Here is a 72,089-nt window from a genome sequence, read left to right on the forward strand (position 1 = left end):
ATAAATCTTCTGACTGATATTTCAATTCTTCCGATACAATCAACATCATTCTGTATGGAATTCTAACAATAGGAACAGTACCTGATAACAAATCAAGGCTAAAATAACTTTCCTTGATATAAAGCAAATCCGGAATTTCATCTAGAAAGACTTTAGCATTTCTCCTGCTACTGACAAATCAGCTCATGGTATATTCATTTTCAGTAATCAACTGAATGCATAAGGAATTACTCCATTCCTTTCGATAATCATCGAGTCATAAATAATACAGATATCAAAGGAATTCTAAATCGAAAATCCTTACCGTGTATTATTCATTTTTCGGCCATTTCAAGTCCGAATCTTACCATCTCCTGGTAAGAATCTACAATAGCTCTGTACTTGTTCAATATATTCATATCAATAATGCTGCCAGAATCAGACAATACAAGTACAACATAATCTAACTCAATCTCATTCTCACTTCACTGCAGTATACGATATTTACAGAATTCACTGGTATTAATCTTTCCCCAAAAAGATAAAGAAATCAATATTACAGTATATACAGACCCAATAGAATAAAGCATACATCAATGCAATTCACTCAGAAATCATGTATAAGATGTACGAGAATCTCCCAATACATATGCAACAAAATCATAAAAGAACAGATACCTGTCACTACATCATCAAGTGCATCCTGGATCTGTTCCTCGGTCACTACCACCAGACGCCTCTGCTCCCTGGAATCTTCGGGAACCTCTCTGTGGACATACTCTCGCAAAATGTCCTGACTATCGGCTGATACGGCAACTACCAAATACTCATTGGCATTGCTCTGTGGAATGTCTTCCTCCGCAAGTCCTGTAATAAACTTCAGTATAACTCGAGCTAGAACCACTGGAGCTAGATGAACCGCTCGGTCCGCTCCTTAATTTCTTAAACTGTTTCTTTCGAGCTTTCAACAAATCTGGCTTCCCACTTGTAATGCCACTATCAAATCTGAAAGGGGATTGCTGTGTCTGGGGTCGGATCACATCTAACCTCCCTCGTTGTCGACTCAAACTTTCCTCAGCTCTCTTTGCTTTATTCAAAGCATCACCAAAATGCTGGGGTAGCTCTACCTTTACCAAGGAAGATATCTCAGCATTCAATCCGTTGATGAACTGATCCGCTACAGCTTCATCATTCCCAGCTATAAGAGGAGCAAAACGTAGTAAAGTAGAGAATTTAGTAACATATTCTTCAATATTCAGTTGGCCCTGTTTCAAATTCTCAAACTCTGCTTTCTTGTCCTCTCGGTACGAAACTGAGAAAAATCTTCGATAGAATTCAGCTCTAAAGATTTCCCACGTAATTACCGTACCAAGCTGTTCTAATACTCTTTTGGTTGTAATCCACCAACTCCTTGCGACGTCGTGTAACTGGTTGGGCACTAGTTTAATTCTCCGTTCGTCTGGATACTCAAGTGAATCAAACAATATCTCTATATCATCTAACCAATTCTCACAATCATCAGATGTCTCAGTACCTCTCAGAATTGGTGGTTGAAATGACTGAAACTGTTTCAACTGTATTTCCATTGGAGTTTCTGACACATCTATCTGATAAGTCGAAGTACTACCTCTTTCTGGAATTTTTCGAAGAGGTATATCTGATTACCATAAGAGTTAGTATCACATGAGATAAATCAATCTCAGTCCCTTTCTGATCAGCTTACCTTCTGATCAAGAATTGGTTCCGACTCTTTTCCAAATAATACACATTACCAAATCAACTCAATATTCAGGTAACATGTATCTTCCAAAACAGTAAAACATACTGCAATAATAACATATACAATGTAATTCAACATTATAATAAATCACATGCTAGCAATCACATGCAAGGAAAGAAAACTCAATCTACCCCGCTCACTAGCTTCTATCTTAGTCTCAATCTAATGGATCTATAGCTCTGATACCACATGTTGTGGGGACCCGGATGCTAATTCAATTCTTAATCATCATTAGGATCAATTTATTAATTCAAGTAATTTGGTTCATAAAAAAAAATTCTTTAATTGCGGAATGTAATGGAATCTAACTAATATACATATTCGTATAAAATAAAGTACAAGTCCTGTACAGTCTACATTCAATAAAAACTAAGGTTTAACAACTAATTATCAAGTGTTCAAACCCTATCTTTAATCTAAGTCCGTAGTCTCCACTCTAATCATGATCTCTCTCTCTTCTTGTCTTGACCCTGATCCTGTCCCACCTGTTGTTATGCACACATACAAATAAGACAACAGCCGGATAACTCCGGTGAGAATTATATCCCCAATATAAACCAAGTATACATGCCTTTCATATAAACAATATAAAAGCATGAAATAAACATTCATAACATGTATCAAAATCCGAACATGAATCAAATATTCATCACATGTATTATAATCCTATACATGAATCAATATCAAGAATAAATTATATTCTAAACATATACCATCATCAGGAACATAATTTCATATCAAGCAATGAGTCACTCTCCGTGATTCTCAGACTCAGACTCGACTCAGTCCTAATCTAGGTATCCCGATCGGAATAAGAACATACACCCACCTACACTCCCGATCGGGCTGGTGGTATGTTCTTATTCACGGACTTTGGCTCTTTCCATATCGAACACCAATAATAGAAGAAACTCCAATTCTATCCACTCCGATATAGCCAAACGTCCGGTGTCTTGACCTAACCGTCACAGACTTTGGCATTTTCACCAATATCCTATCATGTGACAATGTGCAATGTGCCGGTGACGATTCCATCACTATCCGGCACTACTGTCACAAGATTACTCATTCACAATTAAGCGTATCCGCTTAATGACTCAATACATAAATCAAAAAATCAAAGGTATCAACTTCATACAATTGCAAATATCGATGCAATAAAGTAAAGTATGTGATTTTGGGAAACTCAAGTCAATCGGACTCGAGTTGTGCAATCCCACATCAACATAAATTTATACCTTTCTCTTCTTGGTCTGACGAAGTCGAAGTCTCGAAGTCAAATCTGTCCATATCAAATCTGAAATACAATATCGCATAGGCACAATCTCAATATGCAACTCAATTCAAAATCTATTCTGATCTATACTCAAATCAAACATAATCTGATCAATATCGAATCAAAATACAATCTAATCCATATCGACGATATCACGATATAATCGAAATTACTACTGAATCTGATCAATATCAATTTACTGAGGTTTCGACGGTATAACAATACAGTCTCGATATCCCCGTCAATCTCAACATCACAGATATAATATCAGACTTATAATCAATATTGGTACCACTCATAATCAATAAAAATACAGTTCTGATATCGAATCTCAATCAAATCAACTCCGAAAATCATAACAAATACATACACAGTCTGTTCTTCAATCTGACTTCAATTATACGATGTTTATTATATCAGAAACACCATATATGATTCATATTCAATTCTGACAATATCATAATTTCAAACGATACCAAAATTCAATGAAACTTACGTCCCGTTGTAGCTGTCGTCGCTAGGAACACGGTACTGTACTCGGATTCGAAAACAGACGGACGGATTGCTCGTAACTTAAATTTCACCCGAAGCTTCCCTCGGTTTTCTCTTCTTTCTCCTCTTTTCTGATAATTGAATTTCTTGTAATCTATATATATACACGTTGCATACGGGAGACCAAGTGTCACATTTTTGTTTCGCATGCCTCGCGCATATGCGCGGCTCAGTCCCGCGCATATGCGCGGCACCTACTGTCTCGGCAATGAAAAAGTAATCGCTTCGCGCAGATGCGCGTACTATCTCGGCGCATATGCGCCCAACGTTCTGTTTTGCATCTTGGTTACTGGACTCCTCGCGCATATGCGCGCACACAAGCCGCGCATATGCGCGAGACCTGCTGGTCACGCATAATACCTTCAACAAAACTCGCGCATATGCGCGCATACTCCTCGCGCATATGCGCGAGGTCTTCTTTCCCTCTCGCGCATATGCGTGCCTCTGTGTCGCGCATATGCGCAAGGTGTACTGTCCTCGCACAAAATTCGTTTTTTCTTCCATCTTTTCGAGTCTAATCCTTTCCGTCTAAAATCACCTCAATTATCCCCAAATCATTTCAGATAATCTCCGATTACAATAAATAAAATCCCGGGCATTACAATGTGTATGTTCCTTCTACGCATATTGATACGTATAAGTGCCAACTTATTGAGTTTTATAAACTCACGTAGCTCATGTATTACAGGATCAGGTAGTGAAGAGACGTAGGATGCCAGTTCGCCAATGGATGATTGTGACGTGCCTCACCTCGACAAGAACCGGGACTTATTATTGTATAGCTTCCACATAAGTATTGTACTAAAATATGTCAGGGCTTGAACAAGTTTTACGATGTTTATGATGATACAAAATATGCTTGATGTTGTCGCTTGAGTTGAGTTTTTGGCTTTTACAAAATATATAGACATCATGCCAAAATTTTTATACACCGTTAAATTGATGCCCCTTGTTTGGAATTTCTTCATTAGTACAGATATATCAGTCAAATCCTATTTTGATTATGGTAATCATGTCAAGTATAGAGTAAGGGTGTGATATTAAGGATCTCTATACCAATGGTTTTATCTCTGTTGACGGCAACATCACTACAACCGCCAACAATCAGTTGCTGATGATCAACGAAGACTACTTCAGCAACCTCTTTCAGCTGCCAACTGATGGTCTGGCCAATGTTTTTGAGGTAAAAACTTCTGATGTTGAGGAGATGCAAACTCTCCTATCCGCTGATGGTTGGAAAATCAAGGTTTCCAATCCCAAGAAGGAACTCAAGACAGAAATTTAGTTACTGGCTGATATTATGGCCAAAGGGCTTCTAGCCAAAGCATGATCGTTTGCTGCCCTTGCTTTGGAGAAATTTCAAGTCATGACTGCTATCATGACTGGAAAAAGAATAAACTAGAAAGGTATCATCTTCAACCTTCTGAAGAACATGTTTCAGTCTTCGAAATAGTCGAAAGGATTTGTTGTGCAGCTCAGCTATCTGCTGAAGAGCAAGGGCTTGGTGGGTGACTCCTCTGAGAAATCATCCAAATTCAAAATCTTCAATTCAAAGAGTGTTCCGCTGCCAAAGCTCAAGCTGGACATCTTTCCTGAGCAGTTTTTTAGGGTAAAGAAGGAGATTGGGACGCAGGAGGCTCCCAAACCAGCAAATAAAGCCAAGAAAACTTATCAGAAAAAGACAACCAAACGCAAATTGATTGTCAGTGAAACTGATTCAGAAAAGACTCATTCTCCCAAGATTGCCAAGAAGCCCAGAACTCTAAAGACCAAACCAACAGTCGTTGTGGGAACCATCCCAATTGATAAACTGATTCTATCAGGAGCTAAGCAGCCGATCAAGGCTACTCCTTTGAGGGCAATATCGGTTAAATTTTTAACTGAAGAGCAGTTACCTCAACCTACTGCTCCTCTCACGAAGCCTATCACCGATTCTTATGATAAAAAGAAGCATGCTGGAGTTAAAGCTCCACTAATCACTATCTCTGGCAAAAATTCATTGCCTTTTGCCAGACCCAAAGGAATAGTGATTAGAGAAGTGATCGATGCAACCAGATCGGGACTGAACATTCCTCATGTCCTGACTGACTCCAAGGGAAAAGAGAAAATGACAGAAGAGTCCCGACACACAAATACCATCCAAACCCATATTGACCTCATCTGGAAAGAAAGAGCTCAATGAATTTTCTGAGATTAAGCTTAAAGCTTATGATGAATGGGTGAGATTTACGACTCAAGTATTTGCCAGGAAACTACAAAAGAAATCAATTCTGAAGAAGTTTGTTGCCCTGGAAACCATAGTTCTAAAAATGGTGAAAGCAGCTTCAGTGGTTCAAGCGTTGCAGAGGAAAAAGTTTTCGATCAAGTACGAGCCAAGAAGTTGAGACAAATGGTTGTTCAGCTACGCCAAAACTATGATCCTACCAGTCCAACTGCCTTCAATGATAAAGCAGTTCATGATCAGCTGGACTCGAATCTTATCTCGCTACAGATGGAGATCAAACATTGGGAACATGATCAAGAACTGATAATTCCAGAAGATTCCCAAAATCTCTCATCAGAAGAGGAAGCTGAACAATCAGTTCCAACGCAAAAGCCATCACAAGAACAAGTTGCTGATTTTTCTGAGCAAGAAACTGCTCTTTCTTCAAAGGATGCTCACCTGTCAACTTCTGCTCCTCAATCCTTCACTGCAGAACTTCAACTTTACAGTAATACTGAATTGACATCGGCAAACATCAATGAAGTCATTAAATCAGTTGCCTCTGATATTCAGCAGACTACAACTGAAGCAGTTGGAGAGAAAACAACAACTGAAGAACCAGCCTCACAGGCTACTTTTCAACCGACTGAAGAGCCAGTTCCGTGGACTGCCACAACTGAACAGACAGTTATTACAGCAACTAAAGAGGTGCCAGCTGAAGAGCCAACTACAGTTTCAGTTGTTCAAGCAACTGAAGAACTTATTTCTGATTCAGCTGAGAAACCAACTGAAGAACCAGTTCCTATTTCTGCTGATCAACCGTCACAGAGGCTTCAAGCTCCATTGTTGTTCCGATTCTCTCTTCTTCTCCTCAGCTTCAACAGGAAGCTATACCAGAGAATACTTCAAAAATGGTCAATCTTGAAAATGAACCGACTGACAGGGCTTTAGTGATCTTCAATCAAGAAAACCGGGAGAAGGAACCAGAAGCTTCTGAGGCCATGTCTCTTGGTATATCAATAGAAACTATGTAATGTGCCGTACTTTTTACTAATAAAATTTGCGGAAGAATTAAAAATTTTCTTAAATAAGCGTAAACATTCAAATTTCGATAAAAGAGATAATGTGTACGTCTCAAAAGTTGTTGCAACCAAAAGATTTGAAATTTAAAGTTTGACCAAAGTATAAAATGTTTTCATAAACTTAAAATATGGCGGTCCTCGGGTTTAGCCTCCCGCTCAGTCCAAGCCTGCTCCTTGGTCCCCACCTTCAGTCTCCCCATAAACATCCTCACCTGCATCGATCAAGTCTAAAGACTCAACACGTATAAACTAGAAGTAACAAGTGCTACATAATAAGATCACATGCAACTTTAAAATATGAAATACATACTTTAAACTTGAACTTGCAAGATAAAACCTGAACATATGTACAAACATACTTAGACGTGCCATCGACATAAACTTCTCTTAAACATGCTTGCATACTTGAACATACTTAAACATACATAACTTCATCAGTTTGCGTAGAGACATGTTTCAAAGCAAGTGACCCATAACATAATCGCCTGATCAGACTAAATCATAGTACTGGGATGACAGGGACGTATCAACTGCCACTTACATGAGATCCCCGTTCATAATTTAACGGGATGATTGGTCCCTGTTCATGATTTAACGCTTTCCAATCACGATCTAAACCTGTTCATAATTTAACGGGGTGGGTTGGTCCCCATTCATGATTTAACGCTTTCCAACCCCATACATAAATTGGTCACAAGACATTTAGCATACCTCAAAAACTTGAAAATATTTTTCTTGCACGTCAACATACTTACTTGGCGTTGAGGGATTCGTTGGACTTCGATTGGGGCCGCTGTTGCACATACTAACATGAATTTAAACTTAACTTGCATAACCAGACGTAGGTAATCGTACGCACCCGAATCAATTAAATAGCTTAAGGCATTCTAAAACGCTCGGGACTTGACCTCATTTTAATCATCGTACTAACCCAAGACATGAAACCCCAAAGCAAAGTATAAAATTTCAAAAAACATGAAGTACACGGACCTCGTGCCTAGGTCCGTGTATGGGTCCATGTAGGTACGCAAAAGAAATACTCTGGAAGGAGAAGGGACACGGACCCCGTGCCCAGGTCCGGCTCCAGGTCCGTGTAGACTCGGTAAAACTTGTCGTGCAGAAGGGGGAAGGAACGGACCCCGTGCCCTAGTCCGTGTGGGGGTCCGTGTAGGCTCAGAAAATTGACATTGAGAAGAAAACAAAGGCACGGACCCCGTGCCCTGGTCCGTGTGGGGGTCCGTGTACATGCGGGAATTGCAAACTCACGAAATTCCAATACATGCAATGCTTATCATCCTAGACTCGATTGTAAGGACCATGAACCGACACCCCGAGACCCATCCTAGTATGCCATAAATCGAATCAAATTCGTACAAATGCCCCAAAGCGACGACGGTCACCCTACGACACATACGACACAAAAATTACGGCAAATGACATCAAATCATTTCCTACGACTTCTAATTAATCCCAGTGCCTATCGACATGAACGAAGCCTCAATAATACTCCCAACATCGTTACCAATATACCAATACGCAGCAACGGTCACCCGTCGATCCCCAACAAAGCCTGCAACATTAAAACTTCAAGAACACATCAATACATGATTTTCTGAAAAACGAAGTTTGAGCAGTACCACGAAAAACGTAATAACTCACTCAATTTTTATCCAAATATTTTGAATTTACTGTCAAATCGAAGGTATAGAAAAGTTCTACAATTTTTGTGTTGAAAGTTTTCTCAGAATCACGATCGAAAAGTCGCAATATTTAAAAAGACAGCAAAAACGAAAATCTTAGATCTAAAAATGGTTTCAAAAGCGTTCTAAACGTAATTGCTCAAACTTCTACACATCACACATGTATTTTGCGCATAAATAACAACACAACGCATAATATGACGAGATCGATGCAGCAATAACAGAATATACGTGAATTTTGATAATTTGAAATACTATAACGACGATACCAAAGCGGAGATGGCGCGAGGATTGATCCGGGACGAACGTGGCGCTAAAATCTTTGAAGAAACTCAACAAAACTTGCTGGAAATTTGGAGGAGAGGGCGGTTGCACTATTCTTTAATAACCCTAGTGTTTTCTTCTCTCAAAAATATAAAACTTGATTGAATTGTTTGTGTGTGAGTGTTGTGCAGTTTTTAGTGTGTGTAAAAGTGTGTGTACGTTTTAATTAGGAGAAAAATTAGTGCTAAATAATTAATAAAATTACTAATAAAAGAGTAACCCACTCTAACTTAAAATCAATTCCTCTATTAAATTAACGCACACAAAAATGCTAATTTTAAAAGTTTTAAACTCTTAAAATTACTAACTAAATGATTTAAACTTAAAAATGCTAAAATTAAATAAATCATTAAATTGCCCCATCCTCGACTAAAAAATAAAATACCGCATTTTAGATTACCAAAATCGTCACCGGTCTTTTCCTCGATCCCGCCTCGAATAATCGTCTGAAACATGAAACTCGAAAAAAAAATTTTAACTTGCATCACATAGACATAATTAATTTAAAATAATGCATTTAAATAAATCATGCATGGCTAAAACTCATTTTAAATTAAAATAAATTATTTATCAATTAAATAAATGTATGGGTTATACGTGTACTGAATTTGGGCATTACAGTTCCTCCCCCACTTATAAAAATTTCGTCCTCGAAATTAAATCTTACCAAACAACTCCGGGAAGCGAATCCTCATGTCCGCTTCTGACTCCCAAGTGGTTTCCTCCACTGATTGGTTCAGCCACTTGACTTTGACCAGCTTGGTCACATTGTTCCGAAGCCTACGCTCCTGTCTGTCTAGGATTTGGACGGGTCTTTCCTCATAAGACAGGTCTGGAGCCAACTGCAATGGTTCATAGCTCAACACGTGCGAAGGATTAGCTAGGTACTTCCTCAGCATCGAGACATGGAACACATTGTGTACCCCGGCCAGATTCGGTGGAAGGGCAACACGGTAAGCTAGTGTCCCAACTCTGTCAAGAATCTCAAAAGGTCCAATAAACCTCGGACTCAGCTTGCCCCTTTTCCCAAATCTCATAACACCCTTCATGGGAAATATTTTTATAAAAACGTGATCACCTACGGCAAACTCGAGATCTCTTCTCCTCTTATCGGCATAGCTCTTTTGGCGACTCTGGGCGGTCTTCATTCTGTCTCGAATCTTGACCACCACATCTGCAGTCTGCTGAACTATCTCCGGGCCAAGTTCTGCTCTCTCACCATCCTCATCACAATGAATTGGTGATCTGCACTTCCTTCCATACAATGCTTCATAGAGAGCCATACCTATGGATGATTGGAAACTGTTGTTGTAGGTAAACTCCACTAGAGGTAGTTTGGATTCCCAAGTCCCCTGAAAATCGATCATACATGCTCGCAATAGATCCTCCAAAATATGAATCACTCGCTCAGACTGGCCATCTGTCTGCGGGTGGAAGGCGGTACTGAAAAGCAATTTTGTCCCCATGGCTGCATGTAGGCTCTTCCAAAAAGACGAGGTAAATCTCGGGTCCCTGTCGGACACAATAGAAACTGGGATCCCATGCAACCGAACTATCTCCCTGATATAAAGTTTCGCATACTGCGTCATGGAGAAAGTCGTCTTCACTGGCAGGAAATGTGCTGACTTGGTGAGTCGATCCACTATAACCCAAATAGAATTCGATCCTCTGACTGGCATCGGCAATCCAACCACAAAGTCCATTGTAATTTTATCCCATTTCCACTCTGGGATGGGGAGTGGCTTAAGTATTCCGGCTGGCCTCTGATGTTCTGCCTTCACCTGCTGACAAGTGAGGCATTCAGACACAAATCTGCGGATGTCTCGCTTCATCCCTGGCCACCAATACAAAATCTGCAGGTCTTTGTACATCTTGGTACCTCCTGGGTGAATGGAATACGGAGATGCGTGTGCCTCTGACAGAATATCCTCTCTGATCGAATCAACGCTAGGCACCCACATTCTGTCTCTATATCTCACAGTACCATCTGACACTGTGTAGAGTACACTGCCCTTGGCTTCATCCTTCCGCCTCCATTTCTGTAATTGCTCATCTGAAGCTGACCTGCACGAATACGGTCTAGCAGAGAAGATTGGACCGTCAGATTAGACAGCCTCAGAGCTCTGCCCTTGCGATAAACTTCTAAATCAAACCTCTGAATCTCAGACTGGAGAGATCTCTGCACTGACAAATGTGCTACAACTGCCACTCTCCTGCTCAAGGCGTCTGCGACAACATTAGCTTTTCCCGGATGGTAGCTAATTTTGCAGTCGTAATCTTTTACTAACTCCAACCACCGTCTCTGTCTCATATTCAGTTCTTTCTGTGTGAAGAAATACTTGAGACTCTTGTGATCGGTAAATATCTGACATTTCTCGCCGTACAAATAATGTCTCCAAATCTTCAATGCAAAGACAACGGCGGCTAATTCCAGATCGTGAGTCGGATAATTCTTCTCATTCACCTTCAACTGTCTGGAAGCATAAGCTATCACCCGACCATGCTGCATCAACACTACGCCTAACCCGAGCTTAGATGCATCGGTGTATAGCACAAAATCTCCCTGCCCTGTTGGCATGGCTAACACTAGCGCTGAAATAAGAGCTTGCTTCAACGTATCGAAGCTCTACTGGCATTCATCACTCCACACAAACTTAGCATTCTTCTTGGTCAGTGAAGTGAGTGGCACTGCTATGGACGAAAACCCCTGAATAAACTTACGGTAGTAACCGGCTAAACCAAGAAAACTGCGGATCTCTGATGCATTCTTCGGTTCAACCCAATCTTTAACTGCTGCCACCTTGGATGGATTCACTTCAACCCCACTGCTAGATACTATGTTACCCAAAAACGCTACCTTTTCCAACCAGAATTCACACTTACTGAACTTCGACAATAACTTGCGACTCTGCAAGGTCTGCAAAACTGTCTTCAAGTGCTGACTGTGCTCCTCATGACTCTTCGAGTAAATAAGAATGTCGTCAATAAATACTATGATGAACTGATCAAGGTAAGGCTGAAATACTCGATTCATGAGGTCCATGAAAATTTCTGGAGCATTCGTCAGTCCAAACGGCATTACTAAGAACTCGTAATGCCCATATCAGGTTCTGAAAGCTGTCTTATGAACATCGGCCTCCATCACCTTCAGCTGGTGATACCCTGATCGAAGATCTATTTTAGAAAATATTGTGGCTCCCTGCAATTGATCAAACAAGTCTTCGATCCTAGGAAGTGGGTACTTGTTCTTTATCGTTACCTTGTTCAACTCTCGGTAATCGATGCACAGCCTCATACTCCCATCCTTCTTCTTTACAAAAAGTACCGGTGCATCCCACGGTGAGAAACTGGGGCGGATGAATTCCTTGTCGAGAAGCTCATGAATCTGTTGCTTGAGTTCTAACATCTCAGCTGGAGCTAATCGGTATGGTGCCTTAGAGATTGGCACTGTGCCTGGCATGAGATCAATCGCAAACTCCACCTCTCTCTGGTGGAAGACCTGTGATGTCATCGGGAAAGACGTCTGGGAAGTCTCTGACTACTGGCACATCTGTTAGTGACGGAGTGGGTATGTCAGGTGTCGAAATAACGCTGGCCAAGAAGGCCTGACACACCTTAGAAATAAGTCTCCGAGCCTGCATGCAAGAGATCATGCGAGGGAAACTTCTCCATCTGGCTGGTTCAAACAGAAACTGCTCCATGCCCACTGGTCTAACCAAAACGGATCTCTTCTGAAAGTTGATCAAGACTCGGTTCCTCGTCAATCAGTCCATTCCCAGTATGATATCAAATTCTGTCATTGGCAAGATGATCAAGTCGGCATACATTAGGTGGCCGTATAATTCCAGGTCAATGTCTATGACCACACTAGTAGCTGATAGTTCTTCCCCGGATGGGACTGTCACTGAATAATTCACGTTGAGTCCAATGGTCTTGATATCAAAGTGGTTAGCGAACGTTTACGAAATAAATGAATGGGTGGCTCCTGAATCTATCAAGGCCTGAGTAGCTATTCTCTTAATGAAAATATTTCCTGAGAGACGTTAGCACAACACCAAAACTTATATCCCAAAATTATAATAGTGGTCTTATGCAACAAAAGACACCAAAAACCCCATCTAACATCCTAATAATCCCAATTCAAATAAACATGCAAGGCAAAAATTTAATACTGTACGGAATTAAATAAGTTACCCAGTCAGCAGTGTAGTGTCTGGGTTCGCCTCCTATGCATACATGGCGAATACCCTGCCCTGAGTTGGCTGCTTCCACTGTGGGCACTCTTTCAGCATGTGGTCAGTAGCTCCACATTTATAACACTTTCCTGACCCGTATAAGCACTGCCCCGGATGCTGGCTGTTGCACTTAGGGCACACCGGGAAAGTTCCAGGCTTCTGAGGCGCCACTTACTGCTGAATTGGACCCTTGCCCTTTGGCGATCCCTGATATGGCTTCTTCCCTGGCGGCTCCTGATACGGTTTCTTAAACTGGGGCCTCTAATGCTACTGGTGTTGCGGTGGTGCCTGATAGGGCCTCTTGCTCTGCCAGTCCAACTCGATATCCCTCTGATCATGCTCTGCCGCCAATGCTCTAGACACGGCAACTACATAGCTAGTAGGACCAGCAACTCAGACATCATGGCGCAAGATCGGCCGCAATCCATCCATGAAATGCCTCAGCTTACTCTAGGCATCATTAGCTATCAGGGGTACAAAGTGACACCCCCTTTCGAACTTCCGGACAAAGTCTGTCACGCTGCTGTCTCCCTGTCGCAGCGTCATGAACTCTCTGGTCAGACGGGAACGTACTTCTTCAGTGAAGTACTTAGAGTAGAAAACCTCCTTGAAACCATTCCAAGGCAACACCTGCAAGTTTACTGCCACTGACGCAGTCTCCCAACATAGCCTGGCGTCCCCTGTCAGAAAGAATGTGGCACACCTGACCCTATCTGCATCGGTCAGTTCCATGAAATCAAAGATTATCTCGATGTACTTAATCCATCCCGCAGCTATCATCGGGTCAGAGGTACCCGAAAACTCCTTAGGATTCATCCTCCTGAACCTCTCATACACCGCCTCAGGTCTGGGCCTCTCCCCTGCGTCTACTGCAGTCTGGTTCCTCGCAAACTGTGCTAAGAACTGCGTCATACCTACAAGCATCTGTGCCTGCAAGTCTAGAGGTGGAGGAGGAGGAGTGTCTCTCCTCTCCTCTCGAGCCTCTCTATCCTCATCCCTTGCTTCACGGTCGATCACACGTCTAGGAGGCATACTGTTCCAATAATTAATCCAACACGTAAACCCCAAATGCATGAACATGATATAGACAACATAAGATGCACGTACTTGAACTTTAAAATATGCACATGCTGAAATCAGAACTTAATGCTTACTACATAATCATAAATTTGAAACCTTAAAACTTACAGACTTGAGGTGTGACTTCGCGAGCTTCTTGCGACTAGCAGTAGGCGTAACCCTTTACAAGAACATGGCTCTGATACCAACTGTAACGTACCGTACTTTTTACTACTAAAATTTGCGGAAGAATTAAAAATTTTCTTAAATAAGCGTGAACATTCAAATTTCGATAAAAGAGATAAAGTATACGTCTCACAAGTTGTTGCAACCAAAAGATTTGAAATTTAAAGTTTGACCAAAGTATAAAATGTTTTCATAAACATAAAACATGGCGGTCCTCGGGTTTAGCCTCTCGCTCAGTCCAAGCCTGCTCCTTGGTCCCCACCTTCAGTCTCCCCATAAACATCCTCACATGCATCGATCAAGTCTAGTGAGTCTAAAGACTCAACAAGTATAAACTGGAAGTAACAAGTACTACATAATAAGATCACATGAAACTTTAAAATAGGATACACATACTTAAAACTTGAACTTGCAAGATAAAACCTGAACATACGTACAAACATACTTAGACGTGCCATCGACATAAACTTCTCTTAAACATGCTTGCATACTTGAACATACTTAAACATACATAACTTCATCATTTTACGTAGAGGCATGTTTCAACGTAAGTGACCCATAACATAATCGTCTGATCAGACTAAACCACAGTACTGGGATAACAGGGACGTATCCACTGCCACATACATGAGATCCCTGTTCATAATTTAACTGAGCTGATTGGTCCCCGTTCATGATTTAACGCTTTCCAATCACGATCTAAACATGTTCATAATTTAACGGGGTGGGTTGGTCCCCGTTCATGATTTAACACTTTCCAACCCCATACATAAATTGGTCACAAGACATTTAGCATACCTCAAAAACTTGAAAATATTTTTCTTGCACGTCAACATACTTACTTGGCGTTGATGGATTCGTTGGACTTCGATTGGGGCCGCTGCTGCACATACTAACATGAATTTAAACTTAACTTGCATAACCTAGACGTAGGTAATCGTACGCATCCGAATCAATTAAATAGCTTAAGGCATTCTAAAACGCTCGGGACTTGACCTCATTTTAATCATCGTACTAACCCAAGACATGAAACCCCAAAGCAAAGTATAAAATTTCAAAAAACATGAAGTACACGGACCTCGTGCCTGGGTCCGTGTATGGGTCCGTGTAGGTACGCAAAAGAAATACTCTGGAAGGAGAAGGGACACGGACCCCGTGCCCAGGTCCGGCTCTGGGTCCGTGTAGACTCGGTAAAACTTGTCGTGCAGAAGGGGGAAGGAATGGACCCCGTGTGCTAGTCCGTGTGGGGGTCCGTGTAGGCTCTGAAAATTGACATTGAGAAGAAAACAAAGGCACGGACCCCGTGCCCTGGTCCGTGTGGGGGTCCGTGTACATGCGGAAATTGCAAACTCATGAAATTCCAATACATGCAATGCTTATCATCCTAGACTCGATTGTAAGGACCATGAACCGACACCCCGAGACCCATCCTAGTATGCCATAAATCGAATCAAATTCATACAAACGCCCCAAAGCGACGACGGTCACCCTACGACACATACGACACAAAAATTACGGCAAATGACATCAAATCGTTTCCTACGACTTCTAATTAATCCCAGTGCCTATCGACATGAACGAAGCCTCAATAATACTCCCAACATCGTTACCAATATTCCAATACGCAGCAAAGGTCACCCTTCGATCCCCAACAAAGCCTGCAACATTAAAACTTCAAGAACACATCAATACATGATTTTCTGAAAAACGAAGTTCCCACGAAAAAACATCATAACTCACTCAATTTTTATCCAAATATTTCGAATTATTGTCAAATCGAAGGTATAGAAAAGTTCTACAATTTTCGTGTTGAAAGTTTTCTCAGAATCACTACCGAAAAGTCGCAGTATTTAAAAAGACAGCAAAAACAAAAATCTTAGACCTAAAAATGGTTTCAAAAGCGTTCTAAACGTAATTGCTCAAACTTCTACACATCACACATGTATTTTGCGCATAAATAACAACACAACACATAATATGACGAGATCGATGCAGCAATAACAGAATATACGTGCCTTTCGATAATTTGAAATACCGTAACGACGATACCGAAGCGGAGATGGTGCGAGGATTGATCCGGGACGAACGTGGCGCTAAAATCTTTGAAGAAACTCAACAAAATTTGCTGGAAATTTAGAGGAGGGGGCGGCTGCACTATTCTCTAATAACCCTAGTGTTTTCTTCTCTCAAAAATATAAAACTTGAATGAATTGTTTGTGTGTGAGTGTTGTGCTGTTTTTAGTGTGTGTAAAAGTGTGTGTGCATTTTAATTAGAAGAAAAATTAGTGCTAAATAATTAATAAAATTACTAATAAAAGAGTAACACACTCTAACTTAAAATCAATTCCTCAATTAAATTAACGCACACAAAAATGCTAATTTTAAAAGTTTTAAACTCTTAAAATTACTAACTAAATGATTTAAGCTTAAAAATGCTAAAACTAAATAAATCATTAAATTGCCCCATCCTCGACTAAAAAATAAAATACCACATTTTAGATTACTAAAATCGTCACCGGTCTTTTCCTCGATCTCGCCTCGAATAATCTCCTGAAACATGAAACTCGAAAATAACATTTTAAAGTGCATCACATAGACATAATTAATTTAAAATAATGCATTTAAATAAATCATGCATGGCTAAAACTCATTTTAAATTAAAATAAATTATTTATCAATTAAATAAATGTATGGGTTATACGTGTACTGAATTTGGGCATTATAAACTAAATCCATGTTTGAAGAAATTCAGGCTATTCAGACCAACCTTGTTGGTGTCATGACCTCCATTTCTGATATCTTGTCAACCCAGTATCTGCACACGATGAAATTCGACTCTATAAAGGAGAATACTATGGAAAGACTTCAGCAAATCCAAAAGGACGTATCTTATTTATTTTTCAAAATGGAATAACTTTGCAAAGACAGAGTGTCAGCTGAATCCCACTTCCAAAATCAGGCTTAGTTACAAGACGCCTTGACTTTTTGGAAAATACTGTATCTAAACGAATGTATTTGCTGCAAGAAATCCGATTGAATGCAGTTTCAAACCTCTCCTCAGAAGTGCATATGTTATCCAAAAAGGTTGATGTGTTTGAAAAAAAGGGGGGAAGAACGAGGACAAGATCAGCCAGAGCAATCTTCAAAGTTGATCAAGAAGAAATAGAAGATTATTTGGCAGATTTTTTAAGATTAATTTATTCATTTAGAAAGAAGATTATTTATTCTTTTATTCTTTGTACGAATCTGTACATTGAGAGAGTTATTTTTTTCCTACAAAGAGTTCAGTTGATCAATTTCAGTTCATAGTTTCTAAGTTTTATCAAACACCAAAAAGAGAGAAATTGTTGGAAACTAAATTTCGGATGTTGACAAACTAAAGTGTTTAAAAGATGAAACCAACTGATCAAGAAGACTGATAGAAAATGGTCTAAAATATGCAAACTATCGGTTGCCAATAACTGAAGAATATTACGCAGATTTTCTAAGGCAACTGAACTACGCAGATAACTGACTGATCAGTTGAAAACTGATAAGTTACTACAAACAATTGTGAGCTTATTAACTACATTCGATCAGCTGATCCCTCAGCTGTACACGTCATCAGTTAAGGAAAAAGACATTCAACCGACAAAAGCTGACTGCAACAAGTAGCGGTATCGCCGCATTTCAGAAAAGCTGCAGTGTACTACTGTCAGAAGAATGTTGACGTGGAAAGCAACGGATAGAAAGTTTCAAATCATATTTAATATTACCGTTGGAGGGAAGCCTATAAATAGCAGATAAGAGCAGCAGAGAAACAACTTTTTGAACAACTCTCTCGGAATATAAACAATCAACTGATCGATTTACTATTCTGTTACTCTGCTGAAATCCTTGCAAATATAAAAGCTCAAGCATATTGCATAAACTCATAGCTTTCAGGCTATATTTCGAGCTTTCACATATTCTAATACTTGATCTTGCAAGAGATCAGCTGTGCTAAAATATTTCAGTTCTAGTGAGTATTGTAAACAATTTTGTAACTAAGAGTTTCAGTTTGACATTGTTAAGTTCAAAACTGAAGTGGGTCTGTACAAATGTTTGTATCGATCATAGTCTTTTAGTGAATATCATATCTTTGTGATAGAAAGGTGACGTAGGAGTGTTTGAAATCTCCGAACATCCATAAAATCTTGTGTCTTTTTATTTCAGTTTCTATTCTATCTATCAGTCAGTTTATTTCCGCACATTCTTTGTTAACTGATTGATATTGACTTACAAGATTCTCGAGTATCAGTTTCTCACTAAACTAACTCATCTAAATCCGAAAAGATTGTGAAAATTGAGAGTGTTTATTCAACCCCCTTCTAAATACTCTTCCACCTTTAACCTATCCTATCACTTGTCATTGGGCTCAAGGTTTTGCGTGAAGATTGAAAAGGAAGAAGCTTTAGACACATGCACAATTTTTTACCTTGAAATAATGGTTGTGATTTGGCATGGTAAAAGGGTTTATTCAAGAACATGTCAAAATGGATTTGAGATCTTATTGGAGTATTATTTTGTATTTATATTTGTAGAATTCATCTTTAGACACTTATTGCAACAAGTTGCAATTTTTTATCATGCCTAAGAATGGTATGAATTTTTATGGATAGAAGGGTGTTTATCACTAATCTTTATCGTTATCTGTATTTTCAGTTGGCATCAATTATACTTCTTATCCTAATTGTTATTTAAATATCTTCAATATATCGGTTTAATAAAAGGCAATATTGTTATGTTGTTTTTTTGGTTACTAAACCAGAGATGGCATTGATGCAAACTAGTCTGGCATCAGTTGTGTGCAACAACATAAATCATTTGGCTTCCCTGAAATTTCTGAATAGCTCCTTCTGTGGGATTGATGTGAATGGACATATTACTATCTTACACAGAGAGGATATAGATTCCTCTTCTTTTGCAGGCCCCAAAGCTACATTAACCTTTGACCGCCCCTGCAACCAATCAAGAAAAGATTAAGCAACGGAAGCACACGGAAGATCCTAGTGCTCCTAACTTTCTTCCGCTTCCATCCTTTGAAGAATGCTTTCGTAAAAGCTCGAAAGAATATGTGTGAGTTTTTCTCTTGTGGTTGCAGCTATACATGATAATTTCCAGCTTAATTAAAGTTAGCAAATCTTTTCTTTTATGTTGAAACATGTCTAGGGTAGCAATGCTTATTTTTTAGGGAAGTCATACATGATCAGTCAAGTGATGTCAAGCACCATGCACTTGGTTGTATAGGATCTCATCTGTTGATGCTTCTGGAAGATAGGAGAACTGTCTTCTGTTATATTGTTATAACAAATTGGAGTTTATCTCACTTTTATTCATTTTTTTTTATTCTTATCAATTGTACATAAATACTATTGTTTTGTTTCATTCTGGAAATATCGAATACAAGATTTCCCACAACGTCTTTCTCCAAAATTATCGTCTTCTTCATTTCCTAACTTGGTATCAGAGCAGATGGTGGAAGCCACTTCGAATCTTGGGTCAAGCTCCACCGTGTTCACTAATTCCTCCACAAACCCTTTAACAATAAACCCAACAAATCATATTAATTCTGTCAAGCTCAGTGATGAGAATTTTATGCTCTAGAACCTTCAAATTTTGGCTGGCATTCATGGTCTGGGCCTCGAGTCTTTCATTGATGAATCGTCCTCCTCTCCACCCAAAATCGTTCTCAGTGACGACCATATGGGAGAACTGAATCCGTTATATGTCTCATGGCATAGACATGATCAAATTCTCTTTTCCTTCTTGTTAGCCTCCATGACCGAAGGAGTACAAGGCTAGATTGTTGGCTGCCACACATCAGCCCAAATCTGAAAAAGGATCTCTACTCTTATTGCTACTCGATCCAAAGCTCGTATAATGCAATACAAGCTTCAAATCAGACTTTAAAGAAGGGTAATCTCAGCATGAAGGATTACCTTAGCAAGATGAAGGGTATTGTGGATACTTTGACATCATGTGGCCATTTAATTTCTAAAGACGATCAGATACTCTATATCCTTGGTGGAGTAGGTATGGAATACAACTCTGTTGTGGTGCATGTGACATCTCAAATTGATGCGTTGTCATCTTCCGAAGTGGGAGCTCTACTACTCTCACATGAAGGCCACATCGAGTCATACACAATCAATGCTGAAGGAACCCTTCCCACAGTACCACTGCATCACAACCAAAGAAACACAACTACTCGCAGGGACAGTCCAATCGAAGAGGTCGTGGTAATGGTCGACTCATCGTGGAGGCAGAAAGGCTTGGTTTGGGAAAACCAACAATCGCCCTACATGCAAAATATGTGGCTACACTGGTCATGTAGCAGAGAAATGTTACTACAGGTTTGACAAAGAATTTGTCCCTTCCTACATGCAACATCGGACTGCCTCTAACAATGCCCAAACTGGTCGTCCTGTGCTTGATCAAAATCCTACAGCTGCTACGGCCATGACAAAATCTGAGGTAGTCCCCGATGAATGGTGGTTTCCAGATTCTGGTGCCTCACATCATGTCACAAATTATCTCTCCAATTTATCCTTTGGATCTGAGTATAGCGGTGGAGGTAAAATTCACATGGGCGATGGAACAGGTTTGCCTATCATTCACATTGGAAATTCTCAATTCTATTCTCCTTTATCATCTCGTGTCCTTCATTTAAATTGACTCCTTCGAGTCCCACTTATCACCAAAAATTTTACTTAGTGTTAGTAAATTTTCTGTAGATAATGGTGTTTTCTTTGAATTTTACCCCACTTTTTGTGCTGTGAAGGATCGCACAACAGGGAAACTCCTCCTCAAAGGCACGTTGCATGAGGGACTCTATCGATTCTCCCTCGGAAAATCTGTTCCTCTCTCATCCTTTGCACCGGCTTGCCTTGTAGCTCAACCTCTTCCAGCTCACTCCTCTTCCAATCAAGTGCTTCAGGATCTTCCCACATTGGCATCGTCCACACTTAACCACTGGCACAATAGATTAGGACACCCAAACTTAGCTATTGTAAATACAATCTTACACTACTGTAATGTTCCTCTTTCAAGGAATGACAATTTCAGTTTTTGCTCCTCATGTGAACTTGGCAAAAGTCATCGTTTATCGTTTCATTCCTCTAATACAAGCTATATCAAACCATTACAATTGATTGGGGACCGGCTCACACTATGTCCACCAATGGTTATCGCTACTATCTTAGCTTTGTCGATACTTATAGTAGATTTACGTGGATTTTTTTTCTCAAGACAAAATCTGAGGTATTTCGAATCTTTCTTCAATTTAAAATTCAAGTTGAACTCCAATTTGACACCAAAATCAAGGCCATACCAACTAATTGGGGAGGGGAATTTCGACCTCTTGTTTCTTTCTTTCAACAATTCGCATTGTTCATCGTCGTACTTGCCCTCATCGTCTTCCCACCAAGGCCACACATGGGGCAATTCCACTTACAAGTCTCACCAATACTGCTCCAGATTACTCACTTCTCCGAGTATTCGGGTGTTGTTGTTTTCCATATCTTCGACCATACAACTCTCATAAACTTGAGTTCAGATCTCAATCTTGCACGTTTTTTGGATATAGCCCTCATCATAAGGGATATAAATGTTTAAGTGATGATGGTCAAATTTATGTCTCCCGGCATGTCAAATTCAATGAACTTTCATTTCCTTTTGCACGCTCTTCATCTGCTCCCACTATCCTTATTGATTCCTCTCCTCCTTCTTTATTTCTCCATTTCAGTTCCACAAGCTAAATTGCCATACGTTTCTCCACCTTCTGCAGAAACTTCACCACAGCACCTCGTACCCTCGGCTTCCACTGACATTACTTCTCCTGCACCTCTTGACTCTCCTTCTTCTACTTTTGTTGTTCCTCGGCCACCTGAAGCCATCTCATGTTAATATCCATCCAATGCTTACTCGGTCTAAAGATGGTATTTATAAGCCCAAGGTGTATGCTACTCAACTTCTCAAGGTTCATGAACCTCTGTCTCTAAATGAAGCTCTTTCTCATTCCGAATGGCGTCAAGTTATGCGATCTGAGTATGATGCCTTGATTCAAAATCAGACATGGTCTCTGGTTCCTACCGCTGAAGATGCATCTATTATTGGCTGCAAGTGGGTCTTTAAAGTCAAAACTCTTGCTGACGGTTTTGTGGCTCGATATAAAGCCCGCCTTGTAGCAAAAGGCTACTCTCAAACAGCTGGACTTGACTAGACTGAAACGTTTAGCCTTTTCATTAAGCCAACAACAATTCGGGTTGTTCTTAGTATTTCTCTATCCAAGAGATGGTTCTTACAACAATTAGACGTCAACAATGCCTTTCTTAATGGGCATTTCAAGAAAAAAATTTATGCAGCAACCTCCTGGGTTTGAACGCTTTCAATCTAGATTGCCGCTTGTGTGTCATCTCAATAAAGCCATATATGGCCTCAAACAAGCACTACGTGCTTGGTTTAACAAACTTAAATATGTTCTTCAGTCCGTTCAATCCAAGGCGATATATATCATCTTACATAATTTATGTGCTTGTCTATGTTGATGACATTATTATAACAGTAAGCGATCCATCAAAAATCCAGGATCTTATTTTCCAGCTGCATGCAAAATTCTCTTTAAAGCACTTGGGTGATCTTTCTTATTTTTTGAGCATTGAGGTCTATCGACCAACAAAGGACATCTTGTTTATGTCTCAAACTAAGTACATTCATGACCTCCTCGCTCGAACTAAGATGGATAATGCCAAGCCTCTTCCTATTCCTGTAACGCCCTAGATACTGTAACGCCCCAGATTCGATGACTGTACTCACTGTACCAAGACGAGTCTTTCCAGCGTGCTTATGTCCTCACTCATACGCACCCTGGAAAACTTCCCAGGAGGTCACCCATCCCAAAATTGCCCCAAATCAAGCACGCTTAACTTTGGAGTTCTTATGTGATGAGCTACCGAAAAGAAGATGCACTTTCGTGATATGAGTAGTACAAATCAAATCTTTTAAGCCCTCTTCAACTGTACAGTCCATTACATTGAGCAGTCTCGGAATCCCTCTCATTCCCGTGTGGGTCGGTTCATTCATGTTCCCTCCACCTAGAAGCCTGCCAGGAGCCGCTCATTGTCCGTGCAACTGATGGCATCGGCGATCACCCCCCGCCCTCTTCGGCCCCGGGCCTCACATGCCCACCAGCTTCCGCTTGGTTCGTCCCCGAACCACATCGTACTAAGAGAGGTCGGCTCTGATACCAACTGTAACGCCCCAGATTCGACGACTGTACTCACTGTACCAAGACGAGTCTTTCTAGCGTGCTTATGTCCTCACTCACACGCACCTTGGGAAACTTCCCAGGAGGTCACCCATCCCAAAATTGCCCCAAGTCAAGCACGCTTAACTTTGGAGTTCTTATGTGATGAGCTACCGAAAAGAAGATGCACCTTCTTGATATGAATAGTACAAATCAAATCTTTTAAGCCCTCTCCAACTGTACAGTCCATTACATTGAGCAGTCTCGGAATCCCTCTCATTCCCGTGTGGGTCGGTTCATTCATGTTCCTCCACCTAGAAGCCTGCCAGGAGCCGCTCATTGTCCGTGCAACTGATGGCACCGGCGATCACCCCCCGCCCTCTTCGGCCCCGGGCCTCACAACTCCAATGGTGTCTGGTCTAAAACTATTTTCCCAAGAAGGGGACCTCTTTGATAATGTCACACTCTATCGGAGTACAGTAGGTGCTCTACAATATTTGACTATTACACGTCCAGATATTGCTTATAGTGTGAATAAGGTGTGCCAATTCATGCAAGCCCCTCTTCAGCTACATTGGAAGGCAGTCAAGCTAATTATTCGTTATTTAAATGGCACAATGAACTTCGGAGTTCAACTTACTGCTTCTACACATCTGTCTTTTTCTGGTTATTGTGATGCAGATTGGGCCAATGATCCAGATGATTGTCGCTCTACCTCGGGCTTCTGTTGGTTTCTAGGAAGCTCTCCTATTACTTGGTGCTCTAAGAAACAGCCAGTTGTCTCCCGCTCCAGTACAGAGGCTGAATACCGCAGCTTAGCAAATGCCACTTCGGAATTAATGTGGCTCAAGTCCTTGCTCATTGAGTTGCACATCCCTATGCCCAAATCTCCAATCTTATGGTGCGATAACCTTAACACTATATCCCTAAGTGCAAACCCGGTGATTCACTCCAAATCTAAGCACATTGAACTCGATCTATATTTTGTACGAGAAAAGGTTCTCTCTAAAACTTTAAGTGTCCAACATGTGCCCTCGATTGATCAAACAGCTGACATCCTAACTAAACCATTATCGTCGGTTGCTTTTCATCGGTCAAGACTCAAGCTCTACATTGATTTAAATCCCCTGCTGAGCTTGCGGGGGAAGTCAAGTGATGTCATGCACCATGCACTTGGTTGTAGAGGATCTCATCTGTTGATGCTTCTGAAAGATGGGAGAACTGTAATTCTGTTATATTGTTATAACAGATTGGATCTTTATCTCACTTTTATTCATTTATTTTTATTTTTATCAATTGTACATAAATACTCTTGTTTTGTTTCATTCTGGAAATATAGAATACAAGATTTACCACAACGTCTTCTCCAAAATTATCGTCTTCTTCATTTCCTAACTTGATCAATCTAGTAATTTGCTTAGAGTTCCATTCCGACGCATCCATCTATCAGGTGAAAACCCACCTTTTGACCCCTATGACACCAGTGGTCCGCAGAACATCAACCCACGTCTTGGTAAGCATTTTGTGTTACACGATTTTTTCCAATTTGTTCAGAATCGCCCTTGTTCTTACTTTACTGTTGTGATTGCATAGGTGTTTGTAATTACTCAGATGTATGACGGACACGCATGCTGCATATATTATTGAATTTTCAAATTTCATATAAATTTTTTTGTGAATATCCTGGTCATTTTTAGGTTTATCCAGTTCAAATGCTAAAAATATATGGAAACTGTTTCTTGAACAGGACTCCCAAAATTGAGGAAGGAATGGATCGACAGAAGAGAGAAATTTGGAGGACCAAGGTTTACTCAGATGTGATATGCCAAGCAAGGTATCATTACTGAGTAGATGGAATACTGTGCCGCTCGTGAAAAGCTCAACCCAGAATATGTGAGATCAGAGGTTGCTCGTGGCCGTGCAATCATTCCCTCAAACAAGAAGCACTTAGAGTTGGAGCCGATGATAGTTGGGCGCAATTTCTTGGTGAAAGTAAATGCTAATATTGGAAACTCTGTTGTTCTAAGTTCCATTGAAGAAGAGGTTCACAAGCTTCAATAGGAAACAATGTGGGTTGCTGATACCATTATGGATCTTTCAACTGGACGTCACATCCATGAAACTCGAGAATGGATCTTATGCAACTCTGCTTTACTGGTTGGAACTGTTTCCATCTATCAAGCTCTGGAAAAGGTTAGCGGGATCGCTGAGAATCTTAGCTGGGAAATTTTCAGGGACACACTAATTGAACAAGCCGAACAAGGTGTTGATTACTTTACTATTCATGTTGGAGTTTTACTCCGGTACATCCCCATAACTGCTAAGAGGATGATCGAAATTGTTACTGGCGGAGGGTCCATTCATGCAAAATGGTGCCTAACCTATCACAAAGAGAACTTTGCATATGAGCATTGGGATGAGATTCTAGACATTTGTAATAAGTATGATATATCATTGTCAATCGGTGATGGATTGAGACTTGGATCAATTTATGATGCTAATGATACTGCTCAGTTTGCCGAACTCTTAACTCAGGGCGAATTAACTCGAAGGGCTTGGGAAAAGGATGTACATGTAACAATTTTTTTTTATTGTGTGTACTAGTAGTTTGGCCATATGAAAGATCACATGACGCTTCAGTAATACCCAAGCTATGATTTTATTTTATCGTCGAACTTTATTTTATAGTGTCATACTGGGTTTTATAATCATGGTTTTATTGATCAAACGAATCATAAAGTACTCGTTTAAGATGTATTTTTCATCCAAGATGATCCGTAATGCATACAGGTCATGAATGATGGCCCTGGACATATTCCAATGCATAAGATTCCTGATAACATGCAAAAGCAGCTGGAATGGTGTAATGAAGCACCATTCTACACTCATGGACCTTTGACCACTGATATTGCTACTGGATATGATCACATAACCTCAGCCATTGGTGCAGCCAATATTGGAGCTCTTGGCACAGCACTTCTCTGTTATGTAACTCCTAAAGAGCATCTTGGTTTACCTAATCGAGATGATGTGAAGGCCGGGGTTATAGTGTATAAAATAGCCGCACATGCAGCTGATTTAGCAAAATGACACCCACACGCTCAAAATTGGGATGACACACTTAGCAAGGCAAGATTTGAGTTCTCGTGGATGGATCAATTTGCTTTGTCACTGGACCCAATGACTGTCATGTCATTTCATGATGAAACCCTCCCATCTGATGGCGCTAAAGTGGCCCATTTCTGCTCTCTGTGTGGACCAAAGTTTTGTTCTATGAAAATAACTGAGGATGTAAGAAAGTTTGCTGATGAGCATGGTTACGGGACAGCAGAGGAAGCAATTCAGCAAGGAATGGATGCTATGAGTGCAGAATTCTTAGCTGCAAAAAAAACTATCAGTGGGGAACAACATGGTGAAACTGGAGGAGAAATCTACTTGCCGGAAGATTACATTCAAGTCTAAAACTACCTAAAGGTGAAGTTTCTCTTAAGACAACTGGGAAATTATATGAAATTTTGCTAAAAACAATGGAAAATACAGCCCTAATGCAACAGCATTTAATGGTAAAAAGCAAGAAACAGTTTGAATTTTTGTTCTTTATCTCCATTAATCTTTATCTAACACCTCTTACTCATTTCTTGATCGGTTCATTATTGCAGGATTTTCTTCCAAACGCATAACAGACCATGATGTGGTTTACAATCCCCTGAGAATGATCCGTGGTGACTACTTTTGAACGACAGTTAGGGTCGTCGTCTTCAAGCACAGATGGTAAGTAGATGAAATGGCTACTAGTTTGTTGAACAGCTTAAGAACATCGTTATTCGACATTGTCTTCATTAGTAGTCCGCAATAAAATAAAAAAAAAAACCCTTTCTTCCTTTGGTTTAATGATTCCGTTCTAATATCTCGATTATTGATGAAAAAACGCACCAGGGGTCAGGGACGAATCCAGAAATTAAGGAGGTTGAGGTGAGCTTGAACTTAATATAATAAGTTAATATATATATATATATATATATGATATTAATATGAAAATAGTTAGCAAAATGACATTGATATTTTTTTAAAAAATATCTATTGTTCCTAGCGTATTCGAAATAGGAGAGTTAATTTTCAAAAAAGCAGTTTAATCAATATCATTTTTCAAAATTTATATATTATTTAAATTAATATGTAACCCGTGTAATATAAGACAAGTTTCACTTAGATTCAAAATTTTTTACATTTTAAAACTATTTTTAATATATTTTAAATGTACTTTCAAAATTAAATTTTATTAAATAAAAGAATTGATAAAATAAATTTATCACTTTTATGAGTTATTTGCACCAAACCTCTTTCGAAATATCGAAAATCTACATTTATTCACTGTAAAAGTTAAATAGGTATTCTAGATATTAACTTTTATGAGTTATTTGCACCGTGCTATCTTTTTAAAAAATTAGACTGTGCTTAAATTTCTATATATATTTACCAAAAAAAATTTAAAATTGGCTCGAATCTCTATAACTCTTTGTAAAAAAAATTGGGCTGGGCTACAGCCTAGGACAGGCCAAGCATAGGTCCGTCTCTGGTAGGTTTGTCTATCTGCTCAGCACTGGCCATTTGGCCAGGAAACTGACAGTTCAGGCTGAGAAAATCCCTTCGAACCTGAACAGGATAATGCCTGCGTAGGGAGTGTGCATATTTTTTGGACCTGGATCCTCTACAGTGCACCAACCACAACATTTGGTGTTGTGGATAGTTTAATGAGCATTTTGATTTGGACTTCTTTTCTTTTTTTTCCTACTATTTTTGCCTCTCTTTTCCTATTTTATTTTCTCTCCATTTTTCTCTATTTTTTCCTCGTCCACAAACATTAGCGGACAATTTTATATGAAATAATATAAATATTTTAATTTTTTTATGTTAAATTAATAATTTTACAATTAAATATTACTATATTAAATTTTTACATATGAAAAACCATATTATTTTTTTTTTGAATTTGATGAGTATTATTATTTTTTTTTTGAATGAATAAAAATTTTAACAATATAAAACTATTAACATGTCTATGCAAAAATAAAAAGAAAATTCATAATTTAAAATCCCAATACATTCTTCTATATTTTTTTATAGTTATTAATTAAATATTTGATATTATATGTTCACGGTAGTAAAATGATCGATTTTACTGTCTGTTAATGTTTGTGGAAGAGGAAAAAAAATAGAGGGAAAATAAAAGAGGAAAAGAGAGGGAAAAAAAGAAGAAGAAGAAAGAAGCTCAAATCAAAAAGCCTATTAAATATCTACAACATCAGATACTGTGGTTGGTGCACTGTAGGGGATCCAGATCCATATTTTTTCTTGTGCTTGCGCAGGGCTGGAGGTTCATCCTTTGGTTCAGGACATCGAGTCACTTCTTTTGCAACTTCTGGTTTATGCCAGGAAATATTTGCCACATTTCTGGCAAGTTTCATATTTCCTGATCATGTCTCAATCTTTCTGATATGTTGATTAATATGCCATACAAATTGAAGTTACTGAACTAAGCAAGACTTCATGATAAACTACGGGAGAATATTTTTTAATTAAAATTCAAAATAATAACCACATTGTATTATTATTATTATAATAAAATATTAAAAAATTATTATTGTTGTTGCTCTATTAATTATTATAAAATTAACTTTATCAAGCTCTAGTTGTCAACATTTTACTGAGACCAGTCCACCATAATCAATTCCTTGTTTTTTTTTTCAATAGAAATTTTATATTTACATGAATTTTAATCCTCGTGTAAATATTGAGGATCTTAGTACTTATACGTGTATAGAAAAAAATTCCAACATCTGTACATTTTATTTATTTACAACTCCTTCCGAGTACATGTCAATATATCCCTCCTGAAGTTGACTTCACATTTCACACTGCAACTTGTGCTGCAGCTAGCCTTGCAATAGGCACTCTGAAAAAATTACACAAGAAATCAGCTTTTTTTTGTTTTTTGAAAGAAAATAAGGATTCCTTTAAGGATTTGAAATCCATATGTACCTACCTTTTTTAAAAAAGAAATTGACTTAGATTTCGTCTTGAGATGTAAATAGACTAATAGAGGCAGGTAGTTGGATGATACCTGAAAGGAGAGCATGAAACATAATCAAGTCCAGCTTCTACGAAAAAGGCAACAGAAGAAGGCTCCCCACCATGCTCTCCGCATATTCCCACCTGCCATTTTACCATGTCATTTGATTTGAGTCTAAAACTTAGATAATGGTATTTGCTATGCAAATTGATTCAAGAAAATCGTACTTTTAGGCTCGGTCGAGCTGCACGCCCACGTTCAGTAGCTATCTTGATCAGCTGGCCAACGCCTTTCTGATCAAGTACCTATTGCCAAGAAATAAAATCATCAAATTTTGATATGATACAATCTCCAAAAATATTTCAAAGTTCAGGCTCCACTCCTTCAAATCCTCTGGTATTAGCCCTTCATTGGAACAGTGCATATATGACCAAACTCCTGCATCTTTCAGTCATGCCTCAATCTAGTTTTTTTTCCCAAAAAAGATGGACAGAGCCACGGAAAGTGACAAACCTCAAACGGGTCGTTTTGTAGAATACCCTTTGACAAGTAAATAGGAAGAAATTTGCCCACATCGTCTCTGCTATACCCAAATGTCATCTGTGTAAGGTCATTTGTCCCGAAGGAGAAGAACTCTGCTTCTTTTGCAATCTTCACACACAAATCAAGAAACGTTAAATTAATGAAGATTTTAGTAACTGTTCAGATAATTCCATTAGCACAAAAATGTAAGTTTTGTACCTCATCCGCGACTAAAGCAGCTCGAGGAATTTCTATCATGGTGCCTACTTTATAGATCACCGAGGCACCCATCTCCGAAAAGACTTTATTTGCAACTCCACGAATCAAACTCACTTGATGACTCAATTCCTGCCAAACATAAATAACTAGATTTTAGATGCGGTTATATTCCCATCTCAGCTCCATTGGATACACCGCATATTTGTTGAACAGTGAATTTTTATATAGCGTTTCCAAGGATCAAGAATGTGATGAAAACAGTGTTTATGACATACCTGAGGTGTTCCAATTAGAGGAACCATTATTTCTGGAAGGACTGTAACACCTTGGTTGGTCATGGAAATGGCAGCCTGAAATATTGCACGAACCTGCATTTCGGATAGCTCAGGGTACGATATCCCTAGCCTGAAAATTTTGATTCATTCCACACAGAAACATAGAGAAGAGATATTTGAACGTGATAACAGCACTCAACAGACAGGATGAGGAAAAGGTAAAATACCTGCATCCCCGAAATCCAAGCATGGGATTTACTTCTGATAATTTTTCTATCCTTGAATAAACTTCGTCTTCGCTCATACCGGTATCGATGGTTAGTTCCTCAACAATCTGTTCAATGTCTCCTTCTGGTAAAAATTCATGTAGTGGAGGATCTAACAGTCTGATTGTCACAGGCAGACCTGAGAAATGTTGGAAAAACGGGCCAGCTTTTTATTTAATGGTTTATACAATTTTCATTTCATTATCCAAGTGTAAACTTTATTACATATACGCACAGTGACATCATAAGATACAAACTATTGGTTCTAACAAAAAAGATTTACCATCCATTGCTCGAAAAATTCCTTCGAAATCAGCTCGTTGATAAGGCAACAGCAAGTCTAAGGCTTGCTTCCTTTGTTCAAGTGTTACTGCCATTATCATCTTTCTCACTGCCTTGATCCTCTCGTCTGAAGCAAAGAACTGAGACAAATAAAGCGTGAACGATATCATGAAACACGTTATTTATGATTAGATAGACAGCATATAATGTTATAAGAAACAATAGATGCACAAGTTTTGAAGCAGAGGAATACTTACCATGTGTTCTGTCCTGCACAATCCGATCCCTTGTGCTCCATTACTCCGAGCTGTCAAAGCGTCTTCAGGCGTATCAGCATTAGCCATAACCTGATATTTAAATCACCACCACCAACCTAAGATTAGTAATAACACTTGCGAAATTTCAAGATTTTGATACAGAAAATGGTGCTCGTTCTATTTCAAGAATCTTTGAAGCACCTTGATCCGCCTGATCTCATCTGCCCACGACATGAAAATTTCCAAATCCCCAGTCAGAGCAGGAGGGGAGAGCGGCTGTTTACCCAAGATTACTTCACCAGTTGACCCATTAAGAGAGATCCATTCTCCTTCATGAATAACTTTGTCTCCGACCATAAATACCTGCATTTTTTATGAGAGATTTACATACAAATTCTTAAACTTTGTCGATATTGTTTACTTAATTTATTACTCAACCTTCTCGGAGTCATTAACACGTATATCAGAACAACCAGAAACGCAACATTTCCCCCATCCACGAGCAACAACTGCTGCATGAGACGTCATGCCACCTCTAGCAGTCAAAATCCCAGCAGCTGCATGCATACCTCCAACATCCTCTGGACTTGTTTCAGTTCTCACCTTAAACCAAGTAACATTTAGAACATTTAACTTTTACGATCAAAACAAGACCAAAGAATGCAACATTTAGGAAGAAATGATCGCGATGCATGGGATATCAAATGCTACAGATGACAGGATGGAAGATCGTACCAAGATGCAACTCTTCCCTTGAGCATGCCATTCTTCAGCATCTTCAGCACTAAAAACGATCCTGTCCAACTGCCGCACCGGGAGATGCAGGCAAACCTTTGGCTATAACAGAATTCTTGTAAGCAGACGGATCCTCAAACTAAACAAAAATAGCTAATGTTAATGAGAACGCGAAGTTCTATAAAACAATAGGTAGTTTCTTGAAGAATATTTATATACGCACTCTTGTACCTGCGGATGAAGAAGTTGATCAAGATGCTGAGGTTCTACCATTTTTATTGCCGTACGAGAACCAACGAGCCCTTCATTTACCATGTCTACTGCAATCTTTACAGCACCTTTACCTGTACGCTTACCAGATCTACACTGTAACATCCATAGCCTATTTTCTTGGACAGTGAATTCAATGTCCTACAGCATACAACAACATCCTTATCTGCGCCAAACTTAAAACATATTTAATTCGAAAATTCATACAATACATAACTCATCAGTACCATCATATCTTTGTAATGTCCCTCTAGTATTTCACAGTTTTCCACTAGCTCTTTATAAGCTTCAGGCATACAATTCTTCATGGTATCCAAGTCCTCTGGGGTTCTAATTCCAGCAACAACATCTTCTCCCTATAAAGCAAAAAATCCATCAAAAGTGTATATTCTCGATATAAATAGAAATGACTACACGTGATCAAGACCTGAGCATTAATCAGAAACTCCCCATAGAGCTTGTTTTCCCCAGTACTCGGATTTCTTGTAAAGAGAACACCTGTTCCTGAAGTGTTTCCCATGTTTCCAAATACCATACATTGAATATTAACAGCGGTTCCTTTCAGACCAGTTATTTGGTTAATGCTTCGGTATTTTATCGCCCTTGGACTGTCCCATGAATTAAAAACTGCTTTTATAGCCAACTCCAGTTGCTTTTCTGGGTCTGATACGAATAGAACGAAAAGCACAGCTTAAGTTCTTGATAAAGATCGGAACAAAAATAGTACAAGTTTTGATTCTTTTTAATAAACTATAAGTTCTTGAAGAAAATGGAAAGCATACCGGAAGGGAACTTTTCACCCTTAGCTTCAAGATAGACACTTTTATATTCTTCCACAAGCTCTTTTAAATCAGAGGCTGTTAGATCAGTATCAAGCTTTATGCCTTTTTTACTTTTCATCTTTTCTAGTTTTTCTTCGAACAATGAATGTGGAATGTCCATCACCTTCAAAAAACCATAACATTTATAAATTTTGAACTTGCACAAGAAATGTCTTCAAACGAGGAGAGAGAAAAACTTACAACATTTCCGAACATATCAAGAAACCGTCTATATGAGTCATATGCAAACCGCTCTCCACTTTTCGCCCCCAAACCAGCAACTACTTCATCATTGAGCCCGAGATTTAGAACCGTGTCCATCATGCCAGGCATAGAAATCTAATTTAAAAAAATGGAATCGGTGATTCATTAAAACCTATCAGCGGTCGAAACACAACTTTTGATCTCTTGGATGTATTTAAGATAGTCATTTTCTATCATAATTTCTATGATTGAATTCGATGATTATATTACATTAAACCAGAAGCATTTGAATATCAAATTTCATATTAAGATGACAGTAAGCTAAAAACTTTGATCCACATTAAAATGTTTATGAAAGAACAAAACTCACCGCTGCACCAGATCTAACCGAAAGGAGGAGAGGCTTCGAGGGGTCACCAAGTGAAGCTTCCATATCCTCCTCCACAATTTTTAAACCTTCTAATATCTCATCCCATAATCCTTGTGGCAGCTTCTTGCCTATTTGCTGATATTCTTGACACGCCTCCGTAGAAATGGTGAATCCGGGTGGAACTGATAGACCAATGCTCGCCATTTCAGCAAGATTTGCACCTTTTCCTCCTAACTAGTACAGATTATGAATCTGGTTTATTTCGGTAAATGATTCACATTCTAATATGCTGCATAATTTGATCCTAGTACTTATCTGGCATGCACCATTTCCATCTAAGAACATGACGGTACACAATATTAAGTGACAAACACAATATTTAGGAATTTTTCTTCAAAGCAAAATGATACGAAATCCTTCATCTTTTTATGCTACGTTTAATATCTAGCCAGATATTTCAAGTTTCAAGTAGCCCATCAGTTACGAATACGTTTGCAGCACAGCATATACAAAAAGGAAGGGTCTTAAAGCGTAATAACAACAGGAACAAATAAACTCTTATTCCAAGATTTACCGACTTACCAAGGACTTCATACCCTTGTTCCCCTCGCTCCTTCCCTTGCCAAATGTGTATACTCTCTTCGCAAACAAAACAACAAAAATTTATCAACAAATACACATGGAGCACAGGAGCAGACGAAAATCTAAGGCAAATATCAGAAATAAAATCAAACATTAGCCAAAATCCAAGCACGATTTTTATATTAAGAGCATAACATAATGAATTCACAATTGATGCATACTTTTCAGTTTTGCAGTTACAACATATAAATGGCTTACCCTGAATTTTTAACAAAAGAATAAGAAGAATAACAGCAGTTTACAAATGAACTACCTTCATGGTGTCACTTATCACTTACGGAGAAAAACCAATAAATCCTGTAAATGCAAATTTCAAATAGTGATAGCAGAGAGGCTCAGCGTTTATAGTGTCAAGTGGGCAATGGTGAGAGCCAAGAAAAAGATTTAACACCACAGATACACGTGTTATTTATACTGCCAGATGGATAGTTCAAGCCGCTACAGGACAACTGCAGCACAAACACATTAAGTATGCCCGTTTTAAGGTTTCAGTGCAGTCAAAAAAAACTTTTATAATCAAATGCTTCTAATTCAACTCGGGGTGAAAGTGAAATTCAGTCATGTTTTATTCACCTTATAAGAAAAATTCATATTTTCACAGAAAGAGAATACTTTGGTTTGTCGCAGCTTTTAACATATAACAAATGAACGAAACAAAAAACAAAACAAAAACTAATAATCTACCGTTTGATTTTTCACACAGAAGTATTGAAAATTTTCATGTAATACAGGGACTTTTTTGGCTATTCACTCCAACTGTCATGTGAAATTTTAGTACTAAAAAATCTTATCGCAAAATACTTAGCAAAATTTAAGCTACATTAAATTTTTTTTTCTTGATCCCTTAAAACTCTCGTAAAAATCTAACCTTTGTGGTGGCTGGAGTGGGGTCTGATACAGGACTAAGTATGGCTTGTGCCCTTTTCCTCGGCTCAGGTTTTGTTAGCTTGATTCTTGAACCATGGCACCAGGTGGCTCGATCTGGGCTCGACCTCTGGCTAACTCGAGCACGACATGGATGCACCTTGAGAAGATCAATTTGATCCGCGTATTTCTCCTTCAATGTTATTCTTGTATGCACATCATTCGCAGTGCACCTGATCAGCATTTTTTCACAGTGAATTGATATTTCTTGAGCTTTATATCTCCCTGCAAAACAGCACCACGCATTCAAATCGTATACTTCTTTCTCTAGAGCATCATCGGATTAAACTTTATGTCAAGAAAGGAAAACGGAGTCAACAACTGGATTAGCTAGCACTGCATATAATCAGTTTGAGATCTTTATATCGTTTCATATATTTAAATAACCGAAAAAATGGAAAGAAACTAACATAATCCCAAATGGGTCGTGAACAAAATAAGTTAGCAAGAAGTTCTGATCCTTGGATAATATTCCACGCTCTTGTGTGTGCACTGCGTGTTTCTTTATGCAGTTTCCGTGGTAACACTCATATACTACGTCCATTCAAGAAAGCTCTAGCAATTTTTGTTCAAAGAAAGAAAAAGTTCGAGGTTGTGAAGAAAAATGATCAAGTTGTTGAACAAATCACCTTATTTTGATTAAATTAACGTAAGGCAATCAAAAGACCACAAGTGTACAGAAAGCTCAGAGGTCTTCCGAAGCCCGAAAAAATGGCGGTTGGTGCTTCGGCTGATCGAGTTATATTGTGTGGTTTATTATGAAGCTAATAGTCATTTCTTGAAATGGTTTGTCTTGGATATATAACCCACATCCAAGAAATTAAGGAGCAAAATTTTTCCTATTTTATTCTGTAATAAAGATAAGATACATCGGCAATTGTTCGAGATCCATTAATTGGGCATTGTCTGTTTTCCCGCACTGTGGGACACGCGTTACAAGGAGACGGATAATGCTCAAGATTTCAAATTTGTGTGTGATAGACAGAAAACAGGGTGATATTGGCATTGAAAATTGTTTAGGTTTGGATTCGACATTTTTTTAGGCAAAAACTTGTTTGATTTTACGAGACGGATCTCTTAAATATTATTTTTTATTCTAAGAATATTACTTTTTATTGTGAATATCGATAGGATTGACCCGTCTCCCAGATAAATATCCGTGAAACCGTCTCACAAACGACATATTTTTTTTATTTATTTATATAATTTACTAACTCCATCCACTAAAATACACGGAGTGTTCAAAATACTTACTTCTATTAATGCTACCATTCATTTAATGAATAAAAAATGGATAAAATTTTAAAAAAATTGTTTTTGCAAAGTCTGTTTTTCGAATAATACCCTTAAATTATGGGATAAAACAAATAATTTTATGCGATTAGATTGAATCCCCATCTATCAAGTTTATTGATCGGACCATTAGTTTTGAGTGATGCACATAAATGGATCGATGACAATATTATAAATAATGGTTTTTTTTTTTAAAAAAGGTTCTAAAGTGGGGCCCATTTATTGGTCAGAGAATATACCCTATGCCAAGAAATGCTCGACACGTGGCTTAGTTTAAGACACATAAGAAGAGAGGAGAGTAAGCGCGCTCCTGCCTATCTTATCTACTCTCGTCGCAATATTTCCATTTTATTTAATATTTTTACTGAAAAATGTATTATAAGCTTTGATTTGATATCTATTTTTCCACATTTGTTGTCTTTTATATATATATATATATATATAGAGTATGAACCCATAATAAAATAGAGATGAATGTGACAAATTATTAAGGGTAAATGGTAAATAAATCAAAACAAAGATTTATGATAACTTATTAAGGGTAAATGGTAAATAAATCAAAACATAGATTTATGATACCTTCTTATGCTCAAAAAACTTTGTTTAAACTTCTTAAAATAATAAAAATGACAAATGCTTTTATATTTGTTGAGTTTAATTGATTGATTTACCTGAGTCGTAAATAGTATCAGAGTCGATGTCAAATTATTTCAAACATATAAAATTATTATTAATGTGTAATTAAATGTTTGAGGATGAGAATTTTCTCAAATAATATGGATCCGAACACAGATTCGAGATTAATTATTTGCGTGTATTATTCCAATATTTTGCAATATTTTAGAATATTTGAAACAAGAAGATCTAACTAATGTTAGATATCAGGAGCAATGTAAAACTTATCAGAATCCAAAGGTAAATTTATGATTTTGTCTAATAAGTTCTTGAAAATAGTACTGGATTTCTCTAAGCTCTCTAGAGATTTTAGAGAAATCTAAAAGACGGTATAAAATTATGGTAGTATGTTGTATTATGTACCAAAAGAAAAAAATCCTTGAAAAATAAGAAGAAATTCTTGTAAGATTAAATGATATTTAAGCAATAATTCAAACTTTGTAACAACAAACAAGTTTTAGTAAAATGACTTCGGTAGGAAAATTATCATCATCCTTTGATACCGAACCCATGAGGGATGATTAAGGTGATGACAAAACCTTTAACCGACGAAGAAAAAATAATCAATTTAATTAAAAATGTCTCAGAAAAGAACTTAATAGGATGACAACTTTAAAAAAGTTTTGTTTCGATGATTTCCAAGACCTTGCAAAATCTTTTGCAAATCTTAATGTCTTAGATCTAAAGATGAACATAACTGGGATGAACCACCCACAATAACCTGGCCATCTTCTCATAAACAACCAAATAAAAGTGTGGGATCTCATAATACAAATATGAGAGGACCCCCAAACATATTTTCATGTTGGTAAAGAAGCACACCCAACGGGAATATTGTTGATGAGAAGTCAAATTTCCTTGCACCAAATATCCTATGGGAAATATGTTTTGGAACATATGCATCTTTATGAGGTTATGCTTAACATTGATGTACTAGACTTCAAAAACAGAGAAGATCACATAAATGATTGGAATTCGGCTATGTGAATCCCAGCATGAACACTTTATATCAACACATGAAGATTTGTCCGGTTTCTTTAGCCAGAAAATAAAATCTCATAAGATGGTCCAAAAAAACATGAGAAAAAATTCAACCTACATAGATATCAAATATTCTCTGCAGGACATTAGAAAAATTCTTAGGAAATCTTTACCTAAGAAACAGAAAGCATCATCTAATCTATAAGGTTTCGAGAAGGAAAATGACAATCCCAATGGAACTTATAGGAAACTGGATGAAGATCGAATTAATTCTTTCTGGAGAAATTAAGGAAGAATTACAAAAATTCAAGATAAAAATAGCACGAACCATGTCACAGATTCATATCGGAGCAATCCAAATTATTATAAAAAAAATACTTTTAAAGAAGGAATAGATTCTGTTAGAATCGATTGGGAGGATCATCGTTGAGCTACAATAGCTCGGTTCTTGAAATATTGAACACCGATGATTTAAATCGAGTTTGGTGTTCAAACTAAGCGGAAGATACTCGAAATAATCCTTCGTAGAAACCGATTAAATATTTTGTAAAGCATTTAAAAATTATGCAAGTTGAATGAGTGAAAATATTTTGGTGGAAGCATTTTATCAAACATTTGGTATGCAATATTTTGGTATTTAAAGAACACATAAAATGCTTCAACAATGCATCTTTAAAACTATGAAAATGATAAGTCAATGCAATAAACAAATAGACACAAATTTGTTTATGGATGTTCGGAGACTTCAAATGCTCATACGTCATCCCTTCTTCCCCTTGGAAAGGATTCACTAGAAGACTTTGATTTATACAACACCTTGTACAAACCCATTCAGCTAGGACTTACCCACTGCCTAAACTGAACTCCTAGCACTCAAGATTGTAGGCAGCACCTCACAATCAGCTTATTGTTTAATGTCTCATATGCAAAGACTACAAACACATTGTTTTACGTCTTTGTGTGAAGACTCACTCAACTAATATTTGAAGTTCAACTCTCTTGTATATGTGTGAGTGATTGTGTGTGAGGAATATTCCTTTACAGTGTACATCTCAAATGTATCCTCACACATGGGCTTGTGCTCTCAACTAGCTGATTCTTCATGCTAACTGCCCATGCTTTGAATCCACTTCAAAAGCTCTTGTTTGATCTTCAATATGTTGTATTTATAGGCTCCAACAATGATATATACGTTAGACACAAGAATATGACCGTTGAAAAGTTTCTGTACTGTTTCTGAGGTTGCAACGGTCAAATTCGTCTTAGTGGGCATTTTCCCGACTGGTCAACTTTGGTCAACTCAACTGGTCGTTCAGTTCAACTGGTCAGCAGCTTGTTCAGTTCAGTTCAGTTGGTCAACTGCTGGTTCAGTTCAGTTCAGCTGGTTTGGTTCAGTTGGTCTGGTTCAGTTGATCAGCAGCTGCTTCAGTTGATCAGCAGCTGGTTCAGTTCAGCTGGTCTGGTTCAGTTGGTCAGCAGCTGGTTTAGTTCAGTTGGTCTAGTTCAATTTCAGTTGGTGTGCTGAAATCAGCCTAACTGATTTCAGTTTGCGCAAAACCAGTAGTTTCATCGTCATTTATCAGCATATTAAACTTCGATACAGACTTTGAATTCTGAAGATGATTTGTAGATCTTCGTCTGATCTTTCCAACGCATACTGAATCGCTTCATTTCGATGACTGAGCTGAGAGATATGAGTAAAATACCGCAACTGCTCAAACCCAACTGATTGCTGTTTTCGTGTGATCCGTTCGGTAATTCAATGATCAGTTAGACCATGATAACATCCGATTTTGCCCAACTGACGTGAAATACAACTTGTTCCAAATTGAGTTTTCTGATCAGGTAAATTGGCGGATTGTCATTTGGATCATCCAGTTGAGGGAGATCATCAAAAAACCAAAGCTTGCCAGAAATTTAGTTTGTGCAGAATTCAGTTTCGGTTTGCTTCTTGTGTTAATAACTTCACACTTGAGTAAATATGTTAGAAACACAATTGCAAGTTTTGTTAACATCAAAATCAAGATTGCGAATATGAAATGTTCCAACAGATTCACTCATTGATATTGCTATACACGATAAAATAATGGGTAACCTTCAAAATTCAATATTGAGAACTATCTCAGGGAATCTCTACGCAGGAAAACTTGTAGGAGTAATTTATCTAGGAATTTCCTACAACATGGCAGATTGAGATTTTAATCGAGCTTTTGTCATGCCCCAAGACCAAGGCGTCGGTGACATCCGACATTGTTAATCAAATAACAATAAGCCTCGTATTAATAATCCAAAAACCAGTCTATTTCATAAACTTCCATTGTCTTTACAAATAAAGAAAGTACAAATATTTACGAAGAAAGACAAAGGAACACTAATGGGCTTTTGCATCCAGAATTTGAATTCTTTCTTCTCATTCTTTACCAGCCCCAAAACTACTCCTGCTCATTTTCTTCCACATGCTCTTCATTTTCATCCGAGGAGGGATGTAAGGAGGGTGAGCGTTTTGGGAAACACTCTGCAAGTTGGGCCGATCGAATACCAGAAAACATTTGATACTTAATACTTTTAAAACCTTCTTCTTTTTACATAGCATAGTATATTAGAGTCGACTGACAGAAGCCAAACATTGATCAAATCATAGGTTCAGAGTTGGATGAACAAGAATCAGGCTTAGAACAATCAGAACTTCGAATCAGAACATTTTAGGATAGAACTTATAAGAACTTCAAATCTCGAAGGGTTCGACGTATCTTGGGTTCAATTTTCCCGATTTTCTGAAGCAGACCACTCGCTTCATAGGTGAAACCTTGACATAAGCCTTTTCTCCGACTTCAAACTCCAACAGTCTTCTCTTCAAGTCAGCCCAGCTCTTTTGTCGGTCCTAAGCCACTTTGAGTTTCTCCCTGATGATAGCTAACTTCTCAACTGTGATCTGTACTAGTTCAGGCCCGGTGATGAATTTCTCCCCTATTTCATCCAATATAGGGGCGATCTATATTTTCTTCCATAGAGCGCTTCATAAGGGGCCATCTCTATGCTACTGCAGTAGCTGTTATTGTATGCGAACTCTATTAGAGGTAGATGATCACTCCAATTTCCTTTGAAATCTAGAGCACACGCCCTTAACGTGTCCTCTAAGGTTTGAATTGTTCTTTCGGTTTGACCATCTGTTTGCGGGTGATAGGCCGTGCTGAGGGTGACTTTGGTTCCCATGGCTTCTTGGAAACTTTTCCAGAATCGAGACACAAATTTTGGATCCCTATCGGATAGTATACTTGCTGGAACTCCGTGTAATCTTACTATGTTGTCCATGTACAAGGTGGCTAGTTTATCTAGGTTGTAGTTCATTTGCACCGGTAAAAAGTGTGCCGATTTGGTAAGTCGGTCGATGATAACCTAGATCCCATCATGTTGTTGTTTTGACTTTGGTAATCCTACCACAAAGTCCATGGAAATGTGCTCCCACTTCCATGTTGGGATCTCTAGCGGTTGTCGGAGTCCTCCGGGTCATTGATGTTCAGCTTTGACCTGTTGGAAAATTTGGCATTTAGCGACAAAGTCAGCTACGTCCTTCTTTATTCCATTCCACTACTAGTTCTTTTTCAAGTCTCGATACATTTTGGTGCTCCCAGGGTGAATTGAGAATTTTGACTTGTGTGCCTCAGACATTACTTCTCGTCTAATCTCATCAATGTCTCGTACACACAAACGTCCTTTCATCAACAGGACGCCTTTCTCATTAGTTTGGAATTCTTGAGCTTTTCCTTCTTGAAGCTGCTCCTTAATTTTTGTTATGGAAGGATCGTGATTTTGCTTCAGCTTGATGGTTTCTTGAAGGCATGGTTGCACTGATAGAGCCGATAAGTTTACTCTCCCTATGTCTCTGCGGCTTAAAGCATCTGCTACCTTGTTTGCTTTACCCGGATGGTAACTGATTGTTAAATCAGAATCCTTCAAGAGTTCAATCCACCGTCTCTTTCTCATGTTTAATTCTTTTTGAGTGAATAAGTATTTGAGGCTTTGATGATCGGTGAATATCTCACATTTATCACCATATAGATAATGTCTCCATATTTTTAGTGCAAATACGATGGTTGCTAACTCAAGATCACGAGTTGGGTAATTTTGCTCATAAGGTTTTAATTGCCTTGATGCGTAGGCAATTACCTGACCTTCATGCATCAGTACATACCCTAATCTTCCCTTTGATGCATCACTATATATGATGAAATTCTTGCCATCTTCGGGAAGTACTAGCACTGGTGTAGATGCAAGTTTTCTTTTAAGAATATGAAAAATCTTCTCGCATTCTTCGCTCCAAATGAATCTAGAGTTTTTCTGTGTGAGTTTGGTGAGGGGTGTGGCTATTGAAGAAAATCCCTCAACGAATTTCCTATAATAGGCCAGTCCACAATTGCCTCTACTTTCTTGGGGTCCACTGAGACACCTAGTTCAGAGATTATGTGTCCCAATAAGGCGACACTTGTTAGCCAAAATTCACATTTCTTAAATTTGGCATACAGTTTTTTTCTCTGAGTGTCTCTAGAGTAAGGCGAAGATGTTCCTTGTGATCTTTCTTACTTTGTGAGTACACAGGGATGTCGTCTATGTATACGACCACGAACCTATCGAGGTATGGTTTGAAGACTCTATTCACGAGGTCCATGAATGCTGCTGGAGCATTGGTCAATCCAAACAGCATTACCGTAAATTCGTAATGGTCGTATATCTCGTCCTGAAGACTGTTTTAGGACTATCTTCCGCTTTGACCTTCAGTTGATGGTATCCTGATCTCAAATCGAGTTTTAAAAAGACCTTGGCTCCTTTCAATTGGTCAAAAAGGTCATCTATTCTCGGGAGTGGGTATTTATTCTTAATCGTGATCTTGTTCAACTCTCTATAGTCGATACATACCCTCATACTCCAGTCTTTCTTTTTCACAAATAGTACAGGGGCTCCCCACAGAGATGCACTGGGCTTAATTTGCTTTTTATCCAATAACTCTTAGAGTTGGTCATTGAGTTCCTTTAATTCTGCTGGGACCATTCTGTATGGTGCTTTTGAGATTGGTGTAGCCCCAGGGATCAAGTTGATTTCAAACTCCACATCACAGTCATGAATCGTGCCAAAAAATTCTTCAAGGAAGACATCCAGAAATTCCTTAATAACTAGAGTATCCTCTATCTTCAAAATAACTTCGTCCTTCACCTCGTCGATCATTGCTAGGAAAATTTCTTCACCACTTTTCATGGCTTTCCAAGTTTCTGATGCCGATAAAAGATATTTTTGCTCCTTAGATCTACCATGGTATATGATTTCCTCATGGTGTGGAATCTGCAGTTTGACACTGAAGGATCGTTTGCAGAGCACCTTGAGGTGCTTCAAACAAAATATTCTCCAAGAGCTGCAATAGCTCGTGTTCTAAGAATGTATACATCGATGAATTAGATCGAATTTGGTATAGAACCAGGCGGAAAACACTCGAAATGATCCTTCGTTAAGAAACACTGATATATTTGTATATCTTGTGTAACTGAATAACCAAAAGACTAGATTAGTTTTTGTATTCATTAGTTCAATTATGGTGAGAACTGAACCAACGAATGCTCTAACTAGTTAAATTAGTTTGAAAACAATAGCTAAATAGTTAAATACACAAGATATGTTTATGGATGTTTGGAGACTTCAACTGCTTCCTGCGTCCCCCCTTCTAACACCTCGGGTAAGATTAACTAGAAGACTTTGATCGATACAAATACTTGTATAAACCCACCCAGCATAGGACTTACACACTGCCTTAATTGAACTCCTAGACTAGACTGAAGGCAACACCTTCTAGTCAACACTTCTTTAATGTCTATGTGAGAAAGACTACATACACAAGTTTAATTTCTTTGTGCAAGACTGTATTTGAGTGGTGGTGTAAGTGTGTGTGAGAACTGATCTCCGAAAGCTACCCGAAAGTGTTTTCACACACTAGGGAAATATGCTTCTAATCTAAAGCTGATAGCACGTTTAAGTGTTCCCTTGACTGGGATGAATGCTTCTCTCTTAAGCTGATATGACTTTGAAGCGTGCTCTTTTCTTTTATCTCTTGTATTGTGTATTTCTTCACTGATCTTCACCCTCTATTTATAGGCGACTTCTTTGATCGTACAGTGAGACTCAATTATTGTATCCGTTGCATTTTGAATCTGTTCCTCGAAATTTGTCTTGTTCTTTCTGGAACACTTTTGTCTTTAAGCTCTGATGCAACGTCCATTATTGTCCTTTGACTGGACAAATGTTTTTGTACCTTTGCGCACAGCTGGATTCCACTTTGTTCAGCTTGTCTTGATCTGCAACTGATTGCTCCAAACTGATGTTCTGAACTGGTCAGTTGGAACTGGTCTTCAGTTAGGCTGATAAAATCAATTGACTTGTCAGTTGAACTGATTTCATTCTTTTTCAGTTGAACTGATCTTCAGTTGGGCTCTTCATCAGTTGAACACTCATTCAGCTTGCCAGGCTTCTGAGGTTCTCATGCTGAACCACCTATCAACTGAACAATCAGTTGAACTCATTTACGACACATCAGTTGAACTAGTCTAATTTGTTTGATCAGTTGATGCTTTTAGTTGGCGTCTTCGACAGCTTCAGTTTTGGCTCGTAACTGATTATTTCAGTTTCAGTTATCTACGCACTAAGGTAGATTATTAAAAACAAACAAACAAGTTTTGTTCACTTCAAATTAAGATTGCGAACATGAAATATTCCAACAATCTCCTCCTTTTTGATGATCACAAAACTTGAACAATTGAAGTTTAAAAAGAAGTTCTCCCCAATGAGAGAATCAAAGAAATAAAGAAAAGATTTTTAAAGAAAAATTTTTCAGTTTGAGTAATAGCAGAAAGAAATTCTCCCCCTCAACAACTGAATGAAATAATTTGAAAACAGTTTTTCAGTTCGAGGGATAATTCTAAACAAAACTCCCCCTCAGACACTGAATGAAAAACTCCCCTTCAAAAATATAATCATTTACGCGATTAATGAAGTTTTGGTATCAATCAATCCATTTAGGCAACAAATATTAAAATAGCAGTTCAGTTATGTAAAGGCTAACTGGACGAACAAGATGTTTATTTAATTAAATAAGCGTCTTTTGTATTATATATCAGCGCATATAAACCAATGTAAGGGAAATTGCTAATCCACTAGCAGACTTAAAATAACATCAAACATCAGTTAATTTACACATAATAGAACTGAATATACTAACAACTGGTCGTCTTGAATGCTTTAAATGTTGCAAAGATTTTGAGTTTTTTTTCCAGAAGATCAGCCAATTCGCCTTTGGACTTGATCTCTGTGCTGGCTAACTGGTCGAGCTGACTCAAACTGGACTCAACTGGTGTTGAACCGGATTGATCATCTATATTTGATCTGATATGGCAATTGAGAGACGGCACTACTGATGATTAAGCTCCACTTAACTCATCAGTTTCAGCTGGCAGTTGGGTTTTGTTTGTTGATCAGTTGGACTGGTAGACTTGCAACTGAAATAATGTCCTTTGACCAGTTTAGTTGAACTGCTCTCAGTTGAACTCTACTGTAACGTACCGTACTTTTTACTACTTAAAATTTGCGGAAAAATAAAAATTTTCTTAAAAGAGTAATCAAACTTCAATTTCGATAACGTAAATCGTACGTCCCAAAAGTAGTTGCAACAAAAGATCTAAAAATAAAGTTTGACAAAAGTATTTGTTTGAAATCTCATAACCAGTAGGGTGAAATCAGAGTATTTGTCATTTCATAAAAACTTAAACACTTGGGCGGTCCTCTAGGTCTAGCCTCCTGCTCAGTCCAAGCCAGCTCCTTGGTCCACACCCCTAGTCTCCTCGAAATCACCCTCACCTGCATCGATCAAGTCTAGTGAGTCTAAAGACTCAACACGTATAAACTGGAAATAACGAGTAATACGTAATAAAAACACATGCAACTTTAAAATAGAGCGTACATACATGAACTTGAACTTGCACTTAAACTTGAACTTGCATACGTACATACATAGACGTGCCATACTCATAAAACTTTTCTTAAACGTGCTTGCGTACTTGTACATACATGAACATACATAAACTTCAACATTTTGCGTAGAAGCATGTTTCAAAGCAAGTGACCCATAACATAAATCGCCTGATCAGACTAAACCACAGTACTGGACTGACAGGGAAAAATCCACTGCCACATACATGAGATCCCCATTCATGCTTTAACGGGTGGATTGGTCCCCGTTCATGCTTAAACGGTTTCCGATCCTAATCTAAACCCGTTCATGATTTAACAGGGTGGATTAGTCCCTGGTCATGCTTTAGCGCTTTCCAATCCCATACATAATTGGTCACAAGACATTTATCATACCTCAAAAACTTGAAAGTATTTTCTTTGCACGTCAAACATACTTATTTAGCGTTGAGAGATTCGTTGGATCTCGCTTGGGGCCGCTGCTGCAACATACTAACAAGAGTTCAAGCACTTAATTTCCATACTTAGACATAATGATCGTGCTCACCACCCAAAATTGCAATTTTCTTATGACGTTCTAAATCGCTCAGGACTTGACCTCCTTTAATCATTGTACTAAGCTATGACATCAACTCCCGGAACAAATCCTAGCATGATGTGTGAACATTTCCCAAAACATAGAAAACATGAACCTAAAATAGTGTTTTAAAAAGTCATGGACGAGCGCCTAGGCGCTGGACAGGGCCGCCGAGGCGCATGGCTTGCGCAGAACAGGCGCTGCGGCGCTCCCTAGCGAGCGCTGCGGCACTAATCCTGCGCACAACCAACCCAAAATAACACATTTTGATGCAATTTTAAAAGCCACGCTTAAACGACTCGAACCGATGCAACGAGACTCATCTTAGGACGCTATGACAAGGATTCAACTCAAACAAATGTCCCCAAAGCAACGACGTACAACAACCACGCAACATAATTCCTAAACATGAATTTTGACAACAAAATACTTCCTACGACTTCTAATGCAACCAAGTGCCTACCGACACAAGACTAAGCACCAAAATTCATCCCAGTGTCATACTCACAATACCCAAACGCAGCAGCGATCCACGAACGGTTCCCAACGAAGCCTGAAACTCAAAAACATCAAGAACGCTTCAATAACATAATTTTCCAGAAAACGCAGTTTGAGCAGTCCAACGAAAAACACCATAATGCACTCAATTTTTATCCAAATATTTCGAATTTTATATCAAATCGAAGGTATCAAAAAGTTCTACATTTCATATGTTGAAATTTTTCCCAAAATCTCGATCCGCAAAATCGTAGAAATTCAAAATACAGTGAAAAACGAAATTCCAGATCTAAAAACGTTCAAAAATCGATTTGAAAAGTTTATGCTCAAACTTCCACATAACATACACAAGTTTTCATGCATAATCAACATCAAAAAACGTAATATAACGAGATCGATGCAGAAACAACAGATTATACATGCATTTTGATAATTAAAAGTACCGAAACGACGATACCGACGCGGAGAAAAATGCGAGGTTGATCCGGGACGAACGTGGAACGATTTTCTTTGAAGAAAACACAACAAAACCTTGCTGGAATTTGAGAGGAAGGGGCGGCTGCTGTAGAGTGGGGGAACCCTAGGTTTATTTTTAAAAATCTGAAATAGAGTGTAGAGAATTGTGTGTGTGTTTTGGTCGTGTATAAGTGTGTGTAAAAGTGTGTGTGTGCGTGAGTTTAGGTAGTAATTACGGAATAAAAATTACTTAATTAAAATTTAACAACTAATTAAATGTTAATCAAACACTAACTTTACTAAAAGTCCATTAATTAAAAAAAATGCACATGTACTAAATCTTTAAAAGTTTTAAAATCTTAAAATTACTAAATAATTCAATTAGACTTTAAAAATGCTAAAAACTTATAAATCATTTAAAAATGCCCCAATCCTAACTTAAAATAAATTACCATGTTTTAAAATTATCAAAAATCGTCCCCGGTCTCTTCTCCTCGATCCCGCATCGGATAATCGCCTGAAACATGAGACTCAAGAAAACAATTTAACGTGCATCACATAAGCATAAATAATTTAAAATAATGCAATTTAAATAAATCATGCCTAACTAAAACTCATTTTTGAATTAAAATAAATGATTTAACAAATAAATAAATGCATGGGTTTTACGTGTACTGAAATTGGGCTCTACAGTTCCTCCACCACTTATAAAAATTTCGTCCTCGAAATTAAATCTTACCAAACAATTCTGGATAGCGAGTCCTCATGAATGCTTCGGCCTCCCAAGTGGCCTCTTCCACCGATTGGTTTAGCCACCGGAATTTGACCAACTTGGTCACTTTGTTCCGAAGTCTCCGCTCTTGTCTGTCTAGGATTTGAGTGGGTCTTTCCTCATATGACAGGTCTGGAGCCAACTGCAACGGCTCGTAGCTCAAAACATGCAAAGGATTAGCTAGAGACTTCCTCAACATCGAGACGTGGAACACATTGTGTACCCCGGCCAGATTTGGCGGAAGGACAACACGATAAGCTAGTGTCCCAACTCTGTCAAGAATCTCAAATGGTCCAATAAACCTCGAACTCAGCTTGCCTCTTTTCCCAAATCTCATAACACCCTTCATAGGTGCTATCTTCACAAAAACGTGATCACCTACGGTAAACTCTAAATCCCTTCTCCTCTTGTCAGCATAACACTTTTGGCGACTCTGGGCGGTCGTCATCCTATCTCGGATCTTGACCACCACATCTGCAGTCTGCTGAACAATCTCTGGACCAAGTTCTGCTCTTTCACTGACTTCGTTCCAATTAATCGGCGATCTGCACTTCCTTCAATACAATGCCTCGTAGGGAGCCATACCTATAAATGATTGGAAACTGTTGTTGTAGATAAAATCCACTAAAGGTAGCTTCGATTCCCAAGTACCCTGGAAATCGATCATACAGACTCGCAATAAATCCTCCAAAATTTGAATCACTCGCTCAGACTGGCCATCTGTCTGCGGGTGAAAAGCTGTACTGAATAGCAACTTCGTCTCCATGGCTGTATGCAAACTCTTCCAAAAGGACGACGTAAACCTCGGGTCCCTGTCGGACACAATAGAAATTGGGATTCCGTGCAAACAGGCTATCTCCCTGATATTGAGCTCCGCATACTGCGTCATGGAGAAAGTCGTCCTCACTGGCAAAAAGTGCGCTGACTTGGTGAGTGGATCCACTATGACCCAAATGTCATTGGATCCTCTAACTGATCTCGGCAAGCCAACAACGAAGTCCATGATGATATTCTCCTATTTCCATTCGGGGATAGGGAGTGGCTTAAGCATCCCTGCTGGCCTCTGATGCTCTGCCTTCACTTGCTGACAACTGAGGCATTCAGACACAAACCGACGGATGTCACTCTTCATACCTGGCCACCAATACAAACTCTCCAAGTCTTTGTAGATCTTGGTGCCTCTTGGGTGAATGGAATACGGAGATGCGTGTGCCTCCGTCAGAATATCCCCTCTGATCGAATCAACAATAGGTACCCACGTTCTACCTCTGTACCTCATGATACCATCAGACACTGTGAAGAGTACGCTGCCCTTGGTTTCATCTTTCAGCCTCCATTTCTGCAACTGCTCATCTGCAGGCTGTCCTCTACGGATTCGGTCTAGCAAATCAGATTTGACTGTCAGATTAGATAGTCTGGGGGCTCTGTCCTTGGGATAAACCTCTAACCCAAACCTCTGAATCTCAGACTGAAGAGATCTCTACACTGACTGCTGTGCTACAACTGCCACTGTTTTGCTCAAGGCGTCTGCGACAACATTAGCTTTTCCCGGATGGTAGCTAATTTCGCAATCGTAGTCTTTTACTAACTCCAACCACCATCTCTGTCTCATATTCAGCTCTTTCTGCATGAAGAAATACTTGAGACTCTTGTGATCAGTGAATATCTGGCATTTCTCGTCGTACAAATAGTGTCTCCAAATCTTCAAAGCAAAGACAACGGCGGCTAACTCAAGATCATGAGTCGAGTAGTTCTTCTCATGCACCTTCAACTGTCTGGAGGCATAAGCTATAACTCGGCCATGCTGCATCAACACTGCGCCTAACCCGAGCTTAGATGCATCGGTGTATAGCACAAAATCTCCTTGCCCGGATGGCATGGCTAACACTGGCGCTGAAATAAGAGCTTGCTTCAAAGTATCGAAGCTCTTTTGGCACTCGCCACTCCACACGAACTTAGTATTCTTCTTGGTCAGTGAAGTGAGCGGCACTGCTATCGACAAAAACCCATGAATAAACTTACGGTAGTAACCGGATAAACCTAGAAAGCTGGAGATCTCTGATTCATTCTTTGGCTCAACCCATTCCTGGACTGCTGCTACCTTAGCTGGGTCCACCTCCATACCACTGCTAGACACTATGTGACCCAAAAACGCTACCTCCTCCAACCAGAATTCACACTTACTGAACTTCGCAAATAATTTGCGACTCTGCAGGGTCTGCAAAACTGTCCTCAAATGCTGGCTGTGCTTCTCATGGCTCTTCGAGTAGATTAGAATATCGTCAATGAATACTATGATGAATTGATCAAGGTAAGGCTGGAATACTCGGTTCATGAGGTCCATGAAAATTGCTGGAGCATTTGTCAATCCAAATGATATCACTAAGAACTCGTAATGCCCATATCTGGTTCTGAAAGCTGTCTTATGAACATCTGTATCTTTCACCTTCAGCTGGTGATATCCTGATCGAAGATCTATCTTAGAGAACACTGTAGCTCCCTGCAACTGATCGAACAAGTCTTCGATTCTAGGAAGTGGGTATTCATTATTGATCGTCACCTTGTTCAACTCTCGGTAATCGATGCACAGTCTCATGCTCCCATCTTTTTTTTTCACAAAGAGCACTGGTGCGCCCCACGGTGAGAAACTAGGGTGAATAAATTCCTTGTCAAGAAGCTCTTGAATCTGTTGCTTGAGTTCCAACATCTTTGCTGGAGCTAATCGGTACGGTGTCTTAGAGATTGGCACAGTGCCTGGCATAAGATCGATTGCAAACTCCACCTCTCTCTCTGGTGGAAGACCTGCGACGTCGTCAGGAAAGACGTCTGGGAAGTCTCTGACCACTGGCACATCTTGATAATGACAGAGTGGGTATGTCAGGTGTGGAAACAATACTGGCCAAGAAAGCCTGACATCCCTTGGAAATAAGTCTCCGTGCCTGCATGCAAGAGATCATGCGAGGGAAACTTCTGCATCTGGCTGGTTCAAATAGAAACTGCTCCATGCCCAACGGTCTAACCAATACTGATCTCTTTTGAAAATCAATCAGAACTCTGTTCTTTGTCAACCAGTCTATTCCCAAAATGATATCAAATTCTGGCATCGGCAACACTATCAGATCGGCATATACTAGGTGGCCCTGCAGTTCAAGATCAATGTCTCTGACCACACTAGTAGCTGACAACTCTTCCCCTGATGGGACTGTTACTGAATAATTCACGTCAAGGCCGATGGTCTTGATATCCAAGTGGTTAGCAAACGTCTCCGAGATGAATGAATGAGTGGCCCCGGAATCTATCAAGGCCTTAGTAGCTAATCTCTTAATGAAAATATTTCCTGAGAGACGTTAGCACAACACAAAACATATCCCCAAAATTCTACATCAACCTCAAGCATCGTAGAAATTAATATCCCATGTGACTCAAAAATACTACTAGCATACTAATAATCCCAAATAAATACAACACATCCATAACAAAATAATACTAAGCCTAGGTAGAAAAGTTTACCGGTCAGTAATGTCGTGTCTGGGTTCGCCTCCTGAGCATGCATGGCGAACACTCTGCCCTGGGTCGGCTGCCTCCACTGAGGCATTCCTTTAGCATGTGGTCACTTGCTCCGCACTTAAAACACTTGCCTAACCCATACAAACACTGTCCCGGGTGCTAGCGATTGCACTTCGGGTACACCGGGTACTCTCCCGGCCTCTGGGGCGCCTTCTGCTGTGGCATAGGACCCTTGCCCTTAGGCGGTCCCTGACAAGGCTTCTTCCATGGCTGCCCCTGGAACGACCTCTTAAACTGAGGTCGCTATTGCTGTTGCTGTGGAGCTTGATAGAGCCTCTTGCCCTGCCTATCACTCTCGATATCCCTTTGGTCCTGCTCTGCCGCCAAGGCTCTAGATATGGCAATAGCATATGTAGTGGGACTAGCAACCCTGACATCACAGCGCAAGATTGGCCGCAAACCATCTATGAAATGCCTCAGCTTCCCCGGGCATCATTAGCTATCAAGGGCACAAAGTGACACCCCCTCTCAAATTTCCTGACAAACTCTACAACGCTACCGTCTTCCTGTCGCAGGGTCATAAATTCTTGGTCAGTCTGGATCGTACTTCTTCAGTGAAGTACTTGGAGTAGAATATCTCCTTAAATTCATCCCAAGAAAGGGTCTGCAAATTCGTTGCTACGGACGCGCTCTCCCACCATAGTTTGGCGTCCCCGATCAGTAGAAATGTGGCACACCTGACCCTATCTGCATCTTGCAACTCCATAAAGGCAAAAATCACCTCGATGGATTTAATCCATCCCTCGGCTAACATCGGGTCGGTGGTTCCCAAAATCTCCTTTGGGCTCATCCGCCTGAACCTCTCGTATACTGCTTCTGGTCTGGGTCTCGCCTCTGTGGTTGCCGCAGCCTGGTTCCCCTGCAAACTGTGTGAAGAACTGCGTCATACCTGCGAGCATCTGCGCCTGCATGTCCGTAGGTGGAGGTGGGGGATTGGCCTCTCCCCTCCTCTCGAGGCTCACAATCCTCTTCCCTATCTTCACGGTTAACCATACGTCTAGGAGGCATACTGTTCCAACAAATACCCAACACGTAAACCCCATATGCATGAATGATATCAATAGTATAAGATGCACGTAAATAGAACTTAAAACATGGACATGCTGAAATCATGACATAATGCTTAGTACATAACATAATTCAAAACTTTAAACTTACAGACTTGAGGTGTGACTTCGTGAGGTTCTTACGACTAGCAGTAGGCATAACCCTTTACAAGAACACCGCTTTGATACCAACTGTAACGTACCGTACTTTTTACTACTTAAAATTTGCGGAAAAATAAAAATTTTCTTAAAAGAGTAATCAAACTTCAATTTCGATAACGTAAACCGTACGTCCCAAAAGTAGTTGCAACAAAAGATCTAAAAATAAAGTTTGACAAAAGTATTTGTTTGAAATCTCATAACCAGTAGCGTGAAATCAGAGTATTTGTCATTTCATAAAAACTTAAAAACTTGGGCGGTCCTCAGGTCTAGCCTCCTGCTCAGTCCAAGCCAGCTCCTTGGTCCCCATCCCTAGTCTCCTCGAAATCACCCTCACCTGCATCGATCAAGGCTAGTGAGTCTAAAGACTCAACACGTATAAACTGGAAGTAACGAGTAATACGTAATAAAACCACATGCAACTTTAAAATAGAGCGTACATACATGAACTTGAACTTGCACTTAAACTTGAACTTGCATACGTACATATATAGACGTGCCATACTCATAAAACTTTTCTTAAACGTGCTTGCGTATTTGTACATACATGAACACACATAAACTTCATCATTTTGGTACTGGGCTGACAGGGAAAAATCCACTGCCACATACATGAGATCCCCATTCATGCTTTAACGGGTGGATTGATCCCCGTTCATGCTTTAACGCTTTCCGATCCTGATTTAAACCCGTTCATGATTTAACAGGGTGGATTGGTCTCTGGTCATGCTTTACCAGCTTTCAATCCCATACATAATTGGTCACAAGACATTTAGCATATCTCAAAAACTTGAAAGTATTTTCTTTGCACGCCAAACATACTTACTTGGCGTTGAGGGATTCGTTGGATCTCGCTTGGGGCCACTGCTGCAACATACTAACAAGAGTTCAAGCACTTAATTTCCATACTTAGACATAATGATCGTGCTCACCACCCAAAATTGCAATTTTCTTATGACGTTCTAAATCGCTCAGGACTTGACCTCCTTTAATCATTGTACTAAGCCATGACATCAACTCCTGGAACAAATCCTAGCATGATGTGTGAACATTTCCCAAAACATAGAAGATATGAACCTAAAATAGTGTTTTAAAAAGTCATGGACGAGCGCCTAGGCGCTGGACAGGGCTGCGCTGCGGCACTGCCGAGCGCCTAGGCGCTTGCATTGCCAAAGGTTAAGCACTGCAGCGCCACAAGGGCAGCGCCGCGGCGCCTGGCTTGCGCAGAACGGGCGCTGCGGCGCTCCCTGGCGAGCGCTGCTGCACTAATTCCTGCGCACAACCAACCAAAATAACACATTTTGATGCAATTTTAAAATCCACGCTTAAACGACTCAAACCGATGCAACGAGACTCATCTTAGGACGCTATGACAAGGATTCAACTCAAACAAATGTCCCCAAAGCAACGACGCACAACAACCACGCAACATAATTCCTAAACATGAATTTTGACACCAAAATACTTCCTACGACTTCTAATGCAACCAAGTGCCTACCGACACAAGACTAAGCACCAAAATTCATCCCAATGTCATACTCACAATATCCAAACGCTAGCAGCGATCCACGAACGGTTCCCAACTAAGCCTGCAACTCAAAAACATCAATAACGCATCAATAACATAATTTTCCAGAAAACGCAGTTTGAGCATTCCAACGAAAAACACCATAATGCACTCAATTTTATCCAAATATTTCGAATTTTATATCAAATCGAAGGTATCAAAAAGTTCTACATTTCATATGTTGAAAGTTTTCCCAAAATCTCGACCGAAAAATCGTAGAAATTCAAAATACAGTGAAAAACAAAATTTCAGATCTAAAAACGTTCAAAAATCGATTCGACAAGTTTATGCTCAAACTTCCACATAACATACACATGTTTTCATGCATAATCAACATCACAAAACGTAATATAACGAGATCGATGCAGAAACAACAGATTATACATGCATTTTGATAATTAAAAGTACCGAAACGACGATATCGACGCGGAGAAAGATGCGAGGTTGATCCGGGACGAACGTGGAACGATTTTATTTGAAGAAAACACAACAAAACCTTGCTGAAATTTGAGAGGAAGGGGCGGCTAATGTAGAGTGGGGGAACCCTAGGTTTTCTCTTTTAAAAATCTGAAATAGAGTGTAGAGAATTGTGTGTGTGTTTTGATCGTGTATAAGCGTGTGTAAAAGTGTGTGCTGTGCGTGAGTTTAGGTAGTAATTACGGAATAAAAATTGCTTAATTAAAATTTAACAACTAATTGAATGTTAACAAACACTAACTTTACTAAAAGTCCATTAATTAAAAATAAAAATGCACATGTACTAAATCTTTAAAAGTTTTAAAATCTTAAAATTACTAAATAATTCAATTAAACTTTAAAAATGCTAAAAACTTATAAATCATTTAAAAATGCCTCAATCCTAACTTAAAATAAATTACCACGTTTTAAAATTACCAAAAATCATCCCCGGTCTCTTCTCCTCGATCCCGCATCGGATAATCGCCTGAAACATGAGACTCAAGAAAACATTTTAACGTGCATCACATAAACATAAATAATTTAAAATAATACAATTTAAATAAATCATGCATGGCTAAAACTCATTTTTGAATTAAAATAAATGATTTAACAAATAAATAAATGCATGAGTTTTACGTGTACTGAAATTGGGCTCTACATCTACACCCTGCAAGCTACTTAAAACAACAAAGTTAATGAATCGAGAGAAGTGGCTACAATGTTAATTGCTGAGCCATGAACTTTCTCTCTCCTCATAACAAACGCATAAAATATTTAAGAGGATTTTGAAATCCATTTTAAATAACATTTTAAAACATATTTTAAAATATAAGTTTTCAAATGTCCTTCTTAGAATAACTAGCTCTGATACCAATTAAAGGATTTTTTGCAGAGCACCTTGAGGTGCTTCAAACAAAATATTCTCAAAGAGCTGCAATAGCTCGTGCTCTAAAAATGTATACATCGATGAATTAGATCGAGTTTGGTTAGAACCAAGCGGAAAACACTCGAAATGATCATTCGTTAAGAAACACTGATATATTTGTATATCTTGTGTAACTGAATAACCAAAAAACTAGATTAGTTTTTGTATTCATTATTTCAATTATAATGAGAACTGAACCAACGGATGCTCTAACTAGTTAAATTAGTTTAAAAACAATAGTTAAATAGTTAAATACTCAAGATATGTTTATGGATATTCAGAGACTTCAACTGCTCCTACGTCACCCCTTCTACCACCTCGGATAGGATTCACTAGAAGACTTTGATCGATACAAATACTTGTATAAACCCACCCAGCATAGGACTTACACACTGCCTTAACTGAACTCCTGGACTTGACTGAAGGCAGCACCTTCCAGTCAACACTTCTTTAATGTCTACGTGAGAAAGACTACATACACAAGTTTAACGTTTTTGTGCAAGACTGTATTTGAGTGGTGGTGTGTGTGTGTGTGAGAACTGATCTCCGAAAGCTACCCGAAAGTGTTTTCACACACTAAGGGAAATATGCTTCTAATCTAAAGCTGATAGCACGTTTAAGTGTTCCCTTGACTGGGATGAATGCTTCTCTCTTAAGCTGATATGACTTTGAAGCGTGCTCTTTTCTTTTATCTCTTGTATTGTGTATTTCTTCACTGATCTTCACCCTCTATTTATAGGCGTGAAGTTTGATCGTACAGTGAGACTCAATTATTGTATATGTTGCATTTTGAATCTATTCCTCGAAATTTGTCTTGTTCTTTCTGGAAAACTTTTGTCTTTAAGCTCTGATGCAACGTCCATTATTATCCTTTGAATGGACAAATGTTTTTGTACCTTTGAACACAGCTGGATTCCATTTAGTTCAACTTGTCTTGATCTGCAACTGATTGCTCCAAACTGATGTTCTGAACTGGTCTTCAGTTAGGCTGATAAAATCAATTGACTCGTCAATTGAACTGATTTTATTCTTGTTCAGTTGAACTGATCTTCAGTTGGGCTCTTCATCAGTTGAACACTCTTTCAGCAGACCGGGATTCGGAGGTTCTCCTGCTGAACCACCTATCAACTGAACAATTAGTTGAACTCATTTACGACACATTAGTTGAACTGGTCTAGTTTGGTTGATCAGTTGATGCTTTGAGTTGGCGTCTTCGACAACTTCAGTTTTGGCTCGTAACTGAATATTTCAGTTTCAGTTATTTACGCACTAAGGTAGATTACTAAAAACAAACAAACAAGTTTTGTTCACTTCAAAATTAAGATTGCGAACATGAAATATTCCAACAGACACTCTTCTTCTAGCAATCCACCAATGCATGATTCTTAGCCAACTAATCCATTCCTAGGATTGAGTCGAACTTGGCCATATTTAATTGAATCAGTTCATCCCTGAAGATTTGATTACTCATACAAATTTTGCAATTACGATGTACCTTATAGGTTTCAATCGTTTTGCTAGCAGGCATTGCTACTCTTAATGGTTCACTAAGAGTTTCTCATTCTAGTTTCAGTTTCTTAGCAAACCTTTTGGATACAAACGAATGGGTAGCACCACAATCAAACAACACATAACCATGCATTTTATTGATTAAAATGGTACATGCTACCACATCGTTTGCATTATCTGCTTCCTTTTGCGTTATGGCGAAGACCCTGGCATTGGGCTTGTTCTCCTTGGCTTGTGATTTTCTGCGTTTGGTTTAACCCCTTTCTCTCGGTTCTCTAGATGGTCGGCAATTCGATGACCTAAATTTCCACACTTAAAACAGGCACAAGTTTATTTGTAAAATTCTCCAAAGTGTCGCATGTTTCAGCTAGGGCAAGGTCGGATTTCTTTATTATTAGGGTTGGTGAAAGTTCCTCTTGATGGTCCACTTGTATGGATAGGTATTTTAAAGTTCAGTCCGCCCTGGGATGACTAACCAGAAAAGGGTCGTTTGTACTTACCCTCTTCTTCTCTGCGCTTGATGTTAGTCTTAGCACTCATAGCTGCTCCCATCAAATCAGCAAAATTGGTGGGTTTGAATACAGCTAAGGCTGACTGTATTCGACTGCTCAGCTGTGAAGGGCCTAAAACTCCTTTCTTGAAAATTTGCGGAAAATTAAAAATTTTCTTTTTAAAAGAACTTAAATGGCCTCATTCATAAAATCACTGGTGAATCAAGTTCAATATTTCAAAATATTGCAGCGGAAGAAAATTAAAGTTTTGCCAACAACAACGATTTAAAAATATCCAACGACTGATAAAATTGTTTGCGGAATAACAACTGCTGCACTGAGGTCCTCGGGTGCCACTACTGCCAACCCAAGCTGGCTCACTGGTCCCCACCCTCGGCCCTGGCCTCATCAGTACCTACAACAATCAAGTCTAGTGAGCCTAAAGACTCAGCATGCATATATCACAGGTAACGAGTAAAAATCTGAATTAAAATATGCATGAGTTAACATATCCTGTCCTGAGGCATACTGAAAATAATCTGTACTAAGCAATTATAATACGTGCATAACTGAACTGGAAATCACTGTAAAAATATTTGCTCCTTGGAGCCTGTACTGAAATATCTGGTAAAATTTTCTGTTGAGATTATGTTTTACGCCTGTGGCCACTGCACTAAGCTGAACTGATCGGTAACTGGCTACCGGGGAGGCTGAAACTGAACTGAGCTGGCCGGTCACTGGCGACCGGGTGGTACCATACTGAACTGATCGGTCACTGACGACCGTATAAAATAACACTCCCACATAGTGAATGAACCACAAGCCATATCGCATAAATCTCAAAAATAATCATTTTCTGTTTTCATGCACGTAACATAATTAACTGGCGTAATGAAAATTCCTGTAATTTTACCAACTGGATTGGATTGGATCGTTCCCAGGCTCGCTGCAACCTAACTGTGCCATGAAAAATATGCAATAGCTTAAACTTGACCAACTACGCAATTTACGTTCAAAAGATGCGACTATGACGCCTAATGACTTCGCATTTAATCATGACTCCGAGCCAACTTGAACCGACACTGAACCGACGTATAGTCATGATTAAAATACGCTGAAAAATCATAAAATAATGCTCCTAAAATGATATGGTCGAAATCTAGGTGAAATGGAGGCCAAAACACGAAACGCTCTTTCGAGAGTCAATTTGGCACATTGCACCGTAAATTCTCGTCAACCTCAAAAATGATCCAAATGACGAACGGTCGAAAAACATGACCTTCCTAACTCAATGAGGCACTGTCCAGTCCAAGGCCATGGGCTAAAAGCCAACCAAGAACTCGAACGAGCCTCTGAACCGACACAGCAACTTGCTGTAATTTCCAGCAGCTGCGCAACTACAAGACTTGCGTTGGTTTCGAGACTATCGGCCATTAGGGGAGTGAACCACTGACCAGAGACTCTTACCAACATCCCAAGGAATGATTTGAACCATGGCTAAGGGCCCTAGGCCAGCCACAATCCGCATCACACCATAACTCAACCGAAGGGTCCAACCGAGAGCATCTTGAATGCGTGTGTAGTGTTTATGCTATGATCGATGTCTCGTGTCGTTCCAATGGCCATTTGATTGACCATGGCACGATCTAGACATCTAGGAGCATGATATGAACCGTGGCTAAGGGCCATAGGCCAACCAAGATCCACACCAAGCAAACACAAACCGAAACCAAAAGCTGTCCAACCGAAGTAGCCGAAGGGGTAAAGGGGCTGTTGTGATGTTTTTATTAAAAACCGATGAACCATGGACCAAGCCAACAAAAAGGAAACTTAGTCACGTCTTAGACTTGCTAGGGAAGTGATCCAACCATGGCTATAGGCCCTTGGGGCAGCCAAGATCAGATCCTTCCTCCATGACAAGAAACTGAATTTTTCGAACAACATTTCTGCACCTATGGGGAGGTTGCTGTCATTCTGAATTTCCAGCAAGCATGGGGCTGGTTTGAATGGACCAACATGGTCCTAATGCATCCTACTACATGTATATAAGCCGCCTTGGGAGCCTGGAGTCGATCCAATACCTGAAACTCACAAACCAAAAGAAACCGTGAAGCTTGCCAAGGAATTCGAAAATTCTGCATGTGTGGTTTCAAAATGTTTTGACATGGATCTCGATTTTTGCTTGAATAAACATGATCATGTACTGAAAAATAAATGATAATATGACTTGATTGAGGTTTGAAATAAATCTAGACATGCCTGGTTTCGTTTCGAAAGAAAACGAACGAAATGACGACGACGCGGCACGGAGGAGGTGGAGCGCTTCTCTTGTTTACCTTTCTTGCTCTCGATTTTTCTTCCCTTGCTTCCTACTGAATTCCCACGGTTTTCCTCTCTCAAAAACACTCTGAATTTCGTGACTAAGGGAGGGGGAATGATGGTTAGGAGGGTGAGGGAAGTGGGTGCAAGATATAAGGAAAGAATCAAGACCAAGTCTTCTCATTTTTGAATTTTGAATTATGGTTTGATATCAAATGAGTTGGTGGATGCTTCTAGGAGGTAGTGGCCGAAATTTTGCTTATTTTCTAGTCTAGGATATGTCCATTAATTAATTAAATTGTGCTCCCAAAAATCCTAGAATTATCCTACTAATTACATGCAAAGAATTGGTCAAAGTTGATGAGTTGGAAAATGAATCTTCTAGCACTAAGGGTGGCCGAAAAATGCATGATAAAATAAAGGGAAATGTTGATTATCTAGTCAACTAATAATCCTTGAAAGCCTTACTAATCCTTTAAATAATTTAGTGAGCTAACCCCTTAATTAAATAACTTAAATGAGTTCATTTCTTAATCACCTCAAATAATTAAATTAAATCCTCAAACCTCCCTTTCTAACTTAAATGAACTTGGTTGCTAGCTAAATTAACTTCTGGAAATATTTCTCGAATCTTAAATTCTATCTCAAAACTCCAACTCCAGTCCGGCCTCACTGAAATAACTGAAATGCTAAAAATCAAACTACTGAACTGAAATAATGAATAATTAACTTCAAACAAATGCATTTAAAATAATCATGCAATGAAGTCAATTAAATTTAAAAATCTAGAATTATGCATGGCTTATACGTCTACTGATATACGGGTTCTACAATCCTTCCCCCCTTAAATAAGTTTCGTCCTCGAAATTAGAACTCACCGAATAACTCAGGGTATCGACTTCTCATCTCCGGCTCAGACTCCCACGTAGCTTCCTCCTCTGAATGGTTGAGCCAATTGACTTTGACTCGCTTAACCAACTTGTTCCGAAGTTTCTTCTCCTGTCTGTCTAAGATCTGCACGGGTCTCTCCTCATAAGATAAGTTCGGAGTAAGCTGCAACGGCTCGAAATTCAGCACATGCGAAGGATTTGCCATATACTTCCTCAGCATGGAGACGTGAAAGACATTGTGTACTCCGGCCAGATTTGGCGGAAGAGCCACACGATAAGCAAGCGTCCCAACTCTGTCAAGGATCTCAAACGGTCCAATGAATCTCGGACTGAGCTTCCCTTTCTTGCCAAATCTCATGACACCCTTCATAGGTGCCACTTTCACGAAGACATGATCGCCCACTGCAAACTCTAACTCTCTCCTCCGCTGATCGGCATAACTCTTCTGTCGACTTTGAGCAGTCCTCATTCTATCACGAATCTTGACTACTACATGCCCACCAGCTTCCGCTTGGTTCGTCCCCGAACCACACCGTACTAAGAGAGGTCGGCTCTGATACCACTTGTGAAGGGCCTAAAACTACTTTCTTGAAAATTTGCGGAAAATTAAAAATTTTCTTTTTAAAAGAACTTAAATGGCCTCATTCATAAAATCACTGGTGAATCAAGTTCAATATTTCAAAATATTGCAGCGGAAGAAAATTAAAGTTTTGCCAACAACAACGATTTAAAAATATCCAACGACTGATAAAATTGTTTGCGGAATAACAACTGCTGCACTGAGGTCCTCGGGTGCCACTACTGCCAACCCAAGCTGGCTCACTGGTCCCCACCCTCGGCCCTGGCCTCATCAGTACCTACAACAATCAAGTCTAGTGAGCCTAAAGACTCAGCATGCATATATCACAGGTAACGAGTAAAAATCTGAATTAAAATATGCATGAGTTAACATATCCTGTCCTGAGGCATACTGAAAATAATCTGTACTAAGCAATTATAATACGTGCATAACTGAACTGGAAATCACTGTAAAAATATTTGCTCCTTGGAGCCTGTACTGAAATATCTGGTAAAATTTTCTGTTGAGATTATGTTTTACGCCTGTGGCCACTGCACTAAGCTGAACTGATCGGTAACTGGCTACCGGGGAGGCTGAAACTGAACTGAGCTGGCCGGTCACTGGCGACCGGGTGGTACCATACTGAACTGATCGGTCACTGACGACCGTATAAAATAACACTCCCACATAGTGAATGAACCACAAGCCATATCGCATAAATCTCAAAAATAATCATTTTCTGTTTTCATGCACGTAACATAATTAACTGGCGTAATGAAAATTCCTGTAATTTTACCAACTGGATTGGATTGGATCGTTCCCAGGCTCGCTGCAACCTAACTGTGCCATGAAAAATATGCAATAGCTTAAACTTGACCAACTACGCAATTTACGTTCAAAAGATGCGACTATGACGCCTAATGACTTCGCATTTAATCATGACTCCGAGCCAACTTGAACCGACACTGAACCGACGTATAGTCATGATTAAAATACGCTGAAAAATCATAAAATAATGCTCCTAAAATGATAGGGTCGAAATCTAGGTGAAATGGAGGCCAAAACACGAAACGCTCTTTCGAGAGTCAATTTGGCACATTGCACCGTAAATTCTCGTACGACCTCAAAAATGATCCAAATGACAAACGGTCAAAAACATGACCTTCCTAACTCAATGAGGCACTGTCCAGTCCAAGGCCATGGGCTAAAAGCCAACCAAGAACTCGAACGAGCCTCTGAACCGACACAGCAACTTGCTGTAATTTCCAGCAGCTGCGCAACTACAAAACTTGCGTTGGTTTCGAGACTATCGGCCATTAGGGGAGTGAACCACCGACCAGAGACTCTTACCAACATCCCAAGGAATGATTTGAACCATGGCTAAGGGCCCTAGGCCAGCCACAATCCGCATCACACCATAACTCAACCGAAGGGTCCAACCGAGAGCATCTTGAATGCGTGTGTAGTGTTTATGCTATGATCGATGTCTCGTGTCGTTCCAATGGCCATATTATTGACCATGGCACGATCTAGACATCTAGGAGCATGATATGAACCGTGGCTAAGGGCCATAGGCCAACCAAGATCCACACCAAGCAAACACAAACCGAAACCAAAAGCTGTCCAACCGAAGTAGCCGAAGGGGTAAAGGGGCTGTTGTGATGTTTTTATTAAAAACCGATGAACCATGGACCAAGCCACCAAAAGGGCAACTTAGTCACGTCTTAGACTTGCTAGGGAAGTGATCCAACCATGGCTATAGGCCCTTGGGGCAGCCAAGATCAGATCCTTCCTCCATGACAAGAAACTGAATTTTTCGAACAACATTTCTGCACCTATGGGGAGGTTGCTGTCATTCTGAATTTCCAGCAAGCATGGGGCTGGTTTGAATGGACCAACATGGTCCTAATGCATCCTAATACATGTATATAAGCCGCCTTGGGAGCCTGGAGTCGATCCAATACCTGAAACTCACAAACCAAAAGAAACCGTGAAGCTTGCCAAGGAATTCGAAAATTCTGCATGTGTGGTTTCAAAATGTTTTGACATGGATCTCGATTTTTGCTTGAATAAACATGATCATGTACTGAAAAATAAATGATAATATGACTTGATTGAGGTTTGAAATAAATCTAGACATGCCTGGTTTTGTTTCGAAAGAAAACGAACGAAATGACGACGACGCGGCACGGAGGAGGTGGAGCGCTTCTCTTGTTTACCTTTCTTGCTCTCGATTTTTCTTCCCTTGCTTCCTACTGAATTCCCACGGTTTTCCTCTCTCAAAAACACTCTGAATTTCGTGACTAAGGGAGGGGGAATGATGGTTAGGAGGGTGAGGGAAGTGGGTGCAAGATATAAGGAAAGAATCAAGACCAAGTCTTCTCATTTTTGAATTTTGAATTATGGTTTGATATCAAATGAGTTGGTGGATGCTTCTAGGAGGTAGTGGCCGAAATTTTGCTTATTTTCTAGTCTAGGATATGTCCATTAATTAATTAAATTGTGCTCCCAAAAATCCTAGAATTATCCTACTAATTACATGCAAAGAATTGGTCAAAGTTGATGAGTTGGAAAATGAATCTTCTAGCACTAAGGGTGGCCGAAAAATGCATGATAAAATAAAGGGAAATGTTGATTATCTAGTCAACTAATAATCCTTGAAAGCCTTACTAATCCTTTAAATAATTTAGTGAGCTAACCCCTTAATTAAATAACTTAAATGAGTTCATTTCTTAATCACCTCAAATAATTAAATTAAATCCTCAAACCTCCCTTTCTAACTTAAATGAACTTGGTTGCTAGCTAAATTAACTTCTGGAAATATTTCTCGAATCTTAAATTCTATCTCAAAACTCCAACTCCAGTCCGGCCTCACTGAAATAACTGAAATGCTAAAAATCAAACTACTGAACTGAAATAATGAATAATTAACTTCAAACAAATGCATTTAAAATAATCATGCAATGAAGTCAATTAAATTTAAAAATCTAGAATTATGCATGGCTTATACGTCTACTGATATACGGGTTCTACATCAGCCCTTTCTTGAAACGATGCATCTTTAGGGTCTCATCTGTCATTATGGTTGGAACGTACGTTTCAAGGTCATTGAACTTTGAGATGTACTCAATCACCGCCATGTCTGTAGTTTGCTTAAAGCTTTCAAATTCACTCAGCTTTTGCAAACGGAATTCTGCCAGATAATATTGCTTCAGAAATTCCCTTTTGAATATCTGCCACGTAATTGGTCCATTTTCAACTATGGCTAGTGAGATGGTCTCCCACCATTTGCAGGCTCTATCCTCAAGAAATGGTATCACCACTTCTACCTTGAGTTCTTCGGGCACTTCAGCAGATGAAGTTGGCTTTCTACATTTTTGAACCAGTTGTGACCAACTTTCGGGTCGGGGTTTCCATCATAGGTGGGGACTCGGTTTCTTCGGAGAGATTCATAGCGGTACTTAATACCACGTGGTTGGGGTTCTGGTGGGGGCTGGATAGCATTGTTGGCATTTGGGTTCAGAATCCATCATAGTGTCGCAGCCACAATGGTGGAAATTGCCATCATGTCTTCTTGAAAAAGGTTAACTCTTGGTGGCGGAGGTAGGTCTTATTCTTCATCCTGATTGGCTCTTCGTGGGTTACGATTGTTTCTTAGTGGTCTTTCTACCATTTCCTATAAGCATAAAAGTTTTCTAAGTTTTTTGTATGACTTTGATAATGTAAAGGACAATTAGAGTATAACAAAATATTTCTTTCATTAATATTTCAAAAGTTATAGAGAGTTGTTACATATCGATAGGGAATAGTCTAATCAACTCCTATACAATAGCTTTTTATTCTAGGAATCTATCTTATTCATCTAAGACTTCTCTGTCGTCCACGTCTCCAATAGCTTCCTCTCCTTCAATATTCTCTTCGGGGTTAATTTCCATCTCACCCTCGAGATCTCCTAAATTGATCATATCGTTCTGTAACTGATCAATGTAGTTTTGCAAGAGTGTTTCGTGGTCATCGAGGTTATTAACTTGGTCTTGAAGCTCTTGTATTGTCGATTGGTTTACTGTCTCATTGAGTTCATGCTTTTCTATCTTTACTTGGAGTCGGTAAATGACCTTGTTAAGCTTGTTTTCCCGATCCTTAACTACCAAAAAACTTCCTTGAATTTCTTCCAAATTTTCTTTTGTGATATCGTGTTGACGTTCAGCTTCTAGGTGATAAGCAGCATAGCGTCTAACATCATTACACAGTCTGTTCTCTTTTTTCTCTAGCTTGATGAAGGTCTTCTATCATGGATACGTTGTTTCCATCTAACTGATAGTTATCCTTTTCTAATTTGGCATTCTTTACTTTGAATGCCTTGCATTCCACATCCTTGGTCCTGAGTTGTTCTTGAAGTGTGGAGATAATCGTTTGGGCATCCATGTTTTATACCTAGAAAAGGTGAAAAATTTTAACTTATAGTTTCACGCAGTGGGCTAAAAAATTTACTATAATATAAGGATACTAACAATTTTTTTTTTTCATAACATATTTTTGTTACAATCGGGACGCTAGTCTAGCCTAGTCTATTACATCGTCTTCATCATTATCTTCATCCACTATGTCTATAGGTGCTTGTTCCTCTTCTTCCATGTTTTCCACGACGAGATGTAGGTAATTGTTATGTTGTTGTAGTCAATCCATCGTGCCATGCAGTTTGGCGATGTAACACTATTGTTTACTAGCAAGGTCTTCATGCTGGTGGCAAGCGTGGTTAGATAGTTCTTTTTCAGCCTCGATTCTCTCTATCAACTAACGGTTAAGGGTGACTAATCATATAACATGGGATGAACTATGCGGGTTAAGGGCTATCTGGCTCTCTTTTTGATCAAGGTGATGGGTGAGGCGCTGCACATCAGTCTGGAGTAGGGTTTTGGCTTCCATGAGCTCTTGTTTCTCTTGTTTTTCCTTAGCTAGTTGAGCCTTAAGGGTAGCAATTTCACGGTTTTGGTTGTCGATGGTAAGTTGACACATGCGAAGAGCGGCTTGAGCACGAGTACGAGGGGCAACCATTTTCTAAAGAAATCAAATGAAAAATGTTTAAAATCAAAGAGATGACAAAAATCAAAAGTACAACATCGGACAAGTAAAATAATTGGGTTGAACAAAATCTTTCGTTGGATTTTTCCCAAGTGGAAAGAAGTGGTAGTTTCGCATAGATTGAAAGCAACGAAAAGATTAAGTTTCGAGATTCTATACGGAAGAATAAGCCATCCAACTATGGCGACAGCTTGAATTTGAGAATTTAAACAAAGATGCATATGTTGTATCAGAATGACTTGGATAGAAAGGCATGGACATTTGCCAAAATTCGACTTTACCAAATTTTGTCTATCAAACTCTCAGCCAGATTATGAACCTGGCGGCTCTGATTCCACTTAAATATCACACCCCGAGACCGAGGCGTCGGTGACATCCGGCATTGTTAATCAAATAACAATAAGTCTCGTAGCAATTAGCCAAAAACCAGTCTATTTCATAAACTTCCATTGTCTTTACAAATAAAGAAAGTACAGAGTTACGGAAGCAGAAATGAAGGAACGTTTGCTGGGCACCTTGAGGTGCTTCAAACAAAATATTCTCCAAGAGCTGCAATAGCTCGTGTTCTAAGAAAAAATACACCGATTAATTAGATCGAGTTTGGTATAAAACCAAGCGGAAAACACTCGAAATAATCTTTCGTTAAGAAACACTGATATATTTTATATCTTGTGTAACTGAATGACTGAAAATTACTAGGGATCAGTTATGGCTTATATCAATTCAGTTATGGACAGAACTGAACTGATCAAATCAGTTCAGAACAAACGAGCAGTTAAACAGAAAACACAAAAGATATGTTTATGGATGTTCGGAGACTTCAACTGCTCCTATGTCACCCCTTCTATCTCCTCGGGTAGGTACCACTAAAAGAATTTGATTTATACAACTACTTGTACAAACCCACCCAGCTTAGTACTTACCCACTGCCTAACTGAACTCTTAGTCTAGACTGAAGGCAGCACCTTCCAGCCAAGACTTGTTTAATGTCTGTGTGTCAAAAACTACATACACAAGTTTATGGTCTTTTTGCAAGACTCTATTTGAGTGGTGGTGTGTGTGTGTGCAAGAACTGATCAATGAAAACTACCCAAATGTGTTCTCAAACAGTGAGAGAAATATGCTTCTAATCTAAGCTAATAACATGATAAAGTGTTCCCTCTGGGCTTATTGCTTCTTGTAAGCTGATATGCAATATGCGTGCCCTTTTGTGTATCTTTACATATCTGTTGTTTTTCTCATTCACTCACGCATATTGCTGATTGTCTTGGTCTGTATTTATTGCAGCAAGATGACCGTACACCAACACTCATCACATGTGATCGTTGCAGCTTGAATGCATTCCTTGGTATATTTGTCTTGACTTTTCTGACATGCCTTCAGGAATCTCTCGGCTTTAATCTTTGCTGCAACGTCCATTATTGTACCTTTAATCGTACAGATGCTTTTGTATCTTTATGCGTAGCTGGAATCCACTTAGATAAACTTGCCTTGATCTGCATCTGATTGATTTCTAACTGATGTTCCTAACTGGTCATCTGAACTGATCTTCAGTTGGGCTGGTGAAATCAGTTGACTCGTCAGTTGAACTAATTTCACTCTTTCAGTTGAACTGGTCAGCTGGGTTCTTCATCAGTTGAACTTTTCATCAGCTGGCCGTGTTTCTGAAGATCTTCTGCTAAATCACCTATCAGCTAGACAATCAGTTGAACCGTCTTTTAAGATATCGGTTGAGCTGATTCAGTTTGGTCGATCAGTTGATATTTTCAGTTTGCATCTCGATAGCTTCAGTTTTGGCTCGTTAAACTGATCAGTTCGAAACCTGATCAGTTCCAGCTTCCTGCGCACTAAAGTAAACCATTAGAAACAAAATAACAAGTTTTGTTAACATCAAAATCAAGATTGCAAACATGAAATATTCCAACAAGAAAGCACAAACATTTACGAAGAAAGAAAAAGGAACACTAATGGGCTTGTGCATCCAGAATTTGAATTCTTTCTTCTCATTCTTTACCATCCCCAAAACTGCTCCTACTCCTTTTCTTTCACCTGCTCTTCATTTTCATCTGAGGAGGGACGTAAGGGGGGTGAGCGTTTTGCTAAACACTCAGCAAGTGTGGCCGATCGAATACCAAAAAACATTTGATACATAATACTTTTATAACCTCCTTCTTTTTACATAGCATAATATATCAGAGTTCGAATGAACAGAAGCCAAACATTGATCAAATCATAGCTTCAGAGTTGGATGAACAAGAATCAGGCTTAGAACAAATCAAAACTTCGAATCAGAACATTTCAGGACAGAATTTATCAAACAAACAGATTATAATGATCATGGGTTATCCTTGATCTTGGGCTCCCTCTGGGGTCTTCTCTTGTAAATGGGTTCCCTCTGGGGCCTTTTACCGCATCCGGGCTTCCTCTGGGCCTTCTCCCATAGACAGGCTTCTTCTGGGGCCTTTTTCCTCACAGGCTTTTCTGATGCAGCATTATCAGATTCAAATTTATAACTTATCATTCGGAGACAGATCAATTCGGACAGAAGGACGTGAACGTAGACGAAACAGAAGAGCACAAACGAACAAACAAACAGAATGAAACACTTGAAGCGACTTAGTGATTTCGAACACCATACTTATACTATACATGCAGTAGACGATCGTATTTTAAAACATACATAATATTTAAAACAGGTAAACCCACTTACCCTTAATTCGGAATTGCGGCTTGAAATTTCTTGCTAATCAGACGAAGTCTTGGCCGAAGCTTGGATAGAGTTTTGCCAACTTTTTGACTAGAGTTTTGAGTCATTTCAGCAGCATTTTGACGTATTTTTGTTGAGCACGAAAAACCACACGAAGTCCTCACTTTTTCCCTTGCCTTGGCCAAAACTTTGGAGAGAAATAAGAGGGGATTTGAGTGTGCTTGTTTGCTATAACACATGGGAGTATTTATAGGTGAAAAGTGACCCTTCTCCTCCCCTTCATTCAGCCGTCCACCACCCTTCCATATGCTCAAGGATGATGGTCCAAATGGATTCCAAGTAGTCAAAGTTTATCCAAAAACCAAATGTCACTTTGATGCACTCATTGGTCACTTCTTACACATTGATTGTGTCCAATTTTTTGCTCATCTCATGACCGAATTTTTGTATTCTTTAGGACATGCATCAATGAGCTTCCTTGAGCTGAGGGATTAAGCTTGTGAGCTGAGGGTTTCTTTAATGAGATGAGGGTTTCTTCAATGAGCTACTTCCCGAGCTTTTTGAGGTGATTTACTTCTAAAAATCCGGATCCTCACAGCTTTGACCTTGCATTAAAACTTCAAAGAAAAAAAGACTGATTAAAGAGGGTAACAGATCATATTATATTACCTATCAGATTTATATGTTTTATCTAATACACATCTTTCAGCATTGTTTATTAGAAATGAGTTTATTGAAATACCAAAAATATTTGAAAAAGTTGCTAAGACAATTTATCCAGAAAGGATCGAATTTTCTTTAATATAGGAAACAAATATCGAAATTTAAGATAAACCAATTCTACAAAGGAATCAAAGTTTTAAAATGGAACCAAGAAGATTATCATTTCAAGGAGATATAATAAAAAGTCAAAGATGGGGAAAAAACATGTCCAAGAAGTCCAACCGAGAACCAAAAAGTTTTCAACAATTGGAAAACTTAGATGTCCGGAAGGATGGAGGGAAGTCGAAATATTATTTGATATTACAAGACAAAGAAATCAATTTCCTTGTAATACTATATACTATTTGAAACAATTTATGATATAGGAACTTACCAAGAAATTTTCAATATCGGAGAATTGGAAGTTCACATCAAAGGAACCCCGGGAAAAGAACCAGATCAATTGATTCTTGGGCTAAAGTTTTTTTAGGAACACAAACCTTTGAAACGACCGAAGAATGTAATGAAATTTATGACAAGGAATATAATGTGGAAGATCCAATGACCACGGGCTCATTCTCGATATACATCCCAATAGGGATGCTATGTGAAAAATATAAAGCATAATATTTTGCTGCTTATATTGAATCAGGGGCTGAAATCTATACACTAGAATGAAATTTTTTTTCAAAAGAATTGGAAGAAAAATTACCCCGGATTCTTGGACGAGATTTCTCTAAATGAATCTTAATCTTATGTAACAGGATTAAGATGACATAAATATTAATCGGAGGTGCTGGACAAACACCTTGGTATAAAGTAAAAACATCACCGATATATTTTCATGATGCAGGAGCTGACATTCTGTTAGGAAACAATTTCCTACTTATGTTTAAGTCATTGTTCACAACAACATAAAATCATAAAGTCATAGTCCAGAAACTAAGAGAGTCATTTTACAGAAAAGCCAATTCAATTTCGCAACAAGTGTGGTGATGAAAGAAAACTTCCAAACCCAAAAATGAAATATTCTAGATGTTTTGGAGAAACAGTGCTCCAATTAAGAGCAGATAAAGACCTATAAGATTTCAAGAAAAGGATCAAAGAAATTACTATGAAGATCCTCTGAGATGGTGAGATAAAAATCAACTTAAATCCAACCTAAAAATCAAGGAAGACATATTATGAATTTTTCATATGCAAACCTATCTCGATGAACATATTTGATCAAAATGATATGCAGATTATTATCAAGGAACATCTGAACTTTGGACTAATCAAAGCAGAAATTTCACAATATATCAGTGCTGGCTTTCTGGTAAGAAACCATGGTGAGATCAAAAGAAACAAACC

At 39.0% G+C, this 72,089-nt stretch overlaps 2 protein-coding genes and 1 pseudogene across 2 annotated transcripts; 1 reads left to right on the forward strand and 2 right to left on the reverse strand.

The window, feature by feature from the left end:
- The first annotated feature begins 19,148 nt into the window (after positions 1–19,148).
- On the forward strand, positions 19,149–27,522 carry LOC142554961 (phosphomethylpyrimidine synthase, chloroplastic-like; annotated as a pseudogene).
- Positions 27,523–29,362: 1,840 nt separating this feature from the next.
- LOC142554962 (pyruvate, phosphate dikinase, chloroplastic-like) lies at positions 29,363–36,295 on the reverse strand. The gene is given in 22 exon segments (XM_075665570.1): positions 29,363–29,594; positions 29,763–29,854; positions 29,939–30,016; positions 30,225–30,362; positions 30,453–30,581; positions 30,728–30,857; positions 30,955–31,132; positions 31,277–31,415; positions 31,533–31,622; positions 31,734–31,895; positions 31,971–32,135; positions 32,268–32,327; positions 32,329–32,406; positions 32,499–32,678; positions 32,765–32,893; positions 32,965–33,200; positions 33,320–33,482; positions 33,560–33,697; positions 33,933–34,166; positions 34,515–34,571; positions 35,443–35,723; positions 36,128–36,295. Coding segments are annotated over 21 exon segments (2,859 nt in total). The 5' UTR covers positions 35,683–35,723; positions 36,128–36,295; the 3' UTR covers positions 29,363–29,551.
- Positions 36,296–41,929: 5,634 nt separating this feature from the next.
- Positions 41,930–42,431, reverse strand: LOC142504283 (uncharacterized). Its single transcript, XM_075617168.1, has 2 exons — positions 42,064–42,431; positions 41,930–41,975 (listed from the first exon to the last, which is right to left on the reverse strand). The coding sequence occupies exons 1-2, from the start codon at positions 42,429–42,431 to the stop codon at positions 41,930–41,932; spliced, it is 414 nt and encodes a 137-aa protein (XP_075473283.1).
- Positions 42,432–72,089: the final 29,658 nt, after the last annotated feature.

The sequence above is a fragment of the Primulina tabacum genome, chromosome 9 (genome assembly GCF_025594145.1).
Source record: "Primulina tabacum isolate GXHZ01 chromosome 9, ASM2559414v2, whole genome shotgun sequence".
NCBI classification, from domain to species: domain Eukaryota; kingdom Viridiplantae; phylum Streptophyta; class Magnoliopsida; order Lamiales; family Gesneriaceae; genus Primulina; species Primulina tabacum.

Bases quoted from the DNA above. Each gene is read 5' to 3' on its own strand.
- LOC142504283 (XM_075617168.1), bottom strand. From the start codon at position 42,431: ATGAGAAAGAGACGGTGGATTGAACTCTTGAAGGATTCTGATTTAACA. The intron at 41,976-42,063 runs GTATCGAGACTT...ATTTTCCAACAG, and splicing joins CACCCTGGGAGCACCAAAAT to GTCAAAGCTGAACATCAATG.